The sequence below is a fragment of the Spea bombifrons genome, chromosome 1 (assembly GCF_027358695.1).
Source record: "Spea bombifrons isolate aSpeBom1 chromosome 1, aSpeBom1.2.pri, whole genome shotgun sequence".
Taxonomy (NCBI): Eukaryota; Metazoa; Chordata; class Amphibia; order Anura; family Pelobatidae; genus Spea; species Spea bombifrons.
In genome coordinates, this window is record NC_071087.1 from 101,212,432 (window position 1) to 101,263,838 (window position 51,407).

The 51,407-nt window shown below is 36.7% G+C and overlaps 2 protein-coding genes across 2 annotated transcripts; both read left to right on the forward strand.

The window, feature by feature from the left end:
- Positions 1-7,226: 7,226 nt before the first annotated feature.
- On the forward strand, positions 7,227-30,100 carry TMC1 (transmembrane channel like 1). The gene is made up of 20 exons (XM_053472112.1): positions 7,227-7,266; positions 8,680-8,715; positions 8,951-9,206; positions 9,981-10,115; positions 11,393-11,483; positions 12,093-12,174; positions 12,351-12,457; positions 12,935-13,033; positions 14,090-14,232; positions 19,367-19,511; positions 19,893-20,087; positions 21,691-21,870; positions 21,983-22,135; positions 23,267-23,395; positions 27,246-27,313; positions 27,423-27,662; positions 28,487-28,612; positions 29,152-29,230; positions 29,314-29,398; positions 29,893-30,100. Exons 1-20 carry the CDS (start codon positions 7,227-7,229, stop codon positions 30,051-30,053), a joined length of 2,550 nt encoding a protein of 849 aa, XP_053328087.1. The 3' UTR covers positions 30,054-30,100.
- Positions 30,101-33,759: 3,659 nt separating this feature from the next.
- LOC128502393 (transmembrane channel-like protein 2-B) lies at positions 33,760-48,680 on the forward strand. The gene is made up of 20 exons (XM_053472233.1): positions 33,760-33,805; positions 34,879-34,929; positions 35,642-35,792; positions 36,321-36,482; positions 36,787-36,877; positions 37,613-37,694; positions 38,138-38,244; positions 38,815-38,913; positions 39,543-39,685; positions 39,967-40,114; positions 41,025-41,213; positions 41,680-41,859; positions 42,460-42,606; positions 42,911-43,039; positions 43,547-43,614; positions 44,402-44,641; positions 45,308-45,435; positions 46,146-46,225; positions 46,700-46,823; positions 48,499-48,680. The coding sequence occupies exons 1-20, from the start codon at positions 33,760-33,762 to the stop codon at positions 48,678-48,680; spliced, it is 2,547 nt and encodes an 848-aa protein (XP_053328208.1).
- The last annotated feature ends 2,727 nt before the right edge of the window (positions 48,681-51,407 follow it).

Genomic DNA, 51,407 nt, shown 5'->3' on the forward strand with positions numbered 1-51,407 from the left:
ACATTTACAAATTGAGTTACAAATATCTGTATTATTTGTGAGAACAAAAGTATTGCTCTCCTCATATATGATGGAAATAATTGAAAAAGGACGACAACAGCGACTGTATTAATTAAGCCTGCTACGACTTTTCATTTGATGTCTAAACTGAATGTGGGTTTCATGAAATTCCTGAAGAATTCCTGAATGTCATGTAAAAGAGAAAGCACAGCAGCTGGATTGTAATAAAAAAAAATCCAGCTTGTTCGTCTGGATAGCACCCTAGAATATGTGCTTTAATCATAACAGGTGTGATGGGGGTGTTAATAAAAATAATACATTACTAAAATACATAACTTTGGAGGAGGGCTGAAAAACTGGGGACAGTTCGGAGGAGTTTAAGCAGTTGTCTGAATTATTCTGAGAAAAAAAGACTTGGATACTGTACAAATACTGTATTTAGCCATGAGTGTTAGTCACTAGTATAAGTAATCCAACATACATAGCATATGGCAGACCAACCTCACTGCTAGTTGAAAAAATAAACTGAAAGAAGAAAACACTATTACAACCATTGGGTTTTTGTATATTCCTGGTATTATTTTTTTCTTAGGAGACTTTAATACATTATATTGATTTGAAATTGTCTTTGAAAATAAGACTTTGAAAAGGAAAGGAAATGTAGAGAAGGGATGGAAAAATTAAACAAATATGAATACCTAAACTCAATATATGGCTCCTGTTCATTTTTTATGAACTTAACTCTAAAACATAGATGTCCTACATAACTGTTGCACTTAAAAGTACACATGTCCTTTGTGGCTTGCAAATACCTTACCTACAATAACAAGGATTAAACACAAAGATTCCAAATGAATAATTTGGCCCCCCAGGTCAAGTTTACTTAATCCATGTTTATTATAACTATAAATACAGTCCTTTGTTTCTAGTTAAAAAGTGACAAAGTACATAGAGTTGGCATTTAAAGTTAGATAATAAAGGCCCCCCCTGGAAAATAAGGAAAGGGGGAATATGACTGCTGGCCCAGGTCAGGTCACTGGGAGGTCAGGTTAGCTTTAGCCCTCATTGGTTAGTGGGGCGCAACATTGTTGCATGCTAGGGTGTAAAAGTGCAGGACAAATGCACTCCTACATCTTTTTCCGCCTGGAGCCTAAGGTCAGGCATTGTCCCACCCTCCCTCCCTATTTTACTGTACTGTACTTTTCATTGTGCATGTGTTTATTTCTGTTTCTTTGTGGTTCTTTGTAGTCACAGCACGGAAGATTCCCCCCCTTTTTGGTCAGCATGGAAGTGGTGACATCTGGAAGCTGCGCCCGAATGGGCTTGAGGAGGCGGGTCCAGCGGGTGGCTGATGGCACCCGCTGGGCCAGAACTCTTGGTATCACGTGGTTTGTAACCGCCTGCTAGGCTTAGGCCTAGCAGCTGGCGGGTTGTTAATGGTTATGTTAATGTTGTGTTTTTACGGGGGATCTGTTAATAAAGCTGTGGCCAATGACCTTACCCACACCAGTGAGTTATGTCTTTATTTGTGGCGGGTGGGTGAAGGTGTTGGATTTGGTCTTTAGGAGCATCTGGGCTTAAGCAGCCATGGATATGAACAGCTGACTGCTAAACAAGAAGTGAATCATCAAAATATTTTTTGTTTGGTGGGTAGATGATTGGGTATAATCAGGCCTGGAATGGCCATCGGGCAAACTGATCCACCCATAAGGGCTACCTAACTCCTGCCGCAACAGAAAACATGGGTCTTTTAGGGGATCTGGCTTTTCAGTGATTCAAAATGCTCTACAATTAGCAAATCTAATAATAAAAAAATCAAATAATAAAAAACACACATGCACAGTGCAAAAAAAACAGTGCAATCTTGAGAAAATAATACAAATACTGCTCCATACACAGCCCAAGCCTTTTAGGTAGGTGTGATAAAAATTGTGTGCACTGCAAACCTAGCCTAAATGCTTTAAAGCTTTCCCACTTTCACATGTAAGTGATAGAATGCTCTGCTTGAAATTGGTCTTATAAAAAGCTTTATTACAACAGTCACCACAAAATCCTCTCCTTTTCATTATTTCAGAGAAATTGGTACATCTGAACCATGACTAAATCCAGCACAGTAAACCATCTATCAGTCTGATTATCTTTATAATAAGCAGTTGTCATGCTACCCGGATTTTTAGTTTCCAGTTGTAACAACTTCCAAATAAATAGCAAAGGTATTTTATGCAAAAGACAGTTAAATAAACAATGACTGATATTTTGTATATGTAGTTTTATTAATTAGGGTCAAGAATATATATAATCTTTAATAATACATGTGAAATGTCAAATTGGACAGGTAGAGTGAAAAATAAAGAGCTCTTAAACACAGATTTAACCAGCCTTATAACATATGCATCATCTGTTAAAGAGTCTTTTCAGGTTTCCATGGTGGCAATCAGTCACGATTCCTCAATCTCAAAAAATCACGAGACAGAAAAAAAAAAAATCCTGGTTCCGCCAGGATGTCCCTGTGTTGTAATAGATGTTGGCAACTAGGTTCATTTTATAGAACCATCTAGCATCAGTCTCCCTTGTTGGTATCTGGTTTGTCTGAAAATGCCCCATGTTTTTACGTAAATGCCCACGCAGGAAGAAGATCAGGAATCAAGGATATTGATTGACAAATGGTCAGTTTATATAAATTGTTAGTTTATCCATTTCTGTACAAGTTGAGTCATTATTGTTATTGTATATCTAATCTGCCCATAGTTCTAACTGCTATAAGACCTCAAACTTTACTTGTTCTTTGGCTTTGCCTTATTTTTGGGATATCCCTATCCATATCCAGTGAATACTTAATGTCTTCACTTGGGATATAATTTAAGGAATCACATTTCAGTGCATTTTTCCTAGGGAGCCAAGTGATGTTTTAGAACAGGTTTCATCTTGCTGTGGATATTACTCAGTACTGAAAGCAGGAAACTGTGTTCCATCCTTGTGTGGAGGCGGACAAACATTACATATGTTTTGGATGAGTAATTTTTTGGGGCTTTGGCAAATGACTTGTTAGCTTCAAAATATGAAAAAGAAATTCCTGTTGATGAGGATGGTGATGTCAGCTGTTGTTCATCGTCATTTCAGGTATTTATGTAAATCAGTGTCTTACAATTCTGTTGTCCAATGCAATCCATTGCAGTTGGAATGTAATTTGTAATTTGTTTTCAGGTTTGGATATTTTGGGGGTATGTAAAGTGCTTTTAGGATGTCAGTCTTTAAACGTGTGACTTGCGTTATATGTAAAACCTTTTAGAAAGAACTTTTAAATGGAACCACATTTCCTCACACCATCTCATGAACAAGAATATAACATACTATCACACTTAGTGAACTAGCACATATATCCCTCTATTTTAACACAGCTTGTGAAAGTACTGATTTTTTCTCTAAATTAAGCAAAATGCTCTACTTTATTAGCAGTACAGCCGTCACTGAAATTTTTTTTTGTTAATTTTCAAACCAAACACAAGCTAAAATGTGGGGGTAAAGGTGGACATGATGAACAAATAACTGAATTATATTTAAACTAAATTAACAAGATTCCACAAAAGAATAAAATAAATGTAGAAACACAGCTTTACACTCCAAGTACACCAAGTACGGATAGATAAACCATGTTCCAACATGTAGGGGTAAAAAAACTGACAGGAAAGCAGGAATAGTCATGGACATGGTTCACGGCATGGACGCTATATTTTTTATATTTAAAATAATACTAATTAGCTTATCTAGGTTAAAAATGTGTTCAAATTAATCATTGTATTCCCTTTACAAAGGTCCAACTCAGAAATAGTAATAGGTAGACTATGAGGACACGCACATATAACCTTGTCTGTACACACACACACCTGCACATACAAATTCACATTTGACTTTACACACAAACATCTTAGCAGCCACAGGTATATCAGGAATGGGTAAGGATTTGGGGTCCATGGGTGGCAGAGAGTCCATTAGTCTAAGAGCTGCCTGGTTGTGACAAGGATAGGTGCATCAACTCTCATATGTAGAGTTGTTGGTTCAAATCTAAACTTTTCTGGAACCTGCCAGTGTTCACTTTCATAATAAATAATAATAAGAGAGTTATTACGGCCATTCACCAACTCTCCTGTCAGCTCTCCCTTAAGGGAATAAACCACATAAACATACTCCCTGTAAATCTAAGCAATGTTCCAAATCATACTATCATTAATTTGGTGCCAGATTAACAATATTATTCATTGGTGGGGTTATTTCATACTCAAACAAATAATTAAATAAGCACATCAGGCACATGTAGTAGAAATAACGATGATAATAATAAAGACATTGTAGATGTCCATTGTAGATGGAAAAATATTTGGAAGACGCAGTGACCCATATTTACTAATGACTGAATATTTGTTTTAATATGGTATAATACTTTTAATTCATTTAAACATTATCTGTAAACCAATACTGGCTAAACAGACACATGCCTTAAACAGTTCATGGTTATAGGCATGACAAGGCCAGGAAGGGCCTGGTTTTAGGTCAATTCACATTGAGTTTTTTGCTAGTGCCCAAAAGGCCACAGTTCACATTTTCTATTGCATAGCAAAATAATTAGAGAACTATATGTCAGATCTTTACAGTTTTCCTATTGTTTAGGCCACTCGTGTCAGGACGAGCTTGAAGACCACATTTGTACATTTTCTAATATTCTTGTGTGGCAAGTGGACAAATTACATGAAAATAGTGAATAACGAAGGGGAGGTTAACTGAAATGAATTTGTAAACACTGCCCCCTTGTGCCAAGTAATGAGATCTCAACGGATAGAGTAAATATATGAGGAAATACAAATATTTATGTTTTTCCTTTAAATCGATGGCTGAATTGTAAAATCTAATGTAATGGTAAACCTAAGTGCAAGGTATGTTATTGCAGGGCTATGATGTGACCTAGTATAACCCCTTTGATTCTACTGTTCCCTTTAGTGCAAGTGACAAGACATCAGATGAGCTTGGTACCATGCCTAAAAATATGGTATACATATGGTTCATATGGTTGTCTTTGGGTTATTGTATTATCAGGTAATAATGAGTGTATGTGATTAAAATAATGATTTACCTAATCCATATGCTAATATAATACAGCCATCATATTTCATATAAGGAAATTTTACTGTAAAATATTTTGAATGTAACAATCACGGGACTAGGGAGTATTGGTTAAAAAGTGTACGGCCGTATGTGCTGTTAAAGAAAAGTAATTTAAGTAGCTGCTCAGGGCTCCTATTGATCAACAGGGCCTGTATTGATGAGAGAGGGGTGAGACCATTGCAAAGGAAGTGACAGATTAAATTATGGGGACTGGAGTTTTTATGGATTTAGATTTAAATCTTGTAGAACTGGTTTTCAACAAATCTCAAGTTAAACAGCCGTTCACTGTATGGTTGTATAGTGTTATCAATGAGGTAGTCTGACTTTACCTAGATGGAAAATTGGGTAAACAAGGGTATAACTGTACTATTGTTTATTACCATAAAATCTTGGGTATAATAAACCATTCCCTCAATTTCAGCACTGATCACAGGGAAATGATTTTATTTTTCCGGCACTCAGACTGTGAGGGAACAGCTGACCAGACCAGACCTGTTACCTGCTTCTGAGCCTACAATGGTAGGTAAGCTGGAAGGGGGTTCTTGAATTTTGGAAGTCTATTTTGGATGTAGTATATTGTATACTTGTTTTATAAATGTAAGCATTATACAGGATTTTTTTTTTACCAGTGATGATGATGAAACAGACAGTTATCTGATGGCTGAACAGAACTCTGGCTATGGCTGTAAGAGGCTGAATGTTCTTAGATGATCTTGGCAGCTTCAGTGCAATTGATCACTGCGTATCAGGCTCATATCTGTCTTCGCAGGGATACTGTAACATTCATTTAGAGGTTCATATGAACAGTATGGTTAGGATAGCTCTCATGTCTAGACAGTATACTGACTGTAATGTAAAACACCTCCTCATTTTTACATAATATGCCTACTATAGATTTTAACAAGTGGATCATGTGTCCACATAGTCACATATGTTCCTATACTTTGATCATAATAAAGGAACCTATACAAATGTTGCTAAAAATGGTTATAGTTTGCATTGTAGTGCCCGGAAAAGAATTGTAACCTAAAATGCTGGGATAAGGACATGCTGGTGTAAGGGTTAATGGTGGACAAAAAGGTCACATTTTCAGTTATTCTCTGTATAAAAGTATAATCTGCGTTTTAAACAAAAGTGATATTATGTAGAATGGTACCATGTAGAAGGTTGTAGTGCTGCTGGACACAGCTGACATTGTTTTTGAGCCTAGGGTCCTGGGTGGATGACAGGATACGGAGAGCAGTACAAAGATCCAAGTTCTAGCAAATTAACAGATTTATGAGCATGTAGGCTGATCAGTATATAGGCTCTTTTTGTATTACTAAATGTTATTTAGTAAATGAATAGATTTATGAACATGTAACCTGACGAGGATATAGACTCTTTGTATTATTAAATGTTATAAAAGTGGGGCCCTTCCAGCTAAAGAAGATACTCTGAGGATCAGCATATGGTGTATGGCATTTAGCCCTGCAGCCCGTCTCGCACTGAAGCAGCATATAGCTTAGAGGGTCTCCCAGTGGAGGAAGGGATGTAAACATAATCCGTTCCGTTCTTCTTTCATCTGATTTTTATGCATGCATTTTGATTTGGTTAATAAACTATATGAATGATTTCGTCCATTGAGTGGAAGCGTCATATCTGTATCCTCCAACCTGTTAACCCCTGCCTATCGACAGAGGTGTGTGCAGTTCTGGATTAAAACAGCATTATAGTAGGAAAATTGATTATGTTGGGCACAATTTGTACAAAAAAAGCTAAAACAGTATGTTAATGCTATGGAAATGACTGATATTCATTCCGTTTTGTTAGTCTATGAAGTGAGGAAACTTTGTACCCTTTTGACCTTAGCACTGCAACTCTAAGTGATAAACTAAACATTCATGAAATCTTAATGAGATGGGAAATTAGTACATTCTCATATTTCAACAAGTGACATTATACCAACGTCCTTTCATTGGCAGATAAACCCCTTTTGAAGTGCACGACATTTATCCTAATACCCTTCTCTCTAAAAGTAACTCTTCCATATTAAATAGCAGAATCCAGCCATCAGGAGCACAGCCGTAATGCCCAAACATAAAAAGCTAGTTGCATCTGAAAATGACGGTAAATAATTCTTTTTTTCTTTACTTTTTGTTTACTGCATTTTTAATGTTTCTTCAGATTTGTTGACTATTGCTACATTTTTAAAAAAATCACTATGTGATGAACTTATTGTAGAGAACTGCAAGTACAATGGAGCTATATAATCATCAGTAAATAATAATAATAATAGTGTTTCAAATGTTTACTGAGACGAGCTCTAAAAATGAAGCTGTCACTGTTGCAAGTTGGAAGCTTAAAAAATAATTCAGTAATACTAAATTCTTTCTCTTTGGGGAGTGATTAAACAGTTAAAAACAGATTGTTTCCTGTTTTAACTTAAGCGCATTGTTAGCAAGTATTTTAATGTATAATATGTATAATACGAAATGTAAAGCCTTATGGGATGAAAGGTGTTGACAAACTCTAATAGTTTGATAAACTGGGCAGCTTCAACTACAATCAGATAAATGTTATTACCGCCTTTATTATTTCAAAGAACATACATATGGCTGAAGTATCTGAGTTAAACTCAATGAAGATTGTGTATGAAAAGTACATTTGTTAAAAATTGGTAAAGGTGGAACACCAAATTCATTTTTATACATAATACCAAATTACTTTGTGGTAGAAAATAGATTCTCCTATCCCCAATAAAAGGACCTTTACTGTATTTGCTTTTAGTATGAGTACTGAACACCATAATAATTGTCAGCATTTTATTCAGTCAAAAGACATCTATGAGCTGTATTGCCTGTGTCTGGTATATAATAACTTAAAATGATGAACTTTACAATGATGAGTGTCATGCCACACTTGGCATTTTAAATAATGTATTGGTTTGTTTTTGTCTAGTTTTGTCATATCATTTGAGTGTATGTATGGTAAGATGTGCTGTATTCATTAGTAAGTAAGTAGTAGTAGTAAGTAACTAAGCCATTCTATACATTCGATCAGGCTTTTTTTAATTTAAAATTTACAATTCAGGTGAAGTACTACACTAGGACGTCTATATCAGCGTGGATTATTTAAGATTGATTTTGCATTTATGTTTCAGATTCCATAGCATTATCACAATATTAGAGTCAAAATTAACAATTAAATTAAAAATAACAATTTACAAAATTGACAATAACATCAACACAAGTTAAGACATACTATGACACAAGGAGAAAAGGTCCTTACTCTGATGGCCTTCAATCTTTTACGGGGTTGAGGGAGAATGAATCAGAGACTGTTTGACTGAGGATGATTTTATTGTGGCAAGGGTGATGTTTGGTTTCTTTTCAGAATTCAGGTTGTTGGTAACTTAATAATAGATTGTAAGCTCTCAGAACAGGTGGATTTTTGGTGAGCACTTAAAGTCAAGTCAAATAAATGTTTTTTAGATAAATATAAAAAACACTTTAAATCACTAATTTTATTTATATTTTACAGTACATATTGACGTGGAAAATGATGATGAAAATGCAGGTACGCCATGTGTAATAATGAGACAGTTCAGGGTTGTTATTGTACTTAAGCAATGGAATAAGGGTTAAAGGATGGAATGTTTTTTTAAAATATATATTTCAAAATGTAAACTAGATGTAGTATTCATAAGAAAGGTGTGGAAGGACTGCCTTGAAAAAGTTTGTATACAATGTAAATCAAGATAACAAGTCCATATTAAAATAATAAATTATACAATACATTTTGTCTCTAAAAGAGGGAAATGCAGATTCTGAGGATGAAGAAAACTGTCCTCCTAAAAGACGGGAGAAAAACTGGAGAGTGCCAGACATGAAGCCATGGCTAGCTGAAATTAATTCTGATGATGAGAAAAATGCAACTGAGGACGTTAACGAAGATGGTGAAAATATCCCTGGGGGTCGGAGGGGAAGAAAGGGCAGGAATGGGGCTCGAGCAGCCAAGAAAAAAGCAAACGATAACAAGAAGAAGGATAAGAAGAAAAAAGATGAAGGGTAATAGCCCAGTTTGTAACAAAACCTTTCATATGTAGACCAAAATAGTAATATACAGTACAAATGTGTTTTATTATGGGTATTGAATATGCCTGTTTCTGTAATGTTCTGTTAATCAGCATAGAATACATTCTACCCTTTATCTATTAGCAATGCAACAATTCCAAAGGCTATCCAACATGTATTTAGTACTAGTGTGTGTGATAAGTATGCTCCCTCAATATTAGGTAGCTCATGTAGATCTGTATCCTACTCTACCATATCCTATGGTAATGATTAATACACATCATGACAATTAAATATCCCTCATTAATATTATATTTACTATTACACACATTGTATTTAAATATCTGTCCTGCTGTTTTAATGTAGCCCCTCAATTTCAACCCAAACTCAAGGCAATTAAAGTACAGTTAAAAATAATACTCTAACGATAATTTGGTTCTGACATTAGCAACTTTGTAAATAGGTTCCTACCACTTATCTGTGTAACAAGCTTTTAACATATTCCCAAATTCCTTTGAGCTGTGTTTTTATGGATGGAAGGAGGGAGACACATATCTTTAAATGGTGGAACATGAATTGTTTTATTAAAACTGAATAAAAGTATAATTTAAGCTGGTCACTATGAACCCATTCTGAAATGTATTGTTTGATATTTTGTTATGAATGATAGTTGTAACTTGTTTAACTTTTGTTTCTGTAAGTCAGATTCTTATTTGATACACTACTTGTTATGTCCTTTTTATTGAAGTATTTTTTTTTTTTATTTAGCTCCGACTCCGAGGAGGAAGACATAACAGAGGAGGAACTTGACAAACTAAAGGAAGCAGTAGAAGAGAAAAAGAAATTGATTGCAACAATAAGAAACAAACCTTGGAATATGAAAAAGAAGTTAGAGGTTCTGAAGTACGTATGCGTTCATGAATATTTTAATTTAGAGCTTTGCCAAGGCTTTGTTGGCCTTACAAAATGGGATAACCAAACTACTGGGATGGTGATAGTACTTATCTAAATTCTGATAGTAATTGTGACACTGATAAGATTCACTAAAATGTGATAGAAGTCAAACGTTTTGAAAAATGTTGCTCGAAAGTCATTCTAGTGTTCAGAATCTCCCTATTGTTTTTAACACAATTAGATCTGTACAAATGTTCCTCTTGTATTCAATCTGAGAGATCCCTATATGCCTTTATGTACAAATCTCCCAAGACCACAACAAGGGTTTGGTCAAAATCAATCTTATATGTAACCTAGCCTCAGAGGTCCTAGAAACTGACAGAGACGTTTATGTATTATTTATCACTTTATTACACCTTAGATTTAGTAACTCACAATGTGAGGATAAATTAATTTTTGAGAAATAAACTAGCATTAAATAGCAATATAAAATATTGACATCAAAGATTGTCTAAAATAAATTAATTAGGTTTTTGACTAAATTGATTAAAAGCAATGCTTCTGTGCCCACATCTTAGAATAACTAATTATTTTTAGATGACACACATGTTCGTTTCACACTTACCACTTTGCATGTCTTTTTACAGAATGCCCATGGTATCAAAACCCATAGGAAGAGCAGCCTCAGCTCTAAGTCTGTACATAGAATTCCACATCATCATCAATTGAGTTTGGGACACCTTTGGACATAAACTCTCTCTATATACATTCTGCAAAACCTTTTAAGTCCAGTGACATCATATCTGAATCAAGGGTGCGCCAGACAGTGGCAGATTTTTTCTAGGGATAAAGTGGTAGCAATTCCTGGGTCAAGTTACTAGGGGCAGACCTTCTCATAGCCCTCTACCACTCGTTCTAGTGTTCTATAGCACTAAAACTATAATGTTTAGATAAAACAAGACAAATGTGAAAATGTCTTCATAAATCAAACTGTATAAACACACAATAATGATGTAAAAAACACAATGAAATAATAATCTAAAATGAAAAATGGTAGTATGGTAGAGTATGGTTGCCTGGGGTGCCATTTGGTGTAGGTGCAGCCTTGAAGGTATCCCCAACCCCTGAACTGAGGTTTAATTGAGAACCAATGTCTTTATAAACAACAAAGCTATTTTATTATGATAATGAATGGAACATATTAGGAAGTTATATATGTAATTAACATATTGTGCTAATATAACTTCTGTTTTTTAATATTTTAAGAAATATGTTGCATGTTTCAGAGAAGCACAAGCGTTTGTGGAGAAATTTGAAGGTGCACTTGGAAAAGGAAAAGGGAAAAAGTTTTATGCATACAAGGTCATGATGCTTAAAGTAAGTAACTTCCTTTTTGTACGATCATTTTAAAAGTAGAAGTTACCCCTACGGCCTAAAAACAAAAGTTTTTAAAGAGAGAGATGAGATAGTATGAGCAAAAAACCAGAAAACCATAGGCAAAATGTGTGTAATCATATGATATTAATGATATTTAAACTGTTTGTGGAAATTCATGTATTTGCTGTTTATTGTGGTACCAGTTATGTATGGATTTTCTAGCAGAACCAGGAGCATATGGTTGTTCAGTTAACATACTGATGACTGACAAAGAAAAAAAGGTCCGAAAGACTAATTTTTAGAAAAATCCTTCCCATACACCAAATCTCACACTTGGTATTCATAAGCTACAGGTTTTTATTATGACAATTGCTATGAATTTATTCGTAAAATCCTCAATAACAGTCTCTAATGTTTAGAACATTTCAAAATGGAGCTACTAATTCCCAGAAATGTAATTCGGACAATTTATATTTTTATTCCAATGCTATTATATAAAGTATGTTTTATCCACAGGTACATTGTTTAAAAGGTCTTGATTAATTGTCGCTTATTGTAAGATAATAATTGTGGGACAGTAAATAGATTTTTTGTATTTTTTTTTTTTAGAAATGGATGAAATTCCAAAGAGATTTTGAAAATTTTAAAACTGCCTGTATACCTTGGGAAATGAAAATTAAGGAAATTGAAAGTAAGAATTTAAACTGTCATCAACTCTTGCTTGTTCCTTCATATTGCTATTTTGAAATATCATATCTTTATATGTTCTAATACAATTCTATTAAAACCTCTTTTCTCGTTTCTTTGCTATTTAACCTTGGCTTTAAATAGTTTACATGAATATTAAATATTCTGGTCTGTTCCCAGGTCACTTTGGCTCATCTGTAGCATCCTATTTTATATTTCTTCGTTGGATGTATGGCATTAATATGATACTCTTTGGACTGACTTTTGGCTTGGTAATGGTACCTGAGGTAAAAATATTTTCCTATATCATTGTGGGAGGGGAAATTTAAAGTATCTCAATTAAGGTTTCACAATTCTGCAATATAGAACTCTTTAGGGTGGAAAGTGATGTAAAAATGCTATAAAAAGTGCTTTTCTGGATTATGCAATATATTTCCGCATGACTTGAAAGGCTATTCCCGCAAACTTAAGTTATGAACTGCCGATCCTCGTGTAACTTGCAACTTAATACTTTATAATAGGTTTATTGAAGAAAAAAATATATATAAATTAAATAAAGATATGTAACAATATCCAAATAAATACAAAAAATGACTAAGGCAAATTAGTTAAAATAACTTATAAAAGTTAGTTAATAATTGCTGCATGCAAGTAGAGGGTCTATTAATTGCATAAAATAAAACCAACTGATGAGCTATAAAATATACTGTATGTATATTTAATAATAATTAATAATAATAATAATTATTTTATATTGTATTTAGGCTTTAATGGGCAAGCCTTATGGTTCAATGGCCAGGAAGACTGTTCCTAGGGCTGAGCAGCCAACTGCAATGAATTTTGCTACTCTTTGGGATTTCAGTGTAAGTGTTGGCTGTTACTGATTGTTAATTTTTATATTTTTGGATTTTATTTACTCATTGGTTTTGCTTTTTATGTGTCAAGGTATTGATTCACTGGATGTGTTTCCCCCTTAGAATACTATGAAGTTACCTAGAACATCATTATTTAGGAGCATAGTGGAAAGCATGTAGGTGTGCTTTAATCTTATATTTAGTCAGTTGACTCATACGTTCCAATGCCACAAATATTATATTTACTTTTAATACTTATTCTTTTGAGTTTGACTGTAGTGCAATGTTAAACATACAATATCTATCCCTTGAGGTAAATCTACAGTATATACATACATAGATACACACATTTGCATATTTACCCAGGGCTAAGCACCAGCCACCCACCTATGTGGTGCCATCCAGCTGTGTGTCAGGGTATGACCTCATTTTACAGTGCTCAACTGTGGACTGTTGAACATTGATGTGTGAGGCCAGGGGAGGAGACTATAGAGGACTGTGCTGGATGATCAGCGACCTTCCTTTCCACAATACTATAACTACTTTTGGTTCTGGCCCTGCCACCAGATTGGCCTTGTTAATAGTTACCTCTACTGTATACTGATGCTGGTAGACAGATTTTGAGCCTCTGTAGTACTGTGACAGATTGGGCAAGCAGAGCTGTGTCTCCACTTAACTGGGACTCTTTGATAACAGGGGGCTCTTCCTGCTAAGAACTAATACCCTAAATGCCCTGAAGCCCCTAGTTTGGAAAATGGGCTTCAGGGAGTGGTAGGGGGTCTGGGGGGCAGAGCCCCAAAAGCCATAAATCCCTTTTAAGGTGTGGTTACGAAAAATTATCAACATGTGTCAACATGAAATGGATATATATTATGGCAAGGTGTGTGTTATCTAAACATATGATATCAGGAAGTCATTGGTGCATTATAGCAAGAAATCTTGGAGTATAAAACAAATCATTATGCGATTATATGAAAACCATAATTTAAATGCAACAATTTCAGGGGAATCTAATAAGTAATATGCTTTTATTTCTACATATTTGATGCATTTATTTTCTGACAGGGATTTGCACAGTATTCTGTCCTATTCTATGGTTATTACAACAGTCAGAGAACCATTGGTTGGTTGCAGTTTCGGTTACCCCTGTCATATTTACTCGTTGGAATTGGAACCATTGCATACAGTTTCATGGTTGTTATCAGAACGTAAGTGTTTTTAATATATATTTTTAACTAAAAATTTTACATAACCTAATAATTAAAAATTATAATTAGGCCAGGCTTAAAGCAATCACCCTCTTAAATTCAGCACTAGTACTTACTGCTTTGCTATAGTCAGACATTTATGAGAGCACATTTCTGTTTAATGATGCAATGATGCATTAATGTGTTAGCAATCTTGGCTATATGAATAAAAAAAATTAATTAAAGACAAATATCTAAAAAAAAGCATTTTGAATGTAAATGTTATTTATTAACACAAAAGTAATCTTTTTAAGTGTTAAAGTGCATTAAAAATTTTTATTTCTCTATTTTCATTAGTGTATTTTTCATAATTTAATATCCAATTAAAAAACAGCATGGTCTGTGAGGCAAAATTAAATCACAAAATTTCATAAACACTCCAAAACACTCCAATAATTATTTTGACTATTTCCCACGTTAGTATGAAATGAGCATGCACTGAATTTTATAAATAACATGTAATTACTTTATTTTTCTAAACTCCAATATTAACATAAGACTGGATAGTGCAGAACTAAGAATGTTTTTATTGACACTGATGCTGACACTGTAACAATCTTGACAGATTCAATGCTGCCCAGAATTTATATTTTAATAAAGATTAAAATGATGTACACTTATGGATATCCAGTTTAAATGTGACTTGGAATCAAATTCAGAAATTTACATAGCTTTTCTCCGAAATACAATTTATGCCTTTGTATTTGTCTATTTACCTTACCATAATAAACAGAGCATACATTGTTTTTTTCCATTCCAATATGTTGTATATACTTCTCCTCTCTCAAACCAATACCGCCAAGTGATATGTTTGAAGAATAATCCGTTCTGCATTGTGTATTAATGATAAATGTAATACCCTTGTTACCTCTGAGAACTAACATATAACCTTATCCCCTTTTCCAGATGATATATATGTCTAGTTCTACTAAGGTTTTCTACCTGATATTACAATAAAACAGCCAACCCAAGATGATTGTCATCTGTATATCACTGTAACTCTGGTTTTGTCTTTGCTGTAACATTAATCTGGACAGATTCTAATTAAAGCTCTCTCTCTGGTAAGAATCTTGGGTTGGCTGTTTTATTGTGGTATCGAGAGAAAACCCTAGTAGAACTAGACATATATATTATCTGGAAAAGGGGATAAGGTTATATGTCACAAACATCCCATCTATCTAATATCTGCTTGTCAGGAACCACTTTTTGCTGCCTGAACCATGGCTTTTTCATACCTGTGCCATTTACATCTGCTACCACTAGTGGCCACCCTCCGCCCTCTGGAGCACTCAGAACTCAGGTGTGCCTTGTTACCTGGGTTGAGCCCTAGTGAATACATCCAGCTGGGCCTTGTTACCTGGATTGCCCTGCCTTTATGAACCTGCCCTGCCCTTCACTCAGGGCCTTTGTATTGAAGTCTATGGACCTTCCTGCTGTGGCTCTGCACCTGTACTGTTCCTGGTTCCCTGCTATTGTGTCCTTCCAAGTGGACTCCCTGCTATTGTGTCCTTCCAAGTGGACTCCCTGCTATTGTGTCCTTCCGAGTGGACTCCCTGCTATTGTGTCCTTCCGAGTGGACTCCCTGCTATTGTGTCCTTCCGAGTGGACTCCCTGCTATTGTGTCCTTCCGAGTGGACTCCCTGCTATTGTGTCCTTCCGAGTGGACTCCCTGCTATTGTGTCCTTCCGAGTGGACTCCCTGCTATTGTGTCCTTCCGAGTGGACTCCCTGCTATTGTGTCCTTCCGAGTGGACTCCCTGCTATTGTGTCCTTCCGAGTGGACTCCCTGCTATTGTGTCCTTCCGAGTGGACTCCCTGCTATTGTGTCCTTCCGAGTGGACTCCCTGCTATTGTGTCCTTCCGAGTGGACTCCCTGCTATTGTGTCCTTCCGAGCGGGCTGTGTGCCTTTCGTACCCTTCCAAGCGGGCTGTGTGCCTTTCGTACCCTTCCAAGCGGGCTGTGTGCCTTTCGTGCCCTTCCAAGCGGGCTGTGTGCCTTTCGTGCCCTTCCAAGCGGGCTGTGTGCCTTTCGTGCCCTTCCAAGCGGGCTGTGTGCCTTTCGTGCCCTTCCAAGCGGGCTGTGTGCCTTTCGTGCCCTTCCAAGCGGGCTGTGTGCCTTTCGTACCCTTCCAAGCGGGCTGTGTGCCTTTCGTACCCTTCCAAGCGGGCTGTGTGCCTTTCGTACCCTTCCAAGCGGGCTGTGTGCCTTTCGTACCCTTCCAAGCGGGCTGTGTGCCTTTTGTGCCCTTCCAAGCGGGCTCTCTGTCTGTCGTGCCCTTCCAAGCGGGCTCCCTGCCAAAAGACTTATTACCTGTATTTTATTTTGCCATACGTCCGGTTACCTGCTTAGACTATATTACCCTTATTTGCTGGTTCTGTTATATACATAAAATACACTGCATTACCTGGATTTCTGTTGGTGGTGTCTTTGTTTGCATAATCATGCACCCTGGGTTACATACTGAACCCCAAGTATCCCCTGCGCATGGGCTCCTACCCGATCTGATCACCCGAGTCCTGACAGAATACAAAGGCCATTACAAGGAGTCTGCGGGGTTACTTTCAGTAATCAAAGTGATAGGAGAATGCTTGCTTGAACTGTGCAAATCATTAATGCATATCTGGGACTCCAACTCCAATCACTCTCATGAAGACCATTCACCTACACCTGCTACAGCACCTGAGAAATCCAAGAAGCCTGTTACCAGAATTAAAAAGGAATCTTCTAGGAAACGTGAACCCCTTACCGCAACCGAATTGCAACAAAGGCGTGATGAGGAATCTTGCTTTTACTGTGGCAAAAAGGGACACTGGATCACTCAATGTCCTCTGAAACCAGCTAAACCCTCTGCAACCCACACCAACAAACCCCAGGCCCAGGAACCTGCATGTGACAACAGCAACGCATCAAAGCTGGAGCACACCCTATCTCTTCCCCAACCTGGTGATCCTGGGGTTAACCAATCCACAGTACCTGGAACTTCTGCACCATCTGTAGCCATGTCGGATGACCTCCAGACCATCTCTGATGAAACCGACTGGTCTGATATGGACAGTGTGTCTTCAGATGTTTCTGTTGCTGATACAACGGACACACCCGCAATTGATCACCCCACGGCTGTTTGTGCAGTTGGGACCACCACTCCCATCACTCCCAGGAATAAGAATCGTAGACCCCAAACAGCAAAACACTCCTTAGGGGCTCCTGGTTACATCCTAGCATCTGACGGGACAATTGTGCATCGTAAAGAACTTAACCGTTACGAGCAACAGCTGCGTGAACAGAAGTCTGTTAAGCCTGCCACTCCAGCCTTGAACCAGTGCAGTTCGGTTACTACCCCCCGGCCCCCAGAGGTGCCTTGGGTACAGGGCAGCTTCGTGACCCCTGGTGCATGGACAGCCAAGAAAGAGGGAGTACGGAACCGTGCCATCATGTCTATGTATCCAGCAGCCAATACCACTATGTCTTACAACTGCACTGCAGATGACCTTTCCTCAGACTGCGTCATTGCCTCTAACGGAACTGTAGTAAGAAAGGAGGACCTGCACGTATTTGAAAAAGCTCTACGTGCTAGGACTAAGTGTTCTTACCACAGGTTTTGATACTGCCTCTCTACAGTCCCAGGAGCACCCGGAGGCCGCTCCTTGGGGAGGGGGTACTGTCAGGAACCACTTTTTGCTGCCTGAACCATGGCTTTTTCATACCTGTGCCATTTACATCTGCTACCACTAGTGGCCACCCTCCGCCCTCTGGAGCACTCAGAACTCAGGTGTGCCTTGTTACCTGGGTTGAGCCCTAGTGAATACATCCAGCTGGGCCTTGTTACCTGGATTGCCCTGCCTTTATGAACCTGCCCTGCCCTTCACTCAGGGCCTTTGTATTGAAGTCTATGGACCTTCCTGCTGTGGCTCTGCACCTGTACTGTTCCTGGTTCCCTGCTTTTGTGTCCTTCCAAGTGGACTCCCTGCTATTGTGTCCTTCCGAGTGGACTCCCTGCTATTGTGTCCTTCCGAGTGGACTCCCTGCTATTGTGTCCTTCCGAGTGGACTCCCTGCTATTGTGTCCTTCCGAGCGGGCTGGATCTTCCAATGGTCTGCCCTTAAGAGGACACACTGAGGTCTTCAAGGAGGGATGGTGGTCAAAAGGCTCAAACCATCCCTCTCACCAAAAAGCCGAGTCTTTGGGGGGAGTCGCACTACTATGGTATTGTCAACATGACCAATAAAACTGTGTCCAGAATCACAATTACATGTGTACAAAACAGCAAAAGAGTGATAGTGAAACATCTGATCAGCATGCTGTATCTGGGCCCAGCTCATGATATAAGTTTTTTTCTTGCCATCACCAGCCATAGGCCAGGGGCATATTTAAGTGAAGGATAAACAAAAATGGTGTAGGCTTTGAAGGGTCTGATAGAATCCTGGTGCACTTACCAACTCAGGAATTTGTCATTGTACATTGTAGCATTACGATCAAGCAAGCACATTTATTTAATCTTTTACTGTTTCTTTTTATAAATGTTTATTTTTTACAAATACCCATCCCCCCTTTTTGTCACTATAGCACCCTATGCCCTTACCTTTCCTTTAAAGTACTGTGCAATCATAACTAGGCCTTCTCTGACCCAAAGTCAGCAAATCCATTTTTGGTAACAAACAGCCTGCTAGAACAAGCCTTTTGTTGTACACACATTTGAATGCTTGTACTTTTCATCTGTATATGACTTATTGGATTGGCATTGGAGTTCTTCTGTTTTCAGCGCTAATAACAATATTTGTTTTGTTGTTGCACTCACCAACTCGAATCAGTGTAGTGAAAGTGCCCCCCCACCCAAGCATCAAAAACACATTTATAATCATTACTAACAATAAAAGAAGCAATCTCTTGTATGGTATTGGTAATTGAAAAATTCACTTAAGGGACCTAAGGGACTTAAATTACCACTGAGTGGAAGAGAATACTTGTGGACTGGGCATATTTGGGGGTGGTTAACCTTTAATTTATCTTCTGTAAATCCGTCTCAATTTATGCGACCTAGAGCTGATACAACTCACATAAAATATTTATATACTATATTTTGAAACCTATCTTACAGAATGGCCAAAAATGCTAATGATGATGGAGGAGGTGATGACAACAGCTTTAATTTTAGCTGGAAAATGTTTACAAGTTGGGATTATCTTATTGGCAACCCAGAGACAGCTGACAATAAATTTGCATCAATAACCACAAGCTTTAAGGTAAGTAAATTTGTCACTATGCCAAATCCAACATTTAAAGCTGTATACGCTAAATAAAGCTATGTAATGATGTTTCTAGATTAAAATAAGCGATGCATATGCATTAAATTACTGGTCCAAAGAGCTATTGTAAATTGGGTAAGGAGAAGGGAGGTAACTTCAAGACAGGCAATATATTACATAACGGTGGGCCTACCATAGACTGACACTAACATAAACTTCCATAACGTGAACATAAACTAAATATCTTCAGAGCTACTAGAGATAATGAGCAACGTAAATATAAACTATCTGTTTTTATAAATACATTTATTATGCTAAATGTATAAACAGTCATACTTCCAATTGTTTTTTATTTTTATTTTCCTGTTGTCATAACAGGAATCCATTTTGGAAGAACAGGAAAACAGAAAAGAGGAAAATATTCACTTAGTGCGGTTTCTTAGAGTTCTTGCAAACTTTCTTGTAATGTGCACTCTGGCAGGAAGTGGATATCTAATTTACTTTGTTGTACGGCGGTCCCAGCAGTTTGCCTTGGACGGCCTGGAAAAATATGGTTGGTGGGAGCGTAATGAAGTAAGTGCTTAATATATGCTAACAATTTAAATGCAGAGACAGCATAATATGAGTAGGAAAGACAAAGCAAAGTGTTGATTATCCAGCACCTATACCATACACCAACAGCACTAGATATCTGTGTGATGTGATACAGTGCACTTCAGATACATTTATGAACAAATGTACAACCTTGTAAATGTGTCACTTTCTTATAAGATGTTTCTCCCAATATTTCAAATCATATAGTGAGTATAGGTGAAAAAAAAAAATTGTATATAGTTTAGTAGTTTGTTTCAAAACAGTGTCCTTTTTCTTTCAACCCTTCAAAAAAAGGGTCTCCACTTCAAATATCCAAGACAACCAATGAGCTCATAAGGAAAAAATGAAGGCATCAGCATCACATATGAATAATCAGGCATACACAGGGTTAAATTCAATACAAAGTTTAAAAACGTTATTATTTTATTTTGATATACAAAAAATGCTTGCATTTGTGTTATTTCTTTTACTATATTTCTCACATGTTCCCCCATATAGTTCTCCATATACATGTACTGGCCACTTAATTAGGTACACCTGTTCAATTGGTTGTTAACACAAATAGCTAATGAGCCAATCACATGTCAGTAACTCACCAAAAGCATATGCAAGCCCTTTCCTCCCTGGCCTAAGAGAAAGGGATCACCCACAAGGGCCAACTCTTGTCTCACCCAAAAAAAATGGATCTTTTAAGGGAACCAGTTCATAAATGGCCTTTTGGTGATACAAAAATTCATAAAATCATTTATAATCATTACATAAAATAAAAGAAGCAATCTCTTGTATGGTATTGGTAATTGAAAAATTCACATGAAGGAAGTTACCATTGATTGGGAGATAATGCTTGTGGACTGGTCATTTGGGCTCAGCATTAAATATGGGAAAGGGGCATATTTGGGGGTGGTTAACCTTTAATTTATCTTCTGCAAACTTGCCTCAATTTATTCGACCTAAAGCTAATACAACTCACTAAAATATTTATAATATTGAGTTCACTGTACTCCAATGGCCTCCATAGTCACCAAATCTCAGTCCAATAGAGCACCTTTGGGATGTGGTGGAACAGGAGATGCGCATCATGGATGTGCAGCCAACAAATCTGCAGCAACTGTGTGATGCCATCATGTCCATATGGACCAAAATCTCTAAGGAATGTTTCCAGCACCTTGTAGAAAGTATGCCACGAAGAATGAAGGCAGTTCTGTAGGCAAAAGGGGGTCCAACCTGGTACTAGCAAGGTGTACCTAATAAAGTGGCCAGTGAGTGAAATTCTATCCAGTAACGGAATTGATAAGTAAAATTCTATCCAGTAGACTACATTTGTGGAGGAACATTAACGAAGGAAATAAAAATGGAAATTTCTTTACTTTTGCTATTTTGCATACAGGTTTTGCAACTGTAAAAACCTAATTTCCTGATTAGAATTTTTTTTTTAATTTTTCCTGTGAAATTTTATGGAAGCTCCTCTGCAACTAGACAAACTCTTAGTGATAGTTGCAACTGTATGAGTACATGCTAACCATTTGATTCAATCATTCTATTTTAAGGCATTCTTAATGCGTAAATATTTCTTTTGTGATAGGTGAATACAGTTATGTCTTTGTTAGGGATGTTTTGCCCAACATTGTTTGATGTAATTAGTGGACTGGAGAACTATCACCCAAGAATAGCACTGAGGTGGCAACTGGGACGCATATTTGCCCTGTTTCTGGGTAACTTGTACACATTTCTTATTGCCCTCATGGATGAAATTAATCTTAAGGTACAGTAAAGTTTATATTGATCTTATTTTTGTGGATTTTCTATTATCTGTTATATAACATATCAAGCTGATGATTTTTTTTATTTTAGTTCTTTGTTTTTACTTATTATAGAGGGAAGAAGAGAAGATTGTACAATATAACATGACACTGTGGGAAGCCAGTCTTTATAACGCATCATATTCAGAAAATTCAACAGGCCCTCCTTTTCAGGCTGATCCGGCTGATGTTCCTCGGGGACCATGCTGGGAGACAATGGTGGGCCAGGTCAGTAAATTATGTGGGGGCAAAATCTATGATGTTTAACTGAAATGAATTAGTTTGTCTTCTTTAAGTTTGCTTTTAAAAGGTAGTGCCTTCTCTTAAAGCAAATATGTCACATTTCCCATTTCCTATTATGGTAATACAATTTTAATGGTGGCATTTTAATAAAAAAAATACTCATAAATGTATAAAAATGCAAAAGATATCTATTTTTCCATCTATCCAATCTGAGAAAATATCCCAATATGTTTTTCATTGATATTCATAACCAACTTATTTCGAAAAATTGAAATGACTACCAAACAGAATTTAAATCCCATGTTAAATAACCCAGTAGAAGCATGAGGGGTGCTCTCTCTATTCTGTATCAGTAAAGACCATACTGGTGAATGCTACCAGCATTACTATTCAACAAAAAGTCACATGGCCAAAAATAACAGTACAGCATTTAAGATGATCCCTTGGCAGATTAAGTTCTATATTATTATTTCCTTCATATGATAGAAAGAAAGACAGATCACAAGTAAGCCAAACAAAGCAGAGCTCCAGATATTGTTATTATATGTAAGAATTTTGTTTGACTGTACATTGTTGTAGCGCAAAGTGACTGTACTAATGTATACCTTAACAACATTAGTTGAGCCATGCAGCAACTGTGAGTGATCACAAGAGAGCAAACTTCATATTAGAGTGAGAATATGTATCTGTATTAACAAGGTCAAGCTTAGCAATGTTAGACCAATATCTTTCAACTATACTTTTTATAGAATGATTGATCAGATTTAAATTACTAAATGAACTTCATAATCTAAGGTGGCCAAACACCTAGAAATATAAAATTAAAAACTTTGCTGGCACAACCCAAACATTTTAAAGATATTTCCCTAAAAATGTTAGGGAGAATTTTATCCACAACATAAATACATGCACATTATCAAATGTAAAATCCATCAATAGGGTGTGGAATACCCGGTAATGAAAGGGTTAAAATAAATTATGAGAAATTGTAAATTGTAGAATTTTTTTTTTAAAACTAATTGAAAACAAATGTAGTGGTGGCTGCAAAGAATAATTTCCATAATTGTGCACTTCCCTACCTGCCTTGGAACTTAACACATTTTGTTATATTTACAGGAATTTGTTCGTTTGACTGTTTCTGATATTATGACCACTTATATTACAATTCTTACTGGAGACTTTTTGCAAGCCGTGTTTGTACGTTTTTTTAATTATTGCTGGTGCTGGGATCTGGAATATGGATGGGTTAGTAATTCACATTTTCTTTTTATATAATTATAGGAGTATGCGTTTATTGCAGTTTACATAATTTTTAAATTAGAAAATGTATTTTCATTGGATCTAATGTCTCGCTGTTTAAGATACAAAGAAAGAAGAGGAGATAGGTATCTAAAATACTTAACAGGTAGTACACTGATGATTTAGAACTTTGAAGGCCAGCAATACTATTTTGCACCTAACAACCCAGCTGTGGTGAGATCATTTGGGTGCATGCTAGCCAACCTGGACTTGCTCTGTGGTTACAAAGGGTGTTAGATTCTGTATCAGGAAAAAGACCCAAAGCTAAAAGGTGTTTTAGTCAATGAGGAGTTTGACTGAGCCATGTTTTGAGCTTGAGTCCAGCTAGAACCAGCAGCAGATTACAGCAGTAGTGTGGTACCAGCAGCAGATGATGTGGTTTTAGTTACAAAGCTTTGTCAAATAGCACACCAGCGCAGATGAAACTTAATAGCTGTCTTTCAAGTTCTAGGCCAGCCAGATGACCCTTTGATAATCTTGTTCTAATTAACTGATGTCTTTTTACCAAGATATTCTTGGTCGTATCAATATTAACTTTCTACCAACTAGCAATCATCATTTCTATGAGATTTCCTAAGTAACTGTTGATAAAATATATTGACAAGTAACCTCCATCATTACCAGACATGAGGAGTCTCAGACAATTAACCACCTTAATTATCAGACATGTCTCAGATAATTAACCACATTCATCACCAGACATGAGTATTCTCAGACAATTAACCCTCTCTATTACTAGACATTAGAGGAATCAGGAGAAGCTTTTGAACTGTCAGCCAATCAGGAGGGTTGAGAAGTCTCTCATGATTGGCTCAGACCCCTTTTAGCCTAGTGAGAGCTCCTCCTCCAGTCCCCTTTAATTAGTGGTCCAGTGCAGAACTTTTTTTTTTATAAACAGAGCACCAGGCACGCCCCCCAAGAGCCCCTTACAACTGTAATGGTTGTACTCCCTTGATTGTGGCCCTGTTGGTGGCACCCCACTGATGAGTGGCACCCTGGCTCCCCCTTTCTTCCAGCTACACCACTGTACTAGTCACCCAGCCTCAGTTTGGTGATTTTTCTAGTGCAGTGATAACTTATTGACAGATAGGTCATCTAGACCAACCTGCTGTTCTGAGTCTAGCCCCTGATATAAAGGCCTTGGAAGCCACAAGATCATCTAGCCTTGAAATGTGATGTATACCAGCTAATTGCTTAACCCATCTAATCAACCTAGCTAGAGTGCTCAAAGAAAATGAAAATGTGTTTTACAATAACAAATTACAATAGATTCTTACAATAATAAAGCGCTGGTCTAGGTAGGAGGTGTTTGATGAGCAGGGCTGGTTGAAGAGCTCACAATCCCCCCCTAACTGGCCCAACATTAGGGAGCGCAAGGTCTGTCACTTCAGACCCTGGCTTCCGTGCTCCCTAATCACTACACGCCGGCAAATGATGCAGAGCACCAGGATATGATGTCACCCTGGCGCTCTGCATCAATAGCCAATGCATAGTGATGAGGGAGTACTAAAGCAGATGCCTGGAGTGACAGACCTTGCACTCACATGACAGGATGGAAGATAGAAGATGATGGATGATGGAAGATGACGGAAGATGAGAAAAGTAAGAGATGGGTAGAAAGGGGTGTAAGGTGTGTATGTGTGGGCAGTGTATGTGTAAGAGCAGTGTAGGTATTTGTGTGTTTGTAAGCTGGTGTGTGTATATATGTGTCAGGATTCTATCGTGACTGCAGGATAGTTAAAGTTGTACCCTTCGTTTGCTATAATGAATCAGCTGTGTATTTCTGTTCAGCTGTGTATTTCTGTTCAGCTGTGTATTTCTGTTCAGCTGTTTATTTCTGTTCAGCTGTGTTTTGTTATGCTATTACCCTGCCTCCCTCACCTGAAGCCTAGACCACTCACACCTGATCTAATGAACAGGCTTTATATCCCTGCCTCCCAGTAGTGGTGAGTTCATTACGTTCTTTGAAGCCACAGTTTATGCCAGACTCTGGATCTGTCTATTGGATTTACCTGCTTGCCTGTTACCTCTTTGACCCAGACAGCCTTTTGGATTTAGCCTTTTGCCAGCCTTTTACCTGTTTGACCTGGACTGCCTACTGGATATCCCCTTTTTGCTTGCTACCTGTCCCAGACCCCTTTTGGATACTTACCTGGACTTTTCTACCTTCATACTCCCCAGTAGTCTGTATACATGATATGCCTCCTACTCTGCTGCTTATGGTGAGATCTCTGATTTGCTTTGTGTAATATACCTATAACCAAACATTCTGCTTGTGTCATTTGTGAAGTTTGTTTCTATCACTGCGTTCTTACACTCCTGCGCTCTGGACTCCAACATCCAGTTAAGGGCTGCAATATGATGAGCCTGACAATATGTGTGTAAAAGCAGGGGAGTGTGAGGGCAGTGTAAGTGTATACATGTGTCAGGCTGGTAGCAGCGAGGTGAGGAACCCAGTATACAGGCTACCTTCCAGGAGATGAGGGAAGGTTTAGTGGACAAGGCAATATCAGAGACAGTCGAAGATCAGGGCGGGAGAGAACAGCGAAGTCCGTAAGACAAGCCAAAATTCGGGATCAGAGAAAACAGGATAAGCGAAGTGCAAAGCCAAGGGCCAAAACCAGAAATCAGAAATATCGGGAGCGCAAACTAAATAGTTCTGTCTGGGAAAATAACTGAGCACTGAGTGAAGCTCAGTGCCAGTTTTTAAATCCTCCACTAGATGTCGCCCCTGTTGTCGTGGTGCCATTGACGTGCATTCCCCAGGCTACGTCGTGCAGGAAACTAGAAGAGGCAGGAGGGGGCGTTGAAGGAGCTGGTTCCGGGAGGATTCTCTCGCCGTGGACCCTTACAACATGTGTATATGGACAGGCTTGTGTAAGGGCGTGTTAATGGGCAGGGGTGTGTCAAGGCAGTGTGTAAGGGCAGTCGTGTGTAAGGGCAGTGTATGTGTATATATGTATGTGTTTGTAAGCTGGTGTGTGTACGGGCACTGTATGTGTATATGCAGGTTAATGGGCAAGTGTGTGTAAAGGCACTGTATGTGTATATGTGTGTTAATTGGCACGTGTGTGTGTAAAGGCAGTGTGTAACGGCTGTGTATGTGTATATGTGTGTTTATGGGCAGTCGTGTTTAAAGGGCAGTGTATGCGTGTTAATGGCCAGGTGTGTGTAAAAGCAGCATGTATATGTATGTTTATGGACAGGTGTATGTAAGGGCAGTGTGTAAATAAAATAAACTCTGTAAAAAAAAATAGCTGGGGGCACAATTTTCCATTCTTGCCCCTGGTGCAAAAGGAGCTAGCTACAGCTCTGCTGTCATAACAGGCATACAGTAGTAGAGTCTAAAGCTTTTAACACAGGTTTACTCAATGACATCTACATAAAGTGTGTATTAAAATACACTAATGCAAATAAGTTAGATAGTACTTAGCATTGCAGGGAGCAGTAATGAAAGAAAACTTTTACACTTGGGGACACGTTTATATGTTCCTATATGACATCCTGTTATTGGTGGATTTGAGGGGGCTGCCAATGATCAAACTTTGTTTACCTTACTGATGTTTATATCTTTGCTACAATTTGGAAGTAATTGTAACAAAAATAAATAATAATAATAATAAAAAAAACTATTCTTGAGTAAATATCTATATTTGGGTTACCTCTATTGACATTTGTCTCTAGTGAAGCTCTCTAGACATTTATTATATAAAATCGTATTTTTTCAATTTCATTTCAGTCTTAGATTGTAAGATGTCATAAGTGTTATTATTTTAATCTTTGTCCTTTTTTCTAGCCATCATATTGTGAATTTGATATCAGCGGTAATGTGTTGGGATTAATTTTCAACCAAGGAATGATCTGGTATGTATTTAATGTATAAAATTGAACTGTTGTACTCTTAGACTGAATTACTATTCAAAATGGTTACCTAATCTAAAGGCATATAAGCTGTTTTGTGTTTATGTTTTAGGATGGGATCATTCTATGCACCATGCCTCCCAGCTATCAATGTATTTCGGCTTCATACTTCCATGTACTTGCAGTGCTGGGCTGTTATGTGCTGCAATGTTCCTCACGCAAGAGTGTTTAAAGCCTCCAGATCTAACAACTTCTATATGGCCATGTTACTGTTTATCCTCTTCCTGGCTATGTTACCAGTCATCTATACTATTGTATCAATTCCACCATCATTCGACTGTGGACCATTCAGGTTGTAATTTTTAAACCTCATCCTTTGTTTCATTAATTCAGATGTTTAACATAATGATTAAAAAAAAAAATCAAATGTTTTTAAGGTAAAAAACATACAAATGTGTGATGTTGAACAGAAATGTGTTTACAGTTCATTTTACAACATACAGAAGAAAAAACTAATTATCATCTTTGTGAGATGCTCAACCAGGCCCGACTGGCCATCTGGCAAATCGCAGATTGGGTGCTGCTGTGTGTGCTGACTGGCTTGAAATGCCCATCCGCACACTATGTGAGAAAAAATACCTTGCGTCTGCTCATATTCAACCTCTGGCTTACTTCATTAGGAGCCACGGCTATAAAATGCCAGAGCTGCCTCCTCATGCCCAGCCCTCTGCACAATTATTGGCCACCCTTCCCTCTTTAACTGTTGCTAGAATACAACTAAAATGCTCTCATGGGGCAAAATCACACTATTTTATTTATTTGTTTTGTTCACAAAAACAGCACCAAACAGATTTGACCCTGCTGCTCTAATGGGGGCTTCCTCATATGTTTCTCATATTCTCAAACTAACTCTTGCTCATAGGTTTAGTGGTTCTTTAATTTTTGCATCTGTGTTGTTTGAGCCCCTAAAACATAGAATTGTCGCTACTTGTGTCTATATTCTTCTAAGAACTTGTAATCACTGTTAATTGCTGTATAATTAATACTCTTTAAGGTGTCATTCATATTCCTACCGAGTCAGATAGTGTGGTGGTGTAGTGACTTGGTAATGTTGTGTAATGACGATTTAGCTTGTGATCTATGAGTATCACCAACACTTTTTTCTCCACCATCTAGTGGCAAACAGAGAATGTTTGAAGTCATACAGGAGACCCTAAAGCATGACTTCCCTGCATGGTTTGCAAAAGTATTTAGCTATGCTTCAAACCCTGGACTGATTTTGCCGTTTATCCTGCTGATGGTGTAGGTATAATTCAGACAAATAGTTGGGATTTAGAATTCTTTGGTCTAGTACAAGAGGTAGTTTTGGATAGTGTAAACAAAACATTTTACAGTATTATATATGGGTGCTGTTGGCCTAAGGGCGTATGAAATTTAAATTGACTCTTTTTAGCACTCAAATTTAATTTTAGCCTTTTTTGTCCTTAACCCAGCCCAGACATACCCACTGAACAATATGATTATTTGCTGTAATCTATGTTTCCTATAAAGGGTGCAGCTCTTTAAAATAGAGTTGTAATTGAGTTGCACAGTTGGAGGTCCCATCATATTATTTTATGGAAAGGGAAGGAGACCCAGTGGCATTGTTGCTGGGCGGTTTAATTGCAGCCCTCACCTCTCCCATTTCTTGATGGATGCACTGTAAAGGGAGCTTGGTGTACTGTGCAAAACACATAACGGATACCCTTATGTTTTACTTTCAAATACAAATAAAATGCAAAATTTGACATTAGGGCATCATAGATCACGGTGAATTTCCATTCTTTTCTGTGTTTCTTTAGTATGAGTATTTACTACCTGAATGCCACATCAAAAGCATACCAGGCATCAAACCTAGAACTCAAGAAAAAACTGCAAAGCGTGAGTACAATTTAATCTTTTCTCTTTGTTCTGTATTGGCTTGTATTGCTCAATATTTTATCATGATCTTGCTTCTCCACTAGCAAGCTGAAGAAAATAAGAAAAGGAGCAAGAAGGTTGCTGAAAAAACTATGGAGGTGCAAGAGGAATCAACTGGGATTTCCCCTGGTAAAACTCAAAATATTAACATAGCTATTATAATAAGTAATCCGTTGAATGTACAATCATGACTACATATTCACAAATAATAGACTTCATGTATCTAAAAGAAGCAAAAAATAATTTAATTTTGAATTGGTAATGTGTGATACATTATAAAGATTTGAATTTATTGTTATTAGTTTGTGGTGATATAATGAAATTGGAGATTGTTTTTGGTTAGTGGCCTGTCTGTGTGTGCTTTTTTTTAATTTTTTTTAAATTGCCCTTTCGGAGCAGAAGAATGGTTGTTTTTACTTTGTCCTTTCATCTAGTATATCTACATAACCCAGTTTTTGCTGTGGACATGATCCCACACATCCTACCTCTGATCTCCATCTCCAAATTCTAGTATTTTTTCCACTGACAATAGACAAGATTTAATTTTAAGTAGAGATGAAAAAAATATTTTTCTAATTACATAAGACTCCTTAAAATATTGCCATTGTTCATTTTTGTTGTAGATCATAAGAAGGAAGGGGGGGCTGATTCAACAAAAAAACCTTCAAAGAACGATAAAAATTCAGCAACAAAGAACCTTGAAGTTCCACCTCGAATAGCGGTAACAAAGCCACCAGGACCTGCTGGACATTCTCCAAGACCTCAAGTAGTCCAAAGAGGATAGCAGGATAACAGAAGAATGTGTTGATAAAACGTGTTTACGCTTTTGCTTAATATTAAAAGTGCTGATAGTAATTTATTTGTTTGAAATAAACCTTTATGATTGGCAGTAACGGCTATTCTAACTGCAATGAAAAGCGTCCAGATTTGAAGATATATGGGAAAGACTGGCAATGAGGATAAGGCAGCAATTACACCCTGGGCTAGCGCAACAAGGACTTTAGGCAGCACTTGCATCCTGACTAGATCTTTCCTGTGTTCTTTAGGGGGTTTCTATGCACTCCTATTCTTTAAATCTTTTTTGGACAGGACAGGACTATGAACATTAAATACCGGTATATAGTCTGCCAAATGTGTTCTGCTGTTTTTTACTGGGCGACATAGTTGGACTAACCCAAGAGCTGAATAGTGCCACCTTCCCCTGTATGTGTTTCTGTAGCCTGTTTTCTTGTTTTTAAAAAACATCATTAAACATTTTTGTGCATCACATTTCTAAATTTAGATTTTTTGCTACTCCATGACTCCACTTTTTGTTTCATGCAAATTTGACACCAAACTATAAGAATAAACTGAAAGGTTTGTGGTATACATTTTGTAACATCACTGTGTGGTGGATTGGTTTTTACAAAAAAAAAACTAGACACGCAAATGGGCCAAAAACAATTCAGACAAATTTTTAGGTTTGTTTTTGGCCCATTTGTTTTTGGGCAATGAATTTCGTTCCCTGTCCATTTGTTTCTGCCGGCATGTTTTACTTTGGAACAAAATTTGATGCCTCACTATCACTTTCTCACACTCTCTTTCTCTTATGCTCTCTAATTGTTTGCCTACCTTCTCTGTCGACCACTTTCGCTTCTGCCTTCTCTTCTCTATTATTATTATTATTATTATTTTTTATTTATATAGCACCAATAATTTACACAGTGCTCATTCTTCAGTCCTTAATCTGCAATATGGTGGCAGAGGAAGTCACCACAAACACACTAAATAGCCTTGATACTTCAAGGCAACCAGCCTTTCAATAACATACATACGGGTCAGGATAAGTGGGGACAAAATGGGTAGAATTCAACAGAACAATGCTAGAAACAGCACAGGACCAGGAAGCAGAGAAACAACAGAGCTGTATACACCACAAATGCAAAGGCCCAGACTGGAGGGCAGAGCAGGTGTTTAAAGGCAGGACTAACATCCAGGTAACGTGGCTCACTTGTCCCCAATAATTACAAACAACTGCTCCTGAGAGGGAAGGGTGACCACTAGTGGCTGAATGTAGGCATGAAATTGTATAAAATAGACAGAGAGGAACCCTGACACAAGAGCTGCACTGAAGATTAGGGTTTCACATGAGGCAAGAGGGAGGCAGGGGAGGGAGATCTTTGTAAACTATACGGATGACAAGAGAGGATGAGTGCGTCAACATATGATGTTAAAGTGGATGTGTGAGTGTATGGTGTTAGCGTGTGTGCCTAACACTTTAAAGAATGTGTTAGCATGAGCATGAGGCAGTATATGGTGTTTGTATGGGTCAGTGTATGGTGTTAGCGTGAGTGTACGTTAGAGTATCAGTTATGAGCCTAGGTTTAGGAGAGTCTGAGAAAAGCAGAGTGGGAGAGATAGTGTGTGTTTCCACAGACTTTCTGCAAGTGAATCAATACAAGCAAACTTTTATGTAATAGCCACAGATAACAAATTATTAATTGTTAACATACATACCTAAACCCCATCCCTAATCTGTAAAAAAAATAGTATTAAGTTAAGCACAGCAGAATTTAAGTAATTTCCACAAATTGCATTTCTTTAACATTACCATACATATGCATTAAACATTCATAGCATTTCTCACCTAACTTTACACACGTTTGTTTGATCAAATTACACTGCATGCAACCTGCCAGTCTGCAAAAGGTGACTGCTTTAATCAACAGTTACGGGTGTTATTGTTTCGGTTCTTGTCAATTCTGGGTGTTCCTATTGGATTCATATTTACTCTAAAAAAAGTTAGATAGCTGTAGTGTTTGTCTCAAATGTTAAAAGCACCATTTTTTCAGTCATGGCATAACAATTACATTACACAACTGTGGCCCTTTTTTATCGCCCATTCCGAGTGAACAAATTAATGTTTGCATGAAGTCATTTTTATTTTTGAGGAAATGTTTGTATCTCAAAGCTCTACAGAGGGCTCAAGGTATAAATACTGTTAAAGTTAAACTCATCACACATCCCTGATGCAAAAGAAGACACCAAACAAATATATTTCAAAGCACTAGTTTCATTGGGTATTTCATTTGGATCAGACGATTTCTTGAATCAGCCAGCCACATAACTGCATTGTATAGATTGTTTTGTTCATCTATCTATGATGGTGCTTGCCACTGGATTAGGTCCATGTAGATACGGACAAAGAAAGAAGATAAAAGGCTGAAGACAGAATAGAGAAGACAAAAGGGAGAAGATGAAGAAGATGCAGAAGAGAAGGTAGGGAAACATTCAGAGAACTCTCAAGATAGTGACAGTGTGAGAGAGTGTGATTAAATGTGGAACAACAAATTCTGTATGAAAATTATGATTATTTTTCACATTTAAATGTTTCAGATCATCCAACTGATTTTAATAAAAGACAAAAACAACATAAACCCCAAATTCAGCTTTTACCTGATCATTTAATTTATTGAAGGTAAAGAGTTAATCAAAACCCATATCATCCCTTGGCGGCATCAACTGCAATGAAACATTTGCAATAACCGGCAATAAGTCTTTTACTTTGCTGTGGAGGAGTTTTAGCCTACCCATCTTGGTAGAACTGTTTGAATTCATCCACATTGAAGAGTTTTTGACCATGAACTGCCTTTTTATAGTGATGCCATAGCATCTAAATTAGATTTAACTTTAGCCAGGCTACTCCAAAGCCTTCCAAAACCTTCATTTTGTTTCTTTTGAGCCATTGAGATGTGGACTTTCTTGAGTACTTCGAACCACTGACTCATCAGTCCACAAAACTCAGGGGTCAGCAAGTTATCTTTTTTGGCAAATGCGAGACAAGCATGTTCTCCAGATAGGGCTCTCATCGTGGTTTGCCAGAATCCCAGAGCCTTAGAAATGGCTTTGTAACTCTCTCCAGACTGATAGTCAATGACTTTGCTTCTCATCTATTCTCGAATTTCTTTAGATGTGCTGCTGTTTGAGACTACTTGTAGCCTACTCCACCTTGCAAGACATGTTCTATTTAATTGATAGTTAGATTCAACAGAGCATTTATCATGTCTGGGTGTATCTAGTTAATTTGAGCGCAATTATGAATTCAATTTGGTAAGACAAAACAAGACAAGACAAGACAAAAAACTGATTACGGTCTTAATCAAGAAAAAGGAGCAGACTAGACAGGCCTATATATAAGCAATGGGAGAAAAAAAATACATAAACAATATTTAAAAACAACAGACGATACGAAACATACAGTATTTTTTTTACAAGGTCCCCTTTGTTGGCCTGACAATAAGTACCATAGTCACCACCAAGACACACTTACTACAAGTCTTTTGTGCAAAAACTGGGTGTGACCAATAGTTTATTATTTATTAACATTAGATTGGATTACATGACACTGCAGAACACACAGTGTAATTATCTGGAGGTGGGCGCTTCACCGGGAAGGTGTTAAAGTGTCTTGAAAATTTTAATCTTACTGCTTTTTATTTCAATTTTTAATCATGGTTAAAAAAATGAAAGGTCGACTGGAGAGTATAATGGATGAAGGTATGTGTAGAGAAACGCTTGTCTATTTAAACACTTTAGTACTAGTACCATTGTATTAATATCATTATAATAATCATCATTATTATCAATTATAACTTGAGATATTTTATGTTTTTCATGATTTTATTTTAACAATTTATATTTAATCTGAAATGCGATTACATAGAAAACTGAGAAAACTAAAAATGTAAGAATCTTTCCCACAGTCATAAAACAACAAAACACCCCTTCTTTTGCAAAATGAGTAAAAAACATTTTATATTATTTAATTTAGAAATAACCATTAGCCATATTTTTGTCATTCTTAAAACTGATTCTTAGACTTTTTTTAAATTTAAATTTTTAGGATTTTGGTTTTGTGAATATATAATTATTATTTTTTTTGTTTTAAAATTTCCTTTTATGATTATTTCTAATAGTAGCCTTTCTTTTTTTTTTGCTTTCATATTTATGGAGGATTTGATACCTCCTATATTAATTTAAGGAAGTTTTGTATCCTAATAGCTATCACGTGATATCATTTTCGATACCACTGTTTACGTATATTATCATATGTTTTATTAATCAAAAGGAGAAATTGTTTGAAATTGCATGAAAGGAAAAACAAATCAATAGGTGTCTCTACATGAATTCAAATATGGAGGAGTAATCTTTGTGATTATATATGTAGTCATTTTACATTATAGCTGGGAATTATTGTCTACTGCCACCGGTTAGAAAGGCATTATATACCTATTTCATCTTGTTCTTACTTTACGCTGTTTTGATGTCCTCAGAAGTGTGGGGATAGCATATAGATTTAAAAGGATCTTACAGCTAGTGTCCCTTTCATAAATAAAAACTCAGGCAAATTAATACTTGTGGATATGATAACTTTGTACTAGGCCATCTTATTTCTAGATTTCCACATCCTAAAAAACAATTGTCATCTCTATGATCTTTATTACACATGTTGAAATGGCTATACTTCTCAACAAGAGATATTTGTGCATATTTTTGTTTACTTCTTTATAAGAAATTAACAGATTAAACATTCATATTAGTGAATTTGTTATCTTTGTTTTTCCTTGCAGTTGGGATTGATGTTGATGGATACATAGATAGCACAGAAACAGAAACAGATGGTAAGTAGAAAATATAGCCATTATCCTCCCTATGTGGCCAAGTACAAACACTTACTATTTATTGTGCTTCTTTTGAAACATTCCACCTAGTTCCTATTTTTAAATAACTTTACCTAGCAATATATAGATCATGGCCTTGATCAAGTATGATATAATAGAATGAGTTAGACTTAACACTAAGATAAAAAGATAAATACCCCCGAACAGTCTTGAGTGTACATGTCATCCAGGGTACCCTCGGAACTCCTAAAACCTGGGGCAGGAAGAATTTGCTGGACCCTTTTGCCCTCACTCTGTCTCTTATGCTTGTGATCTCTGTATGTCGGAACAGAGCACAGCTATGAGACGTGACATCATTTTCAGCTTACCACTCTTTTCAAACCTGGTGAGACTATGGATATGAATGAAAGTAGTAATTAACGGCACTCAAGCACCCTCCTAGGTACAGAGACCAGATCGAGAACCCTATTTGCCATGCCTTCAATAAGCTCTGAAAGCTGGGCATCACACGCAATGAAGGTGACCAAACTAACCAAAAAAATATGTAACTCAATGATAATAACAACAGTAACATTTGGTAACTAATAAAATTCACATTTACTTCAAGTATATATATTTGCAAAACACAGATTTTTACAGAAGTGCATATTTTCTTATGCTTACTATATTATGCATATTAAATCTGTATTAAAACTATTGTTTTTGTTAACAGATTCAAGTTTAGGATACAGAACAAACAGACGACAGGCTCGATATCTACAGAATCATCTTGACAATAAAGAAAATAGCGAGAGTGAGGAAAGTGAAATCTCTTTACCAAAACGAAAGCAAATTTTAAGAAAAAAGTCCAACAGAAGAAGAGAAATAGAGGCAGACGATAATTCTGAGACTGATTCTGAGGATGAAACTGACAAACCAAGGGAAAATAAGTCCAGAAATCTGAATAATAAGAAAAGAAACGGAAACATAAAAATGAACAAAGAAGAAATAGTTAATGCAAAGGGGACTGGCATAATCAAAGGAAATGCCAAAAATCCAACTAAGACTGGCAAGAAAGAAAAGAAGAAAAAGAAAGACAGCAGGTAACAGACATTTTTCTCACAAGAAATGGTCCTGTTTTTGCTTGTTGGCACTCCAAACTTTTACCCACCTCTTTACTTCATTAAATTTAAATAATCTCTCAAATTTAAACCTAATTTCAAGATAACCGAGAATGACTGAAAACAGAAAAAAGTTATAAATACATTTTATTAAATGATTTTATTTTAGCTTAAAGTTGAGGTGACAGTTCCTTGTCATAACAAGATTACGCACATTACCAAAGTGCACGGCCATTTGTGATTACAACAAATGTGACATGAATTTGGTTCTGAAGTTTGTGTATTTTCCTTTATCAGTTCTTCATCGTCTTCGTCTTCCTCAAGTTCTGATGAAGAAAGCCTTTCAGAGGGTGAAAGAGAAAGGCTAATGGAACAAATAGAAGAAAAGAAAAAGCTGATTTCTAGTATCAGATGCAAGCCTTGGCGCATGGCAAAAAAGCTGCACATGATCAAGTAATTGCCCCATACCAATTAGGCAGTGCATCTAAATCTTAGCTTGTATAAATGATCTACAACTGTATTAGACCGTGTATGTCACACCACCAAGCACGCTAGTGTTATTGTAAATTACCATTGCTGGAATATCATATAATGACTTTTGGTAAATTGCATTTTTATCTAAACAATAACAATTATATTTATAGTATTGCATATACAGTTTCTTCCTGTGTTATATGCAACATCAAATTCTTTAACAGTACTTTAAAATGCATTGAGATGTAAAATATAGCAGTAGTGAGATCAATTCTGTTAACAGGGAAGCGCAAGACTTTGTTGAGAAATTTGAAGGAAGCCTGGGAAGAGGAAAAGGGAGAAAACTGTATGCTTACAAAGTCATGATGACCAAGGTATGTATAACAACATTAAAACAATATTTTCTTTTTTGTAAATCAATGACAGCATAGTATAGCATACACTAATAACTTTTATGACTTGTTTGGTTCTGTAGAAACAAAGGGAACACCTTAACCTATATTAAATTTACAAAAAAAATCTGTACATTTTATGGTTCGCTAACAAATAACTTTTTTGTTTCCATTTAACAATAATAAAAAATAGCAATAACATAAATGAATACCATTGCCATATCACAGCATTCATAGTCCACAGTAATATTTGAAAGCTTTGGGAAGATTGCTGCTTAAAATGTAAGAATGTTATGTAGTGATATCATTTTCCAGTAATTTTCAACTAGAAGGGAAGCCTCAACTTACCCTGTAAAACATATCAATTGAGTAGTACCCATAATTCAACAAAATGTTGCTATTGTATGAATACCATTATGCTATTTATAAATATAATAGGGCGATTTTTAGAATACAGGTGCATAATTTCTGTCTTGGTGGCTATCAATAGGCAATGCCTAAAGCACAGCACCCAAATTACCAAATGAATGACAAATCTTGGATCACCAAGTCTGTTAAACTTAAGATCTGGCAATGTGCACCTTTCGGGACAATATTAATTATTTCTGAAATTATAGCTGTGCCTGGTTTCACAGATATCATTTATGGCTTGTACAACACAAACTTCTCTTTAGATTACATAATCTTAAAAGAACACTTTTTTTTTTACTTTTCTAGAAATTGATGAAGTTTAAAAGGGACTTCGACAATTTTAAAACTGCATTAGTTCCTTGGGAAATGAAAATAAAAGAAATTGAAAGTAAGTTATAAATATTTAGTTTTATATTTACAGTTAATTTATTTTTCTATATATTGTAATTTTTTACATCTTGACACTTAGGAAACAAAATTCTTAATGTTCTTCTCCCTCTGATTGAGGGAGATCAAAGATTATTGTGAAAATACTTGCAATGCACAATTTTGCTGAGTGTAATTGTGTTCTATTTCCTATATCTGCAAAACAACCCCCCCCAAAATGAAAAATATGTTCTTGTGCCCTTGATTGTTGCACCATATAGTAGAACTGGTATAGAGTTTTCATAAATTAAACAGTCCAGATTGCATGCAAGGGGATGCATGTACTCCATAGATTAAATTTTAATTAGTGCGTTAACATTTTACCATTTATTAAATATTCAGCATCCCATTATTTTCTTTAAAAAAATGTCTAAAGAAGATCATTTTAAAATTTTACTTTTGAAGGTCACTTTGGATCATCAGTGGCATCATACTTCATATTCCTTAGATGGATGTATGGTGTCAACATTGTCCTTTTAGGACTAGTGGTAGGACTGATCGTCATTCCAGAGGTAAAGTTTTTTGTCTGTGTTGTAATGAATATGCCCATTTATGGTCATTTTCAGAATAGTTTTACATTTTAAAGGCCATGTTACTAGACCTTCCCTTTCGGGTCAATTATTCTCTTGCTGCAGATAAACTGGTTTAATATGAAGCTGAATTCTAAGAGCTTTGCTTAACGCAGTGTGGAGTCTCAAGACATTTGATTGAACATGGAGGACAAATCTGAATCTGATCCTTTCCAGTTTTCCACTTAGGTCTATTCACTAAACTACAAGTACTTGCCCACACATGCACTAACCTGAAACTTGCAAAAAAAAAGTCCCAGTACCTCACATTCCCTCTCAAACAACTCACATATAGTGAATATGAAAGTAGTGTGAGTGTTTGCCTACAATGTCTTGCAATCTCAGTCCAGTCTGTCAGTTGCTTTAACCCTTAACACAACTGACCAGTCAACTTCACAGTGAGTAGTGAGATTTTATGATTAACTGTTTGGACATGGATAGGGGTGATTGTGGCTGACACTACTGTTGACGCAATATAGTTCTGGCAATAAATGGGTTCTATCTATTAAACAGGTCTTAATGGGATTACCGTATGGAAGTATTCCTAGAAAGACTGTACCAAGAGGTGAACAGGAAACAGCAATGAATTATGACGTGCTTAGTGAGTTTGGGGTAAAGTATAAAGTTTTTTTGCTAATGATTTGTTTTCATTTAGCTTGTCTTACAATACCTGATTCTTTTTATTTGATTGAATTATTAAAAAAATGTATAACTGCTGAAAATGAAAGCTATATAACCTAAATCCTTCTTAGTTTTGATACCTGTCCAATAGGTGGTGATAGGAATCATACAATTTGGGTTGTAATTCCTTGTGGTTTAGCAGGATATCTGTGCCTTCAAATGCCTGTGAGGGTGTTATTAAAGACACTGAATTAGGGTGACCACATCAGCCATGTTTTCCAGGACACATATCATTTTTACATATTGCTGACCAGCCCAGATAAAATGCTGCCCTGCAGTCTGCAGGATGTATGACCAGGGCCGGCCTTAGGGGTGTGCGACCTGTTCGGCCGCACAGGGCGCCATGGCAACAGGGGCGCCGTCCGGGACTTAAATTATAACATTGGTTTTTTTTTTGTAACTTTATTTAACATCCTCCATGTTAAATAAAGTTTTTATCTGGGCTGGTCAGCAATATGTAACAATTATATGTGTCCTGGAAAACATGGCTGATGTGGTCACCATGCACTGAAGCCAACACCGCCGTGTTTTAAATATGATTAAAACTTCTTTTCCCACAGGGAGTCTTACAATACTCACCTTTGTTTTATGGGTACTACAATAATCAGAGAACAATCGGCTTTCTCCAATACAGACTTCCTCTGGCGTATTTTCTAGTTGGTGCAGGTGTTTTTGGATACAGTCTAATTGTTGTGATAAGAACGTAAGTATGATGTCTTGTAGAAGTTGGTCTACTTCCTACAAGCTGGTCCTTGCCAATTGGAAGCCTCCTGGAGATCCCTGTTCTTCTTTAACTAATAACTAACTACTTAGTACACATTACTTTATATCCTAATTACAAACTAACTGAACGAACAAACAAAGAAATTTAGAGTACCCCTTTGAATAATAACACATTGTTTGGGATGTATCATTCAGTAAATGTGTCTTTTTGTACTTTTTTTTAATCCAATTTTACTTTCCCATTGCCTTGTTGACTTGAAGAATGGCAAAAAACATAAATGAAAGCACGGCAGATGGGGATGATGACAATTTTATATTCAGCTGGAAAATGTTCACAAGTTGGGATTATCTGATTGGCAACTCTGAAACTGCAGACAATAAATTTGCTTCAATTACAACCATCTTTAAGGTAAATACAAATCTTGGAATTTACAAAAGTCAATACAAAACAATGTGTATAAGATGTAATCAAATCAGAATAAATCCTTCTCAAATGACTTTGATACTCAATGTTTATCACAGGAGACTTAAGCGAATAGAGAGTCCAATTAAACATGCTCCTTAACATGTAAAAAATACCAATAACAAAAGTTATGGCGGGTAAAGGTGATGGAAAACCCTTCCACCTAAAATTAAGGGGGTAGTAGAAGCATTATTAAACACTCATCCACATCTACCAGACGAGCCAGAAGGCTTGTTTTTCCCCCCCAGAAATCCCATGGTGCTGCCACAACCACAAGGAATTCTGGGTAGGTGAATGCAAATAAGGTCAACAATAATTACCTGTAACATGTAAAAACTAATAAAACATGAATGCCACCCCAGTGTGGCAGGGGGTGCACATAACAATTATGAAAATGAAATGATTTTGACTAAGCCAGAGAAATTTTCCTTAAGTAGGAGTGATATCTTTAATTTCTTTATTTTTATAATGAACTTAATCATGAAAGTGGGGGCATGCATTATGTGTAACTGCTGCATGTGAACAGGTAAATCCCTAGCTGATGGGATGTACAACATTCATGAGACACTATCAAACTACACCCAGCCAGACCTTTATCCAATGTATACCATGGGACTAATAATAAATAATTGGGCCAGTTCTTTAAATTAGGCAAATTTCCCAGATCACTTTTTCTAACACTCAAAAAAAACAAGGTATGTTTGTATTATTTGAAAAAAGAGTCCACAGATATTTTTTTAAAAATATTAAGAAATAATAACAATGAAGGGATTGTGTAGACCATTTAGGCTTTTATACATTTACCTTAACAATAGTTGATATACCAGTATATGTGTTTATTCTAATTCATGGACAGGAATCCATTGTGGATGAACAGGAAAATACAAAGGAAGAAAATGTTCACCTAAGACGTTTTCTAATTGTCCTGGCCAATGTTTTGATTCTAATTTGTCTCGGAGGAAGTGGCTATCTAATATTCTTTGTTGTTAAACGATCACAGCAATTTAAAAAGATGGATCAAATAAGCTGGTATCAGAACAATGAGGTATGATTACAATAATAATTTGATATATATACCAGCCAGTTAGTGAATTAATGGGTTTGGGGCCTGAACAGCTTTTTCTGTTTGCTTATTCAATCAATGAATTCATTTTACAGATACTGGGAATGTTTTACCTCTGCAGAATTGAGAAATAACCATGCAAATGTCATGATAAGTAATTAAGATGGCTTCTTTTGTGCATACAGATGAGGCCGATGTCTACAGCATGGGCTCACAGCATTAAATCTATACCGCTATATATTATAACAGTAGTCTGAACTTTTAAATGTATTATTATAAAAAATGAAACATCTACTCATTCAGTAGTTTTGTTTTATTTTCATCTTCAAAACCAAGCTAATAACAAAGTACCTATGCTCTATTGGTCAGTTAAAATGTGTATTTTTGTATTTAAATGAACTAACATCTTCATAAGTAATATACAGCAGGTTTTTGGGTTTTTTTGCAGATAGAGATTGTAATGTCGCTGCTGTCAATGTTTTGCCCGCCTCTATTTGAAACAATTGCTGTGATGGAAAATTATCATCCTAGACTGGCATTAAAATGGCAGCTTGGCCGAATATTTGCTCTGTTTCTTGGAAATTTGTATACATTTTTGCTGGCATTAATTGATGATGTAAATGAAAAGGTAATTAATTTACCAAATTTGAAAAAGCTACATGAGGTGTTTGACATGATAACATGCCTTGGGGGACTAATTCGTTTTCATACTTTATAAAAACAAGCAGTGAAGCAATTGTTGAAGTAAAATTGAATGTGCATGTACAATATTATTTGTTGATGGTTACTCTGAGGCTGTAGAATAAGATACAACACTATAATACAAGAAGTCAAGCTATAGGGTAAACTTGGTTGATAATGCTGAACACAGCCAACTCAAGAATTAATTAGCATCAAAGTTGAGTGTTTATGAGTTGCTGTTGACTATGAAGTCAAGATGTTAAATTACATATTTATCCTAACTGAGATTTTCCTACTACAAACTCAACTTGACTACCTACTAATAACCCTACAACCTTTTGAATGAAATCAAATTATGCCATTCATCTCTGTATGTCTGTCCATCTATTCATCTCAATACATGTATGGGTATTCAGATGAGTAAATGGGTATCTATTATACGTAAATCCATCTTCGAACAGAGGTACAGATAATATACCTGTGTGATGTCTTAATCCAAGAGATTACCACTAAACCTGGTAGTCTACTCACTAATATTTTGTTTCAGATAGCTGAAGAAGAGATTATAAAGAATCAAACTAAGTGGGTCTTGTTCAACTATTACAATGCATCCTCAGTTAATGGAAGTACTCCATCACCTATGAACCCAGCTGATGTGCCCCGTGGACCATGTTGGGAAACAACTGTGGGTCTTGTAAGTGATTCATCTGTTATAAAATAATGTTGCTGAATTTTTCATCACGTACTTTAATAGAACCCAGAATTTGCAACCTTTTTATTTCCCATTCACAGTTTTACCAGACTTAGGGAAGAAAGTGATGTCACATCATAATGATATAATATCATAGTTGTGGAACAGAATTCTCTTTGCGAGTCCACAGTTCTATTTTTGCATGAAATACTTTATTTTAATCATCTTACACATATATAGAACATCAGGGGTATATTATAGTATGACGATACAAATTTCCTAAAGTCATTTCTCTATATCTTTACAGGAATTTGTAAAGCTTACCATATCTGACACACAAGTGACTTACATAACCATCCTTATGGGTGATTTCGGTCGTGCTGTTATCGTCAGATTTCTGAACTACTGTTGGTGTTGGGACTTGGAATACGGTTTTGTGAGTAGCTAACCTTGTCTTTTTCAAGTTCCTTTAACAACATAACAAACGGATTTGCTTTTGAGTTCCTTATTGGCACTGAAGAAATAAAAAATGTAAATATAACAAATGTTCGACAGCATACACTCATCTCTGGATGTAGTTCCTCTTCATTTTCAAGCATTGTCAACAGAGCTGGACTATAAACTTCATTCACATCCCATGGCAAAGAATCATTGTGTCAAAACGGTTTGGCGTCTATGTAATATGACCATCATAATGTCACAACACACTCATAGGCAAACATATGTGGTGTTTTAATTTGAGTGACAGAATTTTTTTCTCCAGCTTCTTTTGCATGGATATTTTGTCCTCCAGGAATTACAAGGCATCTGGTTGAAGAAGTAAGGTTTCAGTGGGAGCGATCTTCAGCTTTCATCCACTTCTAATCACAAACATTTCAAACGTCTTGCAGTACCTTCATGTTTTGAACAATTTTATTAATGCACTCTTTTTTTTTTTACTTAGCCATCCTACGCTGAATTTGATATCAGTGGAAATGTTCTTGGCCTTATTTTCAATCAAGGCATGATCTGGTAAGGACCACAAAAAAACCAAACAATGATGTTAATTTAATTTTATCCACAAATGAACAATTTCTCTTATTATTGCTTTTAAACCATACTCTGCTTAAATGTCTGCCCAACTTAAGATAATGACTTTGAGCAATACAGTTACATTTCTGTGTATACAGTGCCCCTTCACTAATACTGGCACGCACAATATCAATGGAAATATACTTAAAATATATTTTTCTTATATGAATTCATAGGAGTGCTAATAAATGTGCAACACATATATTTAACATTTTTTATCTGTGTTTGCAATTGTTTGATATCCATGAGACAAGAGTATTGAGTATGTGTATTGTTTTAAGAAAAGATCAAAAGGTTAAACAATAAAGACACTTTTCATAGCCTTCTTTGCTCATATTTACCAAGGGTGCCAATATTAGCGGAGGGCACTGTATATACATAGGTATTTAGATGGAAAAACAAAGCATTCTTTTCCCATAGTTGGGTTCCCAATTAAAGGCTGAAGGCACTTGTCCATGGCTATACCCAAGAATAATGTACCTCCCACTGCTCATGATGATTGGTTCCAGATGCATTCATAAATGGTTGACAGGTAGATTGACAGTCAGTGATTTTTCTATTGTCCCCATGAAGGGCAAAACTGAAGGTGGGGTAACATCATTAGAAATGTTTTCATATATTTTTATATTTAAATATATTTTATGTTAAATATTTTTATAAATAAACAGTGTGTTTTATAACCCATGTGTTCTTTGATTTTTACAATACCTTACTTTGCTCCTTACAGGATGGGGGCTTTTTATGCCCCTGGTTTGATTGTTGTGAATGTTCTGCGTCTTCTGTCATCAATGTACTTACAGTGCTGGGCTGTAATGAGCAGCAATGTCCCCCATGAACGTGTTTTCAAAGCATCCAAATCAAATAACTTTTATATGGGACTTTTGCTGCTTGTTCTCTTCATGAGTCTCCTTCCTGTTGCATATACCATAATGTCTCTATCTCCTTCTTTTGATTGTGGACCATTCAGGTAAGGGAATGCTGTGTATGTTTTATATATACATAATATTGCATGTATTGTCTAAGAATAGGAAAAATATTAATGTTCGTATTCATCTTCCATTTGTCCTTTTTCATGACTATCCTTTTAATTAAACCTATTATGATAAAGAGAGTTTGCATGTATGCCTAATAGGAATCATTCCACATGCACCATTGTATATATGACCCATTCATCCCTATTTAGCTTGTTGTATGGGGGGTTTGCAGGCTTATACTCTTGATGTCTAGGTGATGGTAGGTAGATAAGGGGACCTCTTCCTCTCCCTCGCTGGTCTACCTATATGATACACTGAGAAGCTAGTTCAATGTTTTTGGGTGCTAGAAGCCATGCCATTTGTGGCATGGGCAGCACACAATTTAAAGCTCCTCCCTACACCATACCAGATAAAAGGGCAACAGGGATTGCTGTTTGGTTGGCCACAGGCATACACCGTTCTCTCTATGTTTAACCCACAGATAACATAATGTATTTACTGTATACTCTCCAATTTTGATATCATTTGGTGGCAATATTGCCACAGTTTGTGCTTTCTATGCCAATTATTCTTTAGAAAGTAAGGTTAGGATTTTTTTATTAATGTAAAAATTAGTATATAAGTGTTCCCAATTACATATTTTTTCCCTTTTTTTGTAGTGGAAAACAAAGAATGTACGATGTCATTCAAGAAACAATGGAAAAGGATTTCCCATCTTTTATTAGTAACTTATTTGGTTATGTGGCCAATCCAGGAGTTATAATAGCAGTTGTTCTTCTTATGGTGTAAGTTGTTTAAAATATGGGATTCTAAACAAATATGTTTTTTTGAGCCTGCACTAGTGTCTTCAACAATATATATCGGTTGTTTATACAAGTGGAGATAACCAAAGGGTCAGATTTCAGGTAACAGGAACTGATCTTGGTTAACTTGAGTGGATAAAAAGCTTGGAATGGTTGAAGACATTCTTGGGAGTTATGTCTATGCATGGAGCTGCTGAACTGTGCTAAATGTGATGCAATCATCAAATCAACCAGTGTAGCATTCTAACCACATTTACAACTTTACCACAGAATTGCTCTTTATATGTAACCCTTAATGTATTCAAAGATGCTTTTTAGCTGTGACTAAACAGAATATTAATCCATGTTAAGCACTGGAGAAATTGAGTAATTCATCTTTAACCTTAAATTTAGTTGTTGAATTTATGGTTGCTTTGTGTACTTCATATTTTGTTACTTTATCAATTTAAACATTATATTTGAACATTATCTGAAGAACACACATAGTCAGGGTAGATATACATCATCCCAGAATATTCTGTAAACAGAAAGCTTTATAATAGTAGAATGTGATTTCCATGTGTCCATTTGCTTATTTTAAGGATGCCTGGCAGGCTTATATGCCTTAGGCGCATTTTACTAAAACATATCCTATTAGCTGTAGCTCATAATTACAGTTCCATTGTTTGAGATGGTCTTTTATTTTTATTATGTAGGCTTGCTATATATTACCTTAATGCTATATCAAAAGCGTACAAAAATGCCAACATTGAATTCAAGAAGAAGATGCAGAGGGTATGTACATTTAAAAAAATATATCTATGTATTATACACGTTTACGTTCTGAAATAGGTATAAGGGTTCTGGCCTGTTCAATACTGTATCTGTCTAAGCAAGACTGGCCCCAACCATGGCTCACTTGAAGCCTACATCACAGGCCAGCAGAAAAACCTTAGTAGCTTCCTGCGGAGTTGGCCAAATAAATCAAAATGGACATAGTTGAGCATACCAAATAACTTGTCATATGAGACCAGAGGCTCTGGGCGCATACTGTAGTACCAAGAGTGAAGTATCCAAGAGTCCAATTCATATTTCCCCAAATGCCTGTCTCTCTCTAATAGCAACTAATTAAGGCACCTGTATTATGCAGAGAAGGATGATATAAGTCCTGTTATATTATTAAAGACGAAAAAAAATGTCCGGTTATTTTACGAAGAGCATGGGTTTCTTGCTTATAAATTTGATCATTTTATTGTTGCAAAAATAAAGAAACGTGAAGAAGAAAAAAGCAAAAGAAACAACACAAGCACAACTAATGAAATAATGAAAGATTTGGAAGAACTGCTCCCTCCCAATGTGAGGTATGGGATTCAACAGGAGAACAAGGAAAAAGGTAATGTTATTGGGTTATAAGTGGGAAATATTAATTAAGGAGAGCTGCAGTTTAATTTCACTTACTTCATTTTCCATTATGAAGAGCCAACCCTCCACACAAACATCCGCTTCAAGAATAGCTGAAATCTAAGCCAGCTGCTAATAAGATTGTGTACCCGCAGCTGTCTTTTGGATACATAAATAAAAATATGTGGGAGAGACCATTGAGCACTCGCACATTGGGTATTTCTGTTTGCCCAATAGCCAGTCCATCTGAGATGTCCCTATAAAAACCATTCTTACTGACTAAGAAATACCTTTCACATGACTATTTAGGCCTATAGCATCCCTACATATATCAATAGAATACCCTTCCCCAATAAGACACCAGACACGAATATGTGGACAAGGGCTTGGCCACAGCTTTATTCACCACATATCCTCCGCAAGGCCAACTTGAGGACATTAACCATCTGCTAGCTGATGGGATATTTAGCACATCATGACGGTTATACTCAACAAATACACCAAGAGCTCTAAACCAGTGGACAACTCCCAATTTCCACTGTGGCTGATTTAAGGTGACCATGTGACCAAGGTGACCACAGCTGTGACTAAACACAATATTAATCCATGTTAATCACTGCAGAAATTGAGTAATTAATCACTGCTAGCCGACGGCCAAGTTAGCACATCAGGAAGGTACACCCATCATATTCACCAAGAGCTTCAAACCAGTGCATTGGCCACCACTGTGGCGGATACCACTTGTTGTTGAAGAAAAAGTTCCAGATCTTCTCCTTGTCTGATCCTGGTTGAAAAGGAAGTAAAAAAGTGCCACCCCAATTTATATACCTGCTTGATACAAAGTTGTAAAGATGACCAATGAAGGAGAAGGACGTAAAGCATTTCTGCATAGGCCAACAGTCAAATCCCCATTTGTCCAGGGGGGGCCATGACTTTTCTTGCAGATGGATTTTCTAGGGATTGCCCCTTAAAATGCATAGTGAATTCAGGGAGTAGAACCCACAACTTCCCTACAAACACTCCTTCCAATCCCCCTTTTGGTGAAGACAGATATTCTATCTGGGCTAGCATTTCATTTTACAGTGCTTTTGTGTCCTTTAAGACCAAGACTTGGTGATAGACGCTTATGTTATAGTTATTTATTGTTTTAATTGCTTTTCAGGCAAGCTTACCTGCACACAAGGAATCTGGGTGTGGGTATCATCACAACCATATTTGCTTATCAAAACAAAATTATATAATATGTATAAAATCAAACTGATACTATGTAGTATCACAGTTTGTGTAAACTGGCATAAAGCTGCATACATTTGCTACTTACTGACCTAATGGTGCCACCTTATGGCCCATATGTGGAGGTGCATCAAACTATTTCCTATCACTCAAAACACACTATGCATTTATTTATACTTGCATCCATATAAACAATAAACTAAAAAGCAAGCTTTATATTAATTGCACCATTTATTTTTATGGCAGTGCATTAATTAGTTTACCTTGATAAATTGATAGTTTAAGCACTAGGATAAGTGCACTACCTTCCTATCATACGACATCTAATAGGAAAGCAGTTTGAGTGCAGTCTATCAAGTGTAACACTTTCAAAATTCAATATTTTAATGTCCCTGACCTTGGACAGTCTTCCTATGTATATGTTTCTTTTACAGATCAAAAACCTATTACAACTAACACGAAGCCTGAACCAGCTAACAACATCTCGAACATAAAGTCTACCAAACACTCATTATCTATACCATCGGGTCCACGTCTGACCATTACCAAACCACCAGGACAAAAGTCTTTACCACCTACTACCCGGAAGCTCACCACTAGTTCTGTAAAACCTTAGGAAAAACAAATTTTTGTTGAATATCTAAGCAAAATTTTGTATACTTTACAATGTTTTTCTCTTGCATTAATACCATTTGTAGATTGTTGTTATTATTATGATTATTAATGAGCAATTTAATATTATGGCTCTATTGCATCAAAGTGTATACTGAATATTATTAGTTACATGCAGTTTAAGTGATGCTGCTTTATCCATAGTCCAGGCCGCCAACAGAAATCTTTGCACAGTACAAGTCTTAACAACTGGGCCCAATGCACCCTCCCATCAGCCTGCCCCATGTCCATTCCACTGTCCTAACCAGTGCTCCACCCATCACATTTTTTACACTTTTATGAGAACAAGAGCAATTATAGGGTTAGTGGCATCTGGGAGTAAACATTCTTCAAGGTCTCCCTATAACTAACATGCATACATACTTACATGTAAACTCATTTTAATACCCACCCACTCTACCACTGTACACTTACTGTACATACACACATTCTTTCTCCTGGTCCTCCTCTCCCACTCCAAGGTGCCACTAAACCTAGGCTCACCCTTGACACTCCAACACCATACGCTGACACATCAACTCACGATAACATCATATACTGACACCCACACACAGATGCTAACACCATTTACGAACACACATATGCTCATGCTAACGTCATACACTTACACACTCTAGCACCATTTCATAATACACACACACATGCTAACAACATATGTTCACAATATTAAAACTAACCCCATACACCAATACACACACTCTAACACTACATGTGAATTTACACATCCATGCTAATGACATACAGTAACACACACAACACCATATACACACACTATCACACTTGTACACATGTACACATTAGCCATCAACATACACTAACACACACCCATTGACTTAACACACTATATATATATATATATATATATATATATATATACTGTGACAAACCCTATAGCATGAGGGCCATACATGTCACTTTTAGAGGTCCTAAGCACAGTCCTCTAGGGCAATCAGAGTCAGGAACAGCAGCTTTGAACAAAACAGCACTTCATTTTAACCGCTTAAACCCCAAAAACCAAATCATAAAAATAAAACCTAGCTCCCAATTGGAGCCCTCTCTAACTTAACTATGCTGGTCCAGACTGACCAGCCTAATCACCCACTACCTCAACCTCCCAGACAACACACAAAATGTCCAGGCAGGTATTGCCTCACTTGGCTCAGGGATTGTCTTCTTCAGGACCTCTCCTTGCCCTGGGAGCACAGGGAACTTCCTCTTCCCCCAACAGTCTCTTTGAGTATCAGGCTCCAGGGGTTTTTAATGCCCAGCACCTGTGCCTGATGCCGGCCTCATCAAAATCCTGTACTGGATCCTGCAGGCTTCTAGCCTCCTGGAAAAGGCGGCATGTATTTTCCACAAAATGGGGGAATGGAGCATTGGCCCACCCTGCACTCCAATTGCTCCACCCCAGGGACCCATATTTACGATCTGGATAGCACCTGTACCCAAATGCCACACTAAGCATCTCCCTGGGGTTTACACTGTCACAATATATATATGTTCTGCCCCCACACACTTACATAATTATGCTCTCAAACACACACTTACACATTAATTTTAATGCAAACTCCCTCACACACACACTTACACATAGACAATCATGCTAATGCACTCACACTTACACATTCATGCTCACACACATTCCCTGTCGCATTCCACACATTTATGTTAACACATACTCACTCACACCCTCCTCTCCCCCTTACACACTGTGCAAGCAGCCTCACTTTAACCAGGGGATCATGTAACATTGTGTTACATGTCCCCATTGTGTTCCCAACTCCTGGTCCGATCCAAAATTCTTCACAAAAGGCCAGAGGTTAATTTGCAATTTTTGTGGCATCTCAGTTCAAACCTCAGTGCACATGCTTGAAAGCACTCCCATTGAATTCAATTTGAACACTTTCCTGAAAATATCATGGGCAGGAATCATCGGACCAGGGAGGAGGGCAGCTGCATGGCGGCAGATTCTACCTCAAATGTACCTTTATTTTTTTGCTTTTATAAAAAATGCATAGTAAAGTGTTCACTCAGTACTTTAATATGCATGCTTCTTCAATGGGGCTGCCAGGGACTCCTTTTAGGTCCACCACTGGCAAGGTTTACTAGAGAATACAATTTTTATTTAATGCTTCTTAGTTCCTATTGGTTGAATTAAAGTGCACTTATTTTAAAAGTTAACTGACTATAAGGGCATTTCCTATGTTTAGTGCTATGTTATGAACAGAAATATATATGCAGTACACTGTTTAGGTACAAACGCAGAACAGTAAAACAGAAGACCGCATGCAATATCGAAGAGGATATTTTTAATGGGGATCACATTAGGATTACAGCGGAATAATCACTATCATACTGTACTCATTAACATTACTTAGCATAATAGAATATCCAATGAAACAAGACTTTTGATTATATATACTGATCATATATTCTGCAAAGAAAATTAATTACCGGAAAATATCTACAATCAACACGTACCCTTGTGTAGCTCTGATTCTTACAAATATATTATTTCAGTTCTGGGTATAATGAACCTTTTAAGTACATGACCTCATTGCGCTGCTGGTCCTGGGATGTGCTGTTATCCTAGCCAATAAAGCTGGTGGCTATTGGTGTGTTGAAGCTCTATTGCCATACAGCAACAACTAGACAGCATTTTCAGGCAGAA

Coding starts and splice junctions, on each gene's coding strand:
- LOC128502393 (XM_053472233.1), top strand. CDS start 33,760: ATGGTTAAAAAAATGAAAGGTCGACTGGAGAGTATAATGGATGAAG. Junction 38,914..39,542: donor ACGTGCTTAGTGAGTTTGGG/GTAAAGTATAAA, acceptor CTTTTCCCACAG/GGAGTCTTACAATACTCACC. Junction 46,226..46,699: donor TCAAGAAGAAGATGCAGAGG/GTATGTACATTT, acceptor GCAAAAATAAAG/AAACGTGAAGAAGAAAAAAG.
- TMC1 (XM_053472112.1), top strand. CDS start 7,227: ATGCCCAAACATAAAAAGCTAGTTGCATCTGAAAATGACG. Junction 12,175..12,350: donor GAAAATTAAGGAAATTGAAA/GTAAGAATTTAA, acceptor GTCTGTTCCCAG/GTCACTTTGGCTCATCTGTA. Junction 29,399..29,892: donor ATCAACTGGGATTTCCCCTG/GTAAAACTCAAA, acceptor TTTTTGTTGTAG/ATCATAAGAAGGAAGGGGGG.